The sequence below is a fragment of the Vulpes lagopus genome, chromosome 2 (assembly GCF_018345385.1).
Source record: "Vulpes lagopus strain Blue_001 chromosome 2, ASM1834538v1, whole genome shotgun sequence".
Lineage (NCBI taxonomy): Eukaryota > Metazoa > Chordata > Mammalia > Carnivora > Canidae > Vulpes > Vulpes lagopus.
In genome coordinates, this window is record NC_054825.1 from 162,565,552 (window position 1) to 162,618,364 (window position 52,813).

Consider the following 52,813-nt stretch of genomic DNA (forward strand, 5'->3'; position numbering starts at 1 on the left):
GTCACTGACTGTTGGACTACAACAACCTGGCTCCTGTGACCTAAATATTTTGAATCAGACTCTGTGGAGGGGACACTCTTGACCATAGAAGGCAGATAGTCTGGTACTCGTGGAACTTTGGAGGATATAACCTTGAGCATCCAGATCTGGGGAGCATGGAGTGGGGGCAGGGCGTAATGGGATTCCAACATTGCCTGGGGGCAAAAAGAACTCTGGATTTTGAAATGTGAGGGAACTTATTCAGGGAGACAACTGAAACTTCATCGTTCTGGATCTGGGGGCACTAGGATTGTGGTGGTAGGTACCCTAAGAAATCTTCTGAAGAGAAACAACAGAAAGGGACCTAGATCCTGAGTGAGGCACTGCAAGAACCAGGGTGTTCTGAGAGCTGAGCCTTACCTTTCAGAGGCAGCAGAAGCTGGGAATCTACACTCTGGCTCCAAGTGGTGCAGGGAGAAGGGATTCAGAGCCCCACTGCTGGTGTTTGAAGATACACCGGGTTTTCGGGTTTTGGGGTGTGTGACTTTACTTGGGGTTCCGGTATGCAGGGCTTTGTATTGGAGGTCAGAGATTCCTCCACTCTCTGTTTCTTGTCCCCCTCACACCCTCCACATCCTCTCACTGGCTCTGTCTCCAAGAGCAGGGGCCCAGGAGCTCCAGGCCCTGCCCTGTCTGGCCTCAGGCCCCAGGAATGCTTCCAGGATAATCAGACCCTGCAGAACAACAGGTGCGCACTCTCCCGCCCCTTGCATAGCACTGGGGTAGGAGTAGGTGTCCAGTCCCCAGGCAGCAGGGGCAGGGCCTTGGCCAGCATCTGGGTGCCAGCAGGGCAGGGGCGGAGCCCCAGGGTGGGGCGTGGCGGGGGGTGGGGGGCAGGGGAAGATGAGGGATTTAAAACACTCCTTGGGGAGGCTTCCAAGCTCCCAGCTCACCACCAGCCTGCCCGTGGTCACCATGTGGTTCCTGGTTCTGTGCCTTGCCCTGTCCCTGGCGGGGACTGGTGAGACAGTGGGGACGATGTGGGAGGGGGAATGGGCCTGACTCTCATGCTCCCTCACCTCCCCACGACCTCTTCTCCTCCCACAGTCCACCCCAGACCCAGGTCCCAGGCTCTTTCCCAGGCCCTTAAAGTCCTACCCCAGCCTGTCCTCTTTGTCACAGTCCTCACTCTTGCCCTAAGTCCCTGCTCCCTCCCAGGAACCCCCAGAACTATCTTCTCTTCCTCACTCAGACCCTGCTCTGAGCCACTTGACCAAAGGGGCAGAGCCTGGGCCACCTCTGTCTCCCTCTTTGGGGGGCTCCAACTCTTCCAAGGAGTGCACCCAGTCCCGATCACCCCCTCTCACCTTCTAGTTCTCTATGGCTCTGGCACCTGAGTCTGCAAATCCTTCGGCATCCTGGTGACTTTTCCCACCCAGCTGTCAGCTCTCAACTAGGTCTTCCACTGCCTGGCATCTGCTTCCCTTGAAATCTTCCCAGGACCCCCAAATCCCACCAGACACCTATGCTTCTCCCCACACAGACTTGCTGGCCCGTGACTCCAGGTGGGGCCCCCATCCTGGTATGAGGATTCTACAAATGTCTCTTCCTTTCCCAAGTCTTACCCCTGAACCCTGATCCAGCATCGCCCCCTCTTCTCCCTGAGGAACAACACCGGAAACTCCAACTACAGATTCCTTTCCTTGTAGAATTTCCTTCCTCCCCAGGCTCCAGGCTTCCCCAAGTGAATCCCTCCAGTTTGGCACTGGTTTTCTGGACTTCCCTCCAGGAACCCAAATACCTTCAGAGCCCAGCTGGCCTGCCCCACCCCCCACCCGGACTCCAGCACATGACTCTCAAGCCCCACATCAAGTGTGTCCTCCCTGCATTCCCACAGCTGCTTGGCCCCAATATGCCTCCATCTTCATTCCTGTCCAGACTACCCCCCCCCGCCCCCCGCAGAGAACCCCAGATCCTTCCACTACCCTCAGACCCTGAACCTCATCTGCATGACAATCACCCAATCCAGAAGAACAACCATCTGGCTCTGTCTCCTCCTGAGCCCCCTCCCAGTCCTGGCCCCAACCCCAGTTCCAGGGACCCACCCCTCTCACAAAGCCATTCCTGTTCAAGGCCCAAGCCCCCAAGGGATCTTCTCCCTGCCCCAATCAAAGGACCTCAAATCACAGCCAGACTCCTTAGCCCAGATGCTATTCTTGACCTCTCAGACCTCCTTCCCTGCATCTTCCAGAACCCCCAAAGCCCAAAATGACCCTAACTAATCCCTCAGCCTGGGATTCTTGGAACCCCCAAAACCTTTCTACCCAGCTCTTGAGCCACTGTCTCGGAGCACACATTCTCTGTTTCTAGCTTCCTTTTTCCCCTCTCAGAACTCACAATTTTCTGCTCCCCAGTCCAAGACCCCAAATCTCCCCCACATTGCCCAATCCCCACACCACATGCTGCTCCAGATGCTGCCTTCTTGTCTCCTGCCTGATCCTTGTGGTTGGCTCTGTTCTCAGCATCCTCTCCCCACCCAGGACCCACCACCAACCCACAACCCCAGGGATGGCTCTAGAATTCCAGAACCTTCCCAAAATCCCTGCCCTCTCCCCAGAACCCTGTCCTGCTCCCCTGCCCCAACATCCCTCCAACCGCAGGCACGCACGGCACAGCTGCCTCTCCTAGCCCTGGCCCTCCGGGCCCCACTGCCACCCCCCACCTGCCCTGACCCAGCACCCCCTGCAGGTGCCGCACCCCCTGTTCAGTCCCGGATCATAGGCGGCTGGGATTGTACGAAGAATTCTCAACCGTGGCAGGCAGCTCTGTACCATTACAGCAAGTTCCAGTGTGGGGGTGTCCTGGTGCACCCAGAGTGGGTGCTCACCGCTGCCCACTGCATAAACGAGTGAGTGGGGGCAGGGCATTGGGGACGACGGGGTATCTGTGCTCTCACTGTCTGGGCACTGCCCCTGGGTTAGCCTCAGGGGAGGCTGGGGAACTGAGGGAAACAAAGGTGGTCCTCCTCTAGGTCCCATGGAGAGTGGCAGGGATGACCCCAGGGAAGCCCTCCCAGACAGCCTGTGTCTCTCTGTCTCTCCTTACAACTATCTTCCTGTGTCTCCCCGCCCTGTCTCTCTGCGTGTCTCAGCCCCTGGTGCTGTCGGTGTCTGACTGTGATTTATCTCTATCTCCCACTCTCTCCTGTTCTGGTATCTGTGTGTGTCCCTGTGTCTGTCCTCCTCTGGGTCCCTCTGCTGCATCCCTGTCACTGTATGTCGCACTCTTCATCTCTCTGCCCCATCTCTCCTTGGGTCTCTGCCCCATTGCTGCTGAACACCCCCCAGGACGGGAGTGAGAGGGACCTCCAGAGAACAGGAAGGGACTATCCCGACATGTGTGTCTATGACAAGGATGCCCTGCAGGGGTACACACGGAGGGCTGTTTCTGCTGGTGCCCTGTTGGGGCTCCGAAGGAAGGAGGAGGAGAGGGGGAGGAGGAAGGTAGGCAGGGGGTGGAGCAAGGGGGAGAAGGTCCAGAGAGGGACTGGACCGACCTTGGGCTGGTGGCCAGGCTACCCGCTGCTGGGAACCAGCCCCACAGCCCCTGCTGCAGCTGAACCAGTCCCAGGCCCCCCCTCCTCCCGCGACCTCCCCCTCTGCTCTCTCTCAGGCTGCTCCTCACACTTCCTGTAGTCTTCACTCTCTCCCTTTGTGCTCTCTCTCTTTCACTCTCCTCGTCTTCCTCTCTGGCTTTGACCTGTCACGTCCTTCTGTCTCACTTATGGTTTTTCCTCGTAGCTCTTTTCCTTCTCAACTGTCTCTCTCCCCATTTCTCCATGTGTCTGTCTGTCTTCGGGACCCTCCCTGGTCTCTTCTCCCTATCCTGCCTCTCTATCCTCATTCCTTGGGGCCCCCTCTCTCCTCAGCAATTACCAGCTCTGGCTGGGTCGCTACAACCTGTTCCAGCATGAAGACACAAGAAGCTTCCCTCACCCTGAATCAACCTGAGTCTCCTGAAGAACCATACCCGTCTCCCAGAAGAGGACTACAGTCATGACCTCATGCTGCTGCGCCTCGCAGAGCCCGCTCAGATTACAGATGCTGTGAGGGTCCTGGACCTGCCCACCCAGGAACCCCAAGTGGGGAGCACCTGCTATGCCTCTGGCTGGGGCAGCATTGAACCCGATAAGTGTATGCCAGGGCCAGACCCTGCAGCCTTTAGTCCAGACACTTGGCTGTCGGGAGGAGGGGGCTGGGGTCTGGACTCTGGACCTGAGGGAGGACTGGCTGAGGAGTCACCTGGGGTCTGGCCACCACCCTTTTTCTCTCTGGTCTCTAGTCATATACCCAAATGATCTCCAGTGTGTGGACCTCGAACTCCTCCTGTCCAATGATGTATGTGGCAACACCTACACCGGGTCACACGCGTTGAGCCCGACCCTGCGCTGGGGCAGTGACGCAAGAAGGTTCAGACTTAGAGGTTGTGAGGTGCCCACGTTTTACTGTGGTGGAGAAGTCAGGGAGGGCGAGGGGGTAGGAAATCTTATCGCAGGCCACGCCTTTCTGGGGGAGAGGCCGGTTCTCTAGCGGGGCGTAGCTACATTAAATGCTGGAACGCAGTGTCCTGCGGGGGGCGTGACTGGATCTCCTGGGGCAGGACTCGCCCTCAGAAAGCGAGGGGTTCCCACGCTGGAGGGCACCTTCGGGGCGTGGCTAGGCTAGGCACCCAGGGAATGGCCCTAGCTAGGTCCGGACACCGGGCCACACCTACTGGTTTGCGGGCTGAGGAGTGCAGAAACCCCGCCGGAGGGGCGGTGTCACACTGCAGGGGTGGGGGCAGCTCAGGCTTCAGTGGGCGGGAACAGAGCTGCAAAGGGTAGGCCCCAGCTCGAGGGGTGGGGTTTCCTCGGAAGGCAAGGCAGGTTCTTTGGGAGTGGGGCGTCGAAGGGAGGTCTCATCTCGGGAACGTGGCCACGATGAGGGGGCGGGCCCGCTATCCTGACTGAGGTCACCGGCAGCATCCTGAGAAGCTCGGGTGCGCCTGCTTAGAGAGTGGCGGAGGTGACTGCGTGGGGCTGCTGCCCCGTGTGCTTGCGGTCCGCGGGGACGGCTGTTCGGACTCGCGTCTCTGGCTCTGCTGCTGCGAGGCCCACCGACGACAGCTCACCCGCCGCTCCTGGAAGGACGTCCCTTGGCTCCACATGCCCAAGTGGTTGAAGTAGTTCAGAGCTCCTGGGGGCCGGGGGCTAGTGGGCCGTGGAACTCCGAGCGCCGCCCTAGGCCCCGCCTCTTCCCACGAGGCCGCCTCCCCTCGGGTCCGCCCCTCTCCCGGTCCCTTGCCCTGCCTCGAGCTCTCCCCGGCTCCGCCCCCTGCCCCCCCCCCGAAGCACCCCCTCTTCCTCCCGAGTCCCCCACCCCCTCACCGACCCACAGCATCAAGGCACCAGCGCCCCAGCACAGATAGGTGGTCACCAGGTAGGACACATGTGGCCTCGGCCTCGGTTATTGGCCCCTTCTGAGAATTACGTCTCTTTTTCGCCCTTCCCTACATTGCCTACTTTTTGAGCAGTGCGAGCCTGCTTCAGCCAAATAAGCTAAGACTCCATCTGCTTTGTTTCTGGCAAACTGTGTATCTTTCACACATAACCAGAAACCTACCCAGAATGTAAAAGCTTAGTCATATATACAGAATAGCAAGATTCCTGTGGGGTTCAATCACAGAATCCTGGTAGAGGGCTGCTCATGACACATCCTTGCCTTCTGGGGCCACAAAGAGTCATATGACTCTGGCTGTGCCAATCTCAGTGCCCCACAACCCAGGCCATGGTGACTGGCCCAAAGATGGGTACATGAGCAAAGCCAACCAGTCAGGCTCTGCCCTGGGACTTTTTCTAACTGAAGCGGCTAAGGGCTTTTTTCCCCTAGTCTATAGGATTGTGAGCCTGTGCCTGAGCCCTGGACCCCGTTTGAAGGGGGCAGGAGATCTGATAGAGTAAAACTAAGAAAGGAACACAGACAAGAGTAGAGGAGAAAGAGCTGAGATGACATTCAAGTCATCCCAGAGACTAACCCATCTTGTGGTTTGGTCAGAAGTAGACATTTGTGGCATAAGCCTTAATGCCCATCCCCACTCACACCTCATCAGTGCATTGCATTGCTCTGGCCACTATATTGGGTTCGGGGTACTCGTGGGACCTGATCACACAAGACTTCTGCCAGAACTTTTTGTGTTTTTTTCCTGCCTGACCTGAGGCCCACATTGTTAGCATTTCTGCCAGTTGTTTGTCCGCCTGCTCTCAGATCCATTCCCCACCCTCCCCTGTTCTGTATTGCAAGGACTACATTTCTGAGCCTCCTTTGCTCACTAGCTTAGCAGTATGCTTGGCTAATGGGCAGCACCAGCAGAAGACTGGCTCTGGAAGAAGAGGACAAGCCAGGGCATTTATTTCCCTCTCACTAAAGCCACCACCACCACTTCAGCTGGTGTCTTTAGCAGTAGCCACATTTTTTTTTTCTGTGATTCTAGCCACCTCTAAGCAAATCCTACATGAGTCTATGCCTTCCAGATGGCTCCAGCTTCCGGGCTCTGCTAATACCACCACCTCCCTTTGTTCTGTCTCTACCTTTACTACCCTCTGAAGCATCTAGAATGATTTCTTTTTAAAAAAATTTTTTAAGATTTTATTTATTTATTCATTAGAGACACACAGAGAGAGGGGTGGGGCAGAGACACAGGCAGAGGGAGATGTAGGCTCCACGCAGGGAGCCCAATGCGGGACTCGATCCCGGGACCCCAGGATCATGTCCTGAGCTGAAGGCAGACGCCCAACCACTGAGCCACCCTGGCACCCCTAGAATGATGTATTTTCTTAACTAGATCCTGACTTACTACTATGTGGAATGAAGCCAAATAAATTAGCCGAGAAACAGACTATAATGACTGATGCTATTACTTGGCTCTTGAATTCAGCCCTGCCTGAAAGCATTCCTACTCTCACCCTTTTTCATTTAGGTGAGACCATAAATTTCTTCACTCAAGCCATTTCAGGTTAGATTTCCTATTATTTATGATCTAAAGACTCCTGACTAATTCAAACCCTTTCCATAAGTTGGCAAGGAGCACAGGATTCAATGCTGCCCGCATACCATACTCTAGAATCACAATCAAACCCTAACACACAGACACACACACACTCACACACACACAACCAGAATTGAATTTTCACCAAAAATCTAGAGGGACAAGAACTCCCCAATCCTGAAAAGTAATTGGTAAAGTCTCAGAGGCAAAGGTGGACAAATTAGAACATAAAAATTCCAAATTTCTACACCTTAAGAAAACCCCTCATAACCTATATGTTATGTTTCTATGCCAGCCATAAACATTGTACATTCTTAGCCTTGAATAAATGATGATTTACTTTTAAAAAGAGAATTGTAATACTGTCTTGTGTGTTTTTTAAGTGTCAAGCATATACAGTATCTATAGAGACATACCTATATGTATGGGTGTGTATGTATGTGTTTGTAGATGTTTATAAAGCCATTTTGTGTATAGACATAGCTATTTTCTCAGATGTGCAGAAAATAAGACTAGAAGAATACACACGAGCTAAAAGATGTCTTAGTAGCATCAGTTGTCCCCAGGAAGGGGAATGAGTAGGATGGTGGACAGAAATGCTAGAGGGAAACTTGCACTTGTTCACATGTTGAACCATATAAATATAGTGTCTGTTCAAATAAAAGTAACTTAAATTTTAAAATCACACAAAGTTACCATTTTAGAGCAAAGGGGAAATGAAATGAACATTCACTACTCACTCTCTCTGTCTTCCCAGCACCTCTGAACACTAGTCCACATTTGGAATATTTTCCCCAACACAGGCATCCACAGTTTCCAGGAAGGAAACCAGCCTCCCAAACAGTTAAGACCTCAGCACATGACCAGACTCTACCAATAAAGAGCCACACTACACTTGGAATCCGCCTCCAATAGTAGGCATGGACCCTATTCGGCTAGGTGTGGCCACAGCTACCTCCAGGGTCCCAGGGCACCAGAGAAAAGGGTTCCCCAGTGGAGTCCAGGCCCCAGAGATGGGGGTGCACAGGGCAAGCGGCAGTGTCACACCCAACCAGCCAGCCCTCCAGGGGTTTTTTGGGCATGATCCTGATCACTTGTCCCTGGGAGCCCAATTCTCTGGCCTTCCACAGATTCTGCAAACTCCCCCAACATCCTGTATAAATCTATTTTCTACTTAAACTAGCTTCAATTGGCTTTGTTGCTTATCATGAGAATCCTGACTCCTCTAGGGAGTGTATATCAACGCCATACAAAGTCTCCCCAAGCTCTTCTGAAGCACTGCTATTCTGCTCTTGGGAATACCCCCAGGGTAATTGTGCTCCAAAACAGTATCATAAATATGGGAGGAAGTTGCGAGCTGTTGTTTTTGCCCACTTCCCATATCCATTCCCACTCTTCTGGCAATAGCAACTTAACTTTGTTCAGAGGAACTCTCTGCCCACCTTTTGTCCTTCTGCTTCTGACAGAAATGACCCCTCCACTTACTCGTAAGAAAAGCATGTGATCTAGACCCAGCCAGTCATAGCATGACATCTTCCTGACCACAGCAACTTTTGTGGAACAGAGTGAGAAATCCCAGGGAAGTAAATCTGATCCCATCAGAGCTAATCCTGAGATCCTTGCTTGAAGGCTACAGAAGACAACTTACTGTCTTTTCTCCGGGTGTTCACAAAAAGAGGACAGAATCTGGGTGCTGCTGATGGGCCCCATTGCCACTGCATGGACATAGATGGCCTGAGGGCCCAATACAGAGGAAGTTCACAGAGACATGGCAAGAGATAAGTCCCCTAATGACACCCTCTAAGCACCATGATCCAGTAGTACCTGAACCAGAGCTAGATCTTTGTCTCTATTCTTTTCCATAATGTACATCCACCAACTTGAGTTTGGGAGGTATACAAGAAAGAGATATCCAAAATAAGTAAATAAGATTAATACCACACAGTGTTGCAGAAGTATCATGAACTTACTTGAGATCTGAAATAAAGGTAGGTGCAATTGGCTGGGAAAAAAAAATCCTTATAATAGCTAACTCTGCTGTAGTGCTTGATACGTGCCAGGCATGATTCTAATCCGTCTATGTGTTGTCTTGTTTTTTAACATTTTCTTTATTTATTTGAGAGAGAAAGTGACAGAGTGAGCAAGAACACAAATAAGGAGAGAAGCAGACTCCCTGATGAGCAGGGAGCCCAATGTGAGGCTGAATCCCAGGACTCTGGGATCACAGCACAAGCTCAAGGCAGATGCTTCACCAACTGAGCCACCCAGGCACCCTGTCTTTTACATATTTTAACTTGCTAATTCATCAAACAATGCATGATTAGGGATTACTACCACTACCATTTTAGAAACAAGGAAGCTGAAGCACAAAGAGATTAAAGATTATGCCCAAGATCACCCAGCTGACAAGTGGTTAGGCCAAGACTCACACCCAGGCACCCTAGATCCAGGTTCTGGTCAGCTTCCTGTTGCAGTGCTCAAAAGCACCAGAAACACACAGAGACCTACAAGGAAGCAAAAAGTTTCTGAAGGAGTTGGAAATCATTTTGGGTTGGTTTTTTTTTTTTTTTTAGGATTTGATTTATTTATTCATGAGAGACACACAGAGAGAGAGAGGCAGAGACACAGGCAGCAGGAGAAGCAGACAACATGCAGGGAGCCTGATATGGGACTCAATCCTGGGACTCCGGGATCACACTCTGAGCCAAAGGCAGATGCTTAATCACTGAGTCACCCAGACATCCTGACTTTTGAATTTTTTTTTAATCATCTTGTTTAAAAAATACTGTTTTAAAAAATGAGGGAGAGGGACACCTGGTGGCATAGTCAGAAGAATAACTGACTCCTGGTTTCAGCTCAGGTCAGAATCTCCAGGTCCTGAGATCAAGCCCCATCTCAGGCAACAGGCTCAGCACAAAGTCAGCTTGAGGCTCTCTCTCCCTCTTCCTCTGCCCTACCCCCCTTCACTTGTGTGCTCCCTCTCTCTCTCTCTCTCTCTCAAATAAATAAATAAATAAATATTTTTTAAAAGTTAGGAAAAGTGGGTGCCCAGGTGGCTTAGTCAGTGAAGATCTGCCTTCGGCTCAGGTCAAGATTCCAGGGTTCTGGGATCCGGTCCTGCATTGGGCTCCTTGCTCGGTGGGGAGTCTGCTTTGCCCTCTACCCCTCCACCCTGCTCCTTCTCTATCTCTTTCTCTTATGAATCAGTTAAAAAAAAAAAAACTTAAAAAAAAACAAATATAAAGTATAAAAATATAACAATTCAAGGCAAGAACATATAAACTGATGGGTGCATCCATGGTATCTAGTTATTTTTTGTTTTTTTAAAAAATATATTTATTTATTTATTCATGAGAGATACATAAAGAGAGGCAGAGACATAGGCAGAGGGAGAAACAGGCTCCCAGAGGGGAGTCCAATGCAGAACTCAATCTCAGGACCCCGGGATCATGAACTGACCAAAGGCAGATGCTCCACCACTGAGCCACCCAGGTGCCCTTGTTTTCATTTGACAGGGGAGCAGGTTGAGGCTGGAGAGAGGTGGCCACTATGTCAAGGTGACCCTGGGTACTAGGAAAACTCCAGACCATGTTCAGCTACCACCCATGGAGAATTTAAGTGTAACCTGATGCCTCTACTCTGGACAAGTTGAAGGTGGATTTTCATTATACCCCACATGACCCTCACTTCTTCAGGCTCCTTGAAGCTACCCCCTGCTGTCAGCCTCCCCTCAGGCTCCTTCTGTGCTCTCTTCTCACTGCCTCCCTCCTGCCTGCTGCACTCAGCCAGGGCCTCCACCCTCCTCCAGCTGGTACTGGCTGGGTGCAGCCTCGATGCCCAGCTGTTCAGCTCACACCCTCCGTCCGTCTTTGGAGGACAACAACCCCACCCTTGCTTTCTTAAGCCCCCTGTCCACCACATCCGCATTCCCCCGACCTTGCCAGGGACCTTGGCCCAGTTCCTGACCCTGGCAGGCATTTGGTCTGCCTGTGCAAATTCCTGCCCCAGGGTGGGTGTCTGTGTGTCTTGCTGTGACCTTCAGGGGTCATAACCCCCATTGCCCAGTAGTGGATCTCGGTCTTATGACCTTGAAATATCCCTGTTTAGGTAGCCTTATGCATGGTGCTCTGTGTGTGTGTGTGTGTTTGCGTGTGGTGGGCTTTCAAAGCCCTGTGTCCACATGTGGGAACCAGGTCCCCTGTGTGAAATTTAGGTGTGAGCTTTGAGGTCCAAATCAGTGTCTGTGTGTGGGTGTGCACGCACATACCCATGCCTGAACTGTCCAGATTCATACATACCTATGAAGGTCTGTGCTGTGATGATTTCTGAAGCTGCTAACCCATGCAGATGCAGGTGAATTTCAGCTTAAATTGCTCTCGACATCGGTTCCTAAGTTTGGAACACTGGCTGTGCCTCTAGGTTTGCCCATGACCTTGTGTGGCCACATGCGCATTTGGCTGAGATGTTCTGACTCTAGAGCCAAGACTGTGTGTCATACATACCGAGTGCCCACATCCACTTGATGGTCTATGACAGCTTGGTGACCTTGAATGGCTGGTTCCAAGTAGCCATCTTCCTGGTCCCGGTCTCCACTTCTCACCTCAGGGGACTTCTTGACTTCTGATCCTTTCCCACCTATGTGCTCTCCCAGAATCCTATAGTACACGGGAAAGGGCCAAGGGCAGGGGGACAGTCCTGGAGCAAAGCAGCAGCACTTGTAAAAGCCAACAGAAGGCAGGGCTAAAAAATTCAAGGACAGGGATGTCTTCAGAGGTTGGAGGAAAGCACAAATGAAAAACACGTCGTATGGGCAGAGTGCACGCAAAGGTGTGGGGCCCAGGGGAAAGCCTCTGTCCGCAGGGATCCTCCTCTGCCCCTTCTCCCAGCGGTCCAGGACGACACTGACAAGATACTGGGAGGCGAAGAGTGTGAGCCCCACTCCCAGCCATGGCAAGTGGCCCTCTTTGAGCGTGGACGGTTCAACTGCGGTGCTTCCCTCATCTCTGCGCACTGGGTGCTGTCTGCAGCCCACTGCCAAACCCGGTATGAAGGCAGGGCTCAAAGTCCTCAGGGGCACCAAGGGTCTAGAGATCAGAGAATCTCGGACTGTGAGGAGGAAAGAGCCCAGCCTAGGGGCTGAGTTCCAGGTGGCCGCACCTCCTTGGTCCCGAGAGGCCAGAGGCGGCCACTACTACTGGCTTCAGCGCCCCGGGCAGGGGCGGAAGGGCATCTCCAGATTCCCAAAGGGGGGGTCCCCAGCTTGCCCACTCTTTGATCTCTGTGCCTCCTGCTCGCTCCACCTGCGATAATCACCTGCCCGCACAGCTTCATGAGAGCGCGCCTGGGCGAGCACAATCTGCGCAAGCGCGATGGTCCCGAGCAGTTGAGGACCTTGGCTCGCGTCATCCCACACCCGCTCTATGAAGCACACAGCCATCGCCACGACGTCATGTTGCTACGTCTAACCCGGCCCGCGCGCCTCTCGCGGCAAGTGCGCCCCGTGGCGCTGCCCACGCGTTGCCCCCAACCGGCCGAGGCCTGCGTGGTGTCCGGCTGGGGGCTGGTGTCTGACCACAAGCCTGGGACCAAAGGGAGCACAGACTCACAAGGTGCGTGACAGGAGGGGCTGGGTGTCAGGCCTCCAGGGACCCTAGCCCTCCAGGGCTCTTGGGCGAGGCAGGCAAGGGCCTGAAAATACAGATTCACTCCAAGTCCACTGTCCTCCCCAGTGAGTCTCCCAGATGCCCTGCATTGTGCCAACATCAGTGTTATCCCGGCCGCCTCTTGTAACAAGGACTACCCAGGGCGCCTGATGGACTCTATGGTGTGTGCAGGAACAGAGGGTGGAGGCACCGAGTCCTGTGAGGTCAGAGCCACGGGGTAGGGGAAATGGTTTGGGAGTTGGGATGGGGTAAGGTTGTGCTTGCTTTGGGCCACAGAAGATGTAGGCATAGGTTTGGGGATGGAGAAGAAAGAGCAGTTAGAATGGGGCCGGGGGGGGGGGGAGACTGAAGATGAGGTTGAGTTGAGTTTGGGGTGGATGATGTGGTGTTCGGTTTGCAACATCCTGAGCTTGAGTTAGGGATAGGAATGGGCTTGGTTTGATTTTTTTTTTTTTTTTAAGATTTATTTGTTTTCAGGAGAGAGAGAGCAGAAGGTGAGGAGGGGGCAAAGAGAGAGAGGGAGAGAGAGAGAATGTCAAGCAGACGCTCTGCTGAGCGCATGGAGCCTGGAGCCTGGAGCATGATGGGGGGCTCCATCCCAGGGCCCCAACCCAAAGTCAAGATCTGACGCTAATCAACTGTGCCACCCCGCACTCTGCTTTCATTTCTTTTTATTTCATTTATTCATGAGAGACAGAGAGGGAGGCAGAGACACAGGCAGAGGGAGAAGCAGACTCCTTGCAGGGAGCCTGATGTGGGACTGGATCCTGGGTCTCCAGGATCACGCCCTGGGCTGAAGGAGGCACTAAACCGCTGAGCCACCTAGGCTCCCCAAAACCTCAACCCCCCTGGTTTTATTTTAAATGGAAAATATGTTGGGTGGAATTGGGGACAGGGTACATTTTGTCTAGGATGTGACAGACATGATGACTGGGATTGGTTGTGTTGCCAGTGAGGATAGGCGTAGGTCTGGTTTGACTCTGAATGGGGAAGATGTAGGGGCTGGCCTGGGTTGGGGTTACACAGGGAGGACTGAACACGGGTTGGCCGAGTTGTATTGATTGTGTTGGCACGGGTTTCGGTTGGATTGGTGTGGCTTACATTGGGTTATATTGAGTTGGGGTGGGGTGGGATGGCATGCGGTGGGGTGGGGTGGGATTGGAGTTTGACCGAGATGGTCAATGGTGATTAGGATAAGGATGGGGACACTGGATCCAGAAGTTTCCCATTCAAACTCTCCCTTCTCCACACAGGGTGACTCCGGGGGACCCCTGGTCTGTAGGGGAGTCCTGCAGGGCATTGTGTCCTGGGGTGACATCCCCTGTGACACTACCACCAAGCCTGGTGTCTATACCAAAGTCTGCAGCTACTTGGAGTGGATCAAGGAAACCATGAAGAGGAACTAACTATTTGGGCCTGACACCGGTGTCTCTGGCTGAGCACAAGCTCCCACAGCTGGCCAACAACCCCATCCTGACCTGGGACAGAAGGGACAGAATCAAGCCATCCCTCAAGACCTCATTTGTCCAAGGCCCACATGTTAGGACTTGTCCCGTCTTAGGCCAGAGCCGGTGCTCAAGGTCACCTGTTGAAACACTGAGATAACAAGAGTGCTGATGCAAGTTTCTCTGTAGGAGTTTCTGTGACTTTCTCCTGGCGATGAAGGGTATTGGGAACCAGACACTGGGAGCAGACCCAGAGCCTCTGTACGTTGTTCCTTTTCACCCACTGCCCCGATGCCTCCCTGAAGAGAAGTGGCTTGAAGGAGGGCTCCCTCCATTCCCATATGCATAGGATCAGCTGTGTAATCTTTAGGAAAAGGCCCAATGCCACTCAGCTCTGATTTCCCCATCATAAAACAGAGCTCATCAAATTGCTTACCTCACAGGGTTGTAAGGGATCAAATGAGGAAGTTCACATGAACTGATTCAAATAGTGCCTGGCCCTGGGCAAATATATCTCTGGACCCCAGTGAAAGGACCCAGCACACTCTAGATGATCAAGAATGACTTCATTTTCTTCGATATTTAGCTGTGGGCTTCCTGGTGGCCAGGCAAAAGGGCCAGTGCTCTCCTCCCCTTAGACACACAGCGGAGGCTGGTTACCCTGTGGCCGACTTTAATTTTACAGAAGAGCCAAGGGAATGTGCCTTTGAATTTAACATTGAGGCTGCAGATTTCTGGTTCCCGATTCTCAACAGAGATCACCCCAAAAGGTGATTTTCAAGGTCACTGAGTGTTGGACTACAACAACCTGGCTCCTGTGACCTAAATATTTTGAATCAGACTCTGTGGAGGGGACACTCTTGACCATAGAAGGCAGATAGTCTGGTACTCGTGGAACTTTGGAGGATATAACCTTGAGCATCCAGATCTGGGGAGCATGGAGTGGGGGCAGGGCGTAATGGGATTCCAACATTGCCTGGGGGCAAAAAGAACTCTGGATTTTGAAATGTGAGGGAACTTAATCAGGGAGACAACTGAAACTTCATCGTTCTGGATCTGGGGGCACTAGGATTGTGGTGGTAGGTACCCTAAGAAATCATCTGGAGAGAAACAACAGAAAGGGACCTAGATCCTGAGTCAGGAACTGCAAGAACCAGGGTGTTCTGAGAGCTGAGCCTTACCTTTCAGAGGCAGCAGAAGCTGGGAATCTACACTCTGGCTCCAAGTGGTGCAGGGAGAAGGGATTCAGAGCCCCACTGCTGGTGTTTGAAGATACACCGGGTTTTCGGGTTTTGGGGTGTGTGACTTTACTTGGGGTTCCGGTATGCAGGGCTTTGTATTGGAGGTCAGAGATTCCTCCACTCTCTGTTTCTTGTCCCCCTCACACCCTCCACATCCTCTCACTGGCTGTGTCTCCAAGAGCAGGGGCCCAGGAGCTCCAGGCCCTGCCCTGTCTGGCCTCAGGCCCCAGGAATGCTTCCAGGATAATCAGACCCTGCAGAACAACAGGTGCGCACTCTCCCGCCCCTTGCATAGCACTGGGGTAGGAGTAGGTGTCCAGTCCCCAGGCAGCAGGGGCAGGGCCTTGACCAGCATCTGGGTGCCAGCAGGGCAGGGGCGGAGCCCCAGGGTGGGGCGTGGCGGGGGGGGCGGGGAAGATGAGGGATTTAAAACACTCCTTGGGGAGGCTTCCAAGCTCCCAGCTCACCACCAGCCTGCCCGTGGTCACCATGTGGTTCCTGGTTCTGTGCCTTGCCCTGTCCCTGGCGGGGACTGGTGAGACAGTGGGGACGATGTGGGAGGGGGAATGGGCCTGACTCTCATGCTCCCTCACCTCCCCACGACCTCTTCTCCTCCCGCAGTCCACCCCAGACCCAGGTCCCAGGCTCTTTCCCAGGCCCTTAAAGTCCTACCCCAGCCTGTCCTCTTTGTCACAGTCCTCACTCTTGCCCTAAGTCCCTGCTCCCTCCCAGGAACCCCCAGAACTATCTTCTCTTCCTCACTCAGACCCTGCTCTGAGCCACTTGACCAAAGGGGCAGAGCCTGAGCCACCTCTGTCTCCCTCTTTGGGGGGCTCCAACTCTTCCAAGAAGTGCACCCGTCCCGATCACCCCCTCTCACCTTCTAGTTCTCTATGGCTCTGGCACCTGAGTCTGCAAATCCTTCGGCACCCTGGTGACTTTTCCCACCCAGCTGTCAGCTCTCAACTAGGTCTTCCACTTCCTGGCATCTGCTTCCCTTGAAATCTTCCCAGGACCCCCAAATCCCACCAGACACCTATGCTTCTCCCCACACAGACTTGCTGGCCCGTGACTCCAGGTGGGGCCCCCATCCTGGTATGAGGATTCTACAAATGTCTCTTCCTTTCCCAAGTCTTACCCCTGAACCCTGATCCAGCATCGCCCCCTCTTCTCCCTGAGGAACAACACCGGAAACTCCAACTACAGATTCCTTTCCTTGTAGAATTTCCTTCCTCCCCAGGCTCCAGGCTTCCCCAAGTGAATCCCTCCAGTTTGGCACTGGTTTTCTGGACTTCCCTCCAGGAACCCAAATACCTTCAGAGCCCAGCTGGCCTGCCCCACCCCCCACCCGGACTCCAGCACATGACTCTCAAACCCCACATCAAGTGTGTCCTCCCTGCATTCCCACAGCTGCTTGGCCCCAATATGCCTCCATCTTCATTCCTGTCCAGACTACCCCCCCCCGCCCCCCGCAGAGAACCCCAGATCCTTCCACTACCCTCAGACCCTGAACCTCATCTGCATGACAATCACCCAATCCAGAAGAACAACCATCTGGCTCTGTCTCCTCCTGAGCCCCCTCCCAGTCCTGGCCCCAACCCCAGTTCCAGGGACCCACCCCTCTCACAAAGCCATTCCTGTTCAAGGCCCAAGCCCCCAAGGGATCTTCTCCCTGCCCCAATCAAAGGACCTCAAATCACAGCCAGACTCCTTAGCCCAGATGCTATTTCTTGACCTCTCAGACCTCCTTCCCTGCATCTTCCAGAACCCCCAAAGCCCAAAATGACCCTAACTAATCCCTCAGCCTGGGATTCTTGGAACCCCCAAAACCTTTCTACCCAGCTCTTGAGCCACTGTCTCGGAGCACACATTCTCTGTTTCTAGCTTCCTTTTTCCCCTCTCAGAACTCACAATTTTCTGCTCCCCAGTCCAAGACCCCAAATCTCCCCCACATTGCCCAATCCCCACACCACATGCTGCTCCAGATGCTGCCTTCTTGTCTCCTGCCTGATCCTTGTGGTTGGCTCTGTTCTCAGCATCCTCTCCCCACCCAGGACCCACCACCAACCCACAACCCCAGGGATGGCTCTAGAATTCCAGAACCTTCCCAAAATCCCTGCCCTCTCCCCAGAACCCTGTCCTGCTCCCCTGCCCCAACATCCCTCCAACTGCACGCATGCACGGCACAGCTGCCTCTCCTAGCCCTGGCCCTCCGGGCCCCACTGCCACCCCCCACCTGCCCTGACCCAGCACCCCCTGCAGGTGCCGCACCCCCTGTTCAGTCCCGGATCATAGGCGGCTGGGATTGTACGAAGAATTCTCAACCGTGGCAGGCAGCTCTGTACCATTACAGCAAGTTCCAGTGTGGGGGTGTCCTGGTGCACCCAGAGTGGGTGCTCACCGCTGCCCACTGCATAAACGAGTGAGTGGGGGCAGGGCATTGGGGACGACGGGGTATCTGTGCTCTCACTGTCTGGGCACTGCCCCTGGGTTAGCCTCAGGGGAGGCTGGGGAACTGAGGGAAACAAAGGTGGTCCTCCTCTAGGTCCCATGGAGAGTGGCAGGGATGACCCCAGGGAAGCCCTCCCAGACAGCCTGTGTCTCTCTGTCTCTCCTTACAACTATCTTCCTGTGTCTCCCCGCCCTGTCTCTCTGCGTGTCTCAGCCCCTGGTGCTGTCGGTGTCTGACTGTGATTTATCTCTATCTCCCACTCTCTCCTGTTCTGGTATCTGTGTGTGTCCCTGTGTCTGTCCTCCTCTGGGTCCCTCTGCTGCATCCCTGTCACTGTATGTCGCACTCTTCATCTCTCTGCCCCATCTCTCCTTGGGTCTCTGCCCCATTGCTGCTGAACACCCCCCAGGACGGGAGTGAGAGGGACCTCCAGAGAACAGGAAGGGACTATCCCGACATGTGTGTCTATGACAAGGATGCCCTGCAGGGGTACACACGGAGGGCTGTTTCTGCTGGTGCCCTGTTGGGGCTCCGAAGGAAGGAGGAGGAGAGGGGGAGGAGGAAGGTAGGCAGGGGGTGGAGCAAGGGGGAGAAGGTCCAGAGAGGGACAGGACCGACCTTGGGCTGGTGGCCAGGCTACCCGCTGCTGGGAACCAGCCCCACAGCCCCTGCTGCAGCTAAACCAGTCCCAGGCCCCCCCTCCTCCCGCGACCTCCCCCTCTGCTCTCTCTCAGGCTGCTCCTCACACTTCCTGTAGTCTTCACTCTCTCCCTTTGTGCTCTCTCTCTTTCACTCTCCTCGTCTTCCTCTCTGGCTTTGACCTGTCACGTCCTTCTGTCTCACTTATGGTTTTTCCTCGTAGCTCTTTTCCTTCTCAACTGTCTCTCTCCCCATTTCTCCATGTGTCTGTCTGTCTTCGGGACCCTCCCTGGTCTCTTCTCCCTATCCTGCCTCTCTATCCTCATTCCTTGGGGCCCCCTCTCTCCTCAGCAATTACCAGCTCTGGCTGGGTCGCTACAACCTGTTCGAGCATGAAGACACGGCCCAGTTTGTCCAGGTCAGAGAGAGCTTCCCTCACCCTGAATTCAACCTGAGTCTCCTGAAGAACCATACCCGCCTCCCAGAAGAGGACTACAGTCATGACCTCATGTTGCTGCGCCTCGCAGAGCCCGCTCAGATTACAGATGCTGTGAGGGTCCTGGACCTGCCCACCCAGGAACCCCAAGTGGGGAGCACCTGCTATGCCTCTGGCTGGGGCAGCATCGAACCCGATAAGTGTATGCCAGGGCCAGACCCTGCAGCCTTTAGTCCAGACACTTGGCTGTCGGGAGGAGGGGGCTGGGGTCTGGACTCTGGACCTGAGGGAGGACCGGCTGAGGAGTCACCTGGGGTCTGGCCACCACCCTTTTTCTCTCTGGTCTGTAGTCATATACCCAGATGATCTCCAGTGTGTGGACCTCGAACTCCTGTCCAATGATATATGTGCCAATGCCCACTCCCAGAAGATTACAGAGTTCATGCTGTGTGCTGGACACCTGGAGGGCGGCAAGGATACCTGTGTGGTGAGCCAGACTGTCCCCCACCCCCACCCCCAGGCATCATGGAATTGGGGGAGGGGACTTAGGTTCCAGACTGCCTACTGCAGTCTCCATTGCTTCCCAACACCAGCTCCCCCAAGGGAGCCTCTGGGCCCTCCCCCTGCCCCTTTTCCTTCCCATACCCTCATCGTGATATCACACCAATCTCCGTCCACATCAGATTCCATCCCTTCCTCCTTCACCTATTTACTGTCTAGTCAGAGAAAGCTGTTTGGGAGAGGTGACATCAGAGATGAGTCCTGAAGGTCAGAGGGTCAGGTAGATGGATCCCTCTCCTCTTCCTAACTGACCTGTCTGATGGGACTATTCTCCTGGACCCCGTGCTGTGGGCAAAAACTGGACCCTGAACTCCCATCCCCATTGGCCAAGCCTTGAACCCGGAGGCTGTCCTCTCTGGTGGAATCCCACCTGCCCTCTGGAGAGAACTGTGTCCTTTCTGGGAGCTGGGGAGTCACAGTCTGCCTCTGTGAGCCAGCTGTTAGAGCTGGTGCTGTTAGAGCTGGTGCTGTTAGAGCTGGTGCTTAGGCTGACCTTTCCTTTCTTCTCCCCCTTGTTTTGCAGGGTGACTCAGGGGGCCCACTGATCTGCGATGGTGTGCTTCAAGGAATTACATCCTGGGGCCACGTCCCATGTGGCAGTCCCAATATGCCTGCGGTCTACACCAAAGTGATTTCACACCTGGAGTGGATCAAGGAGACCATGACAGCCAACCCCTGAATGCAACCATCATGTACCTACCCCCTGTAAAATCAAATACGCATCAAATTAAATACGCATCAACTTCACATCACATTTGGTATCATCTGGCCTTCCAGACTCTGGGTGCCTGGAAGCCAGGAACCCATCCCACCTGTGTACAGCCACTCCAGCCCTATCAGTCCCTAGGCAGGAGGCGAGCAGGAAGGAGCAGACGTAGGCATAGACAAGCCTGCAGAGAGGCTCCGACCCCAAAGGGCAAAAGGCAGGGACTTGAGACCAATTGGCACACCAGTTCACACACATTGGGCCCTACCCTGCGCTGGGGCAGTGATGCAAGGAAGGGTCAGACTTAGAGGTTGTGAGGTGCCCACGTTTTACTGTGGTGGAGAAGTCAGGGAGGGCGAGGGGGGAGGAAATCTTATCGCACGCCACGCCTTTCTGGGGGATAGGCCGGTTCTCAAGCGGGGCGTAGCTACATTAAATGCTGGAACCCACGCATAGTGTCCCACCGGGGGTGTGACTGGATCTCCTGAGGCAGGACTCGCCCTCAGAAAGCGAGGGGTTCCCACCCTGGAGGGTACCTTCGGGGCGTGGCCTGAAAGGGCTAGGCACCCAGAGGGGGCGGTGTCACACTGCAGGGGTGGGGGCAGCTCAGGCTTCAGTGGGCGAGAACAGAGCTGCAAAGGGTAGGCCCCAGCTCGAGGGGTGGGGTTTCCTCGGAAGGCAAGGCAGGTTCTTTGGGAGTGGGGCGTCGAAGAGAGGTCTCATCTCGGGAACGTGGCCACGATGAGGGGGCGGGCCCGCTATCCTGACTGAGGTCACCGGCAGCATCCTGAGAAGCTCGGGTGCGCCTGCTTAGAGAGTGGCGGAGGTGACTGCGTGGGGCTGCTGCCCCGTGTGCTTGCGGTCCGCGGGGACGGCTGTTCGGACTCGCGTCTCTGGCTCTGCTGCTGCGAGGCCCACCGACGACAGCTCACCCGCCGCTCCTGGAAGGACGTCCCTTGGCTCCACATGCCCAAGTGGTTGAAGTAGTTCAGAGCTCCTGGGGGCCGGGGGCTAGTGGGCCGTGGAACTCCGAGAGCCGCCCTAGGCCCCGCCTCTTCCCACGAGGCCGCCTCCCCTCGGGTCCGCCCCTCTCCCGGTCCCTTGCCCTGCCTCGAGCTCTCCCCGGCTCCGCCCCCTGCCCCCCCCCCAAGCACCCCCTCTTCCTCCCGAGTCACCGCCCTCACCGACCCACAGCATCAAGGCACCAGCGCCCCAGCACAGATAGGTGGTCACCAGGTAGGACACATGTGGCCTCGGCTTCAGTGTCTCACAGTTGACTACAAAGAGCGTCATACTGAGAATAATCAGGAACCCTGCACTGGGGTGGGGCCAGAGATGGACACAAGAATGGACAGGGATCCCAGGACCCCCCAAAAGAGAACAGAGACAGAGACAGTTTCTCCCCTCCCACCCCGCGTGACATGCGATGCGCACACACACTCAAATGACAGACATAAAGACGCCCGGACAGAAGTGGAAAGAACGGGATGGGAAACAGGAAGGAGAGATACCTACCCCTACACTCACCTCGACTGAGAAAGTAGAATTGAGATCCATGCAGAAAGAGTGGGGCAGAGACCCCAAGAGACATTCAAACACAGAGACCCAGCACATAGCAGGACAGAACCTTAAGAGAGCTCTCCCCAAAGCCAAAAAGAGAGTCCTGAGGAGAGACACCGGTGGGGGGGCGGGCAGGCACCCCTTCCCCCAGGCCCACACTTACCAATGCTGAAACTGAGAGAACTGAAGACAAGGTCAATCTTACTCAGGCGTCTGAAGCCTGGCCGGAAGGAGAGCCCCATGGCCAGGAGGAGGAAGAGACACAGGGTCAGGGCCAGCATCATGAATCCCATGCTCATATGGATAAGAACTAGGAGAGGAGGAAATGCTCCACAGTCATCCACACACAGTCTCCAAAGTCACCCTCCAATCTCATCCCACTGACATCCCCATGAGCGGTCAAACAGATACCCCAAAAGTTTGGCTACAGATATCCTCAACTTCACTCCCACTCCTGTTACCTAAGTCCCTTCCTAGAAACCCCCAAATCACTCTCGCTCTCACAAAGTCACCCCAGGTACCTGTAAAGTCAAAATGATCCCCAATTGTACCCTCAAAGTTGTCCCAGATCACCCCCACCAACCCCAAAGTCAATCCCAGAATCCCCATAATCAACTCCACCCATACTTCTAAGGTGACCCCACAGATGACCCAAGTCACCCCCACTCACATCCTCAAAGTCACCCCACAGAATCATCTCAATCATCTCTAGAGTCATCCCGACAGAAATTTTCAAAGCCATCCCACTCAAACTCCCAAAGATATCCCACAGAAACTCACAATAATATCCTCTATATCATACCAGACACCCCCAACAGCACCCTCAAAATTACCCGACACTTTAGTTACCCCCAGTCTCTAAAGTCACCCTACTTCTGCTAAAAAAAAAAAAGTCTCTCCATTTCACATCTCAAGGTCTCCTAGGCCTCCCATTTACACTCCCAGAACATCCCCCAATATCAGTCCCATTCACATCCCAGAGCTCCCTACAGACATTCTCCAAATTACCCACCTTGATCCCCAGAGCACACACATATGTACACCCAAGAAAAACTTCCAGATAACCTAAAACCACATAATCACTCTGTTTAAGTTACTATGTATCCAATACTCGATTAAGAACAAGAATTTTGTCCCCTTCTGAGAATTACGTCTCTTTTTCGCCCTTCCCTACATTGCCTACTTTTTGAACAGTGCGAGCCTGCTTCAGCCAAATAAGCTAAGACTCCATCTGCTTTGTTTCTGGCAAACTGTGTATCTTTCACACATAACCAGAAACCTACCCAGAATGTAAAAGCTTAGTCATATATACAGAATAGCAAGATTCCTGTGGGGTTCAATCACAGAATCCTGGTAGAGGGCTGCTCATGACACATCCTTGCCTTCTGGGGCCACAAAGAGTCATATGACTCTGGCTGTGCCCCACAACCCAGGCCATGGTGACTGGCCCAAAGATGGGTACATGAGCAAAGCCAACCAGTCAGGCTCTGCCCTGGGACTTTTTCTAACTGAAGCGGCTAAGGGCTTTTTTCCCCTAGTCTATAGGATTGTGAGCCTGTGCCTGAGCCCTGGACCCCGTTTGAAGGGGGCAGGAGATCTGATAGAGTAAAACTAAGAAAGGAACACAGACAAGAGTAGAGGAGAAAGAGCTGAGATGACATTCAAGTCATCCCAGAGACTAACCTATCTTGTGGTTTGGTCAGAAGTAGACATTTGTGGCATAAGCCTTAATGCCCATCCCCACTCACACCTCATCAGTGCATTGCATTGCTCTGGCCACTATATTGGGTTCGGGGTACTCGTGGGACCTGATCACACAAGACTTCTGCCAGAACTTTTTGTGTTTTTTTCCTGCCTGACCTGAGGCCCACATTGTTAGCATTTCTGCCAGTTGTTTGTCCGCCTGCTCTCAGATCCATTCCCCACCCTCCCCTGTTCTGTATTGCAAGGACTACATTTCTGAGCCTCCTTTGCTCACTAGCTTAGCAGTATGCTTGGCAAATGGGCAGCACCAGCAGAAGACTGGCTCTGGAAGAAGAGGACAAGCCAGGGCATTTATTTCCCTCTCACTAAAGCCACCACCACCACCACCACCACCACCACCACCACCACCACCTCAGCTGGTGTCTTTAGCAGTAGCCACATTTTTTTTTCTATGATTCTAGCCACCTCACCTCTAAGCAAATCCTACATGAGTCTATGCCTTCCAGATGGCTCCAGCTTCCGGGCTCTGCTAATACCACCACCTCCCTTTGTTCTGTCTCTATCTTTACTACCCTCTGAAGCGTCTAGAATGATTTATTTTCTTAACTAGATCCTGACTTACCTCTATATGGAATGAAGCCAATTCCAGTAGCCAAGAAATATAGAGATAATAATGACCCTGGGATCATGACCCAAGCTCAAGGCAGTTGGTTAACCAACTGAGCACCCAGGCGCCCCATCCTCTACGTGTTTTAACTTGCTTACTCTTCAAACAATGCATGATCTGGGATCACTACCACTGCCATTTTAGAAACAAGGAAACTGAGGTACAAAGAGGTCAAAGATTATGCCCAAGATCACCCAGCCAACAAGTGGTTGAGCCAGGACCCACACCCAGGCATTCTGGTTCCATGTTCTGTTCTGCCCCCTGTTGCAGTGCTCAGAAGCACCAGTAACACACAGAGATCTACAGGGAAGCAAAATGTTTCTGAAGGAGCTGGAAATCCTCTTTTGGGTTTTTTTTTTTTTTTAATCATCTTGTTTAAAAAACACTGTTTTAAAAAATGAGGGAGAGGGACACCTGGTGGCATAATCAGAAGAATAACTGACTCCTGGTTTCAGCTCAGGTCAGAATCTCCAGGTCCTGAGATCAAGCCCCATCTCAGGCAACAGGCTCAGCACAAAGTCAGCTTGGGACTCTCTCTCCCTCTTCCTCTGCCCTACCCCCCTTCACTTGTGTGCTCCCTCTCTCTCTCAAATAAATACATAAATATTTTTTAAAAGTTAGGAAAAGTGGGTACCCAGGTGGCTTAGTCAGTGAAGATCTGCCTTCGGCTCAGGTCATGATTCCAAGGTTCTAGGATCCAGTCTTGCATTGGACTCCTTGCTTGGTGGGGAGTATGCTTTGCCCTCTACCCCTCCACCCTGCTCCTGCACTCTTTCTCTCTCAAATAAATAAAATCTTTAAAAAAAAAAAAAAAAGGAAAGGAAAGAATGATGGCATCTTTAGCCATCTAACCATGAGGCAGATTGGTTTTTGGCCAATTGTAATGTTCTTCCCATGCCCCATGACAGTCCTACTTCCCTGTTTCCTCAAAAGCCACATATAAGGCCAGGAAACTCCTTCACGAGGAACTTCAGAGAATCTCCAGAGACCTTCCTCAGAATTCCAAACATTTCCTCCAAGAGCATCCAAAGAGCATCCCCTAGAGATTTTCCCCCTCTAATCTCCTGAGACACCCCCACCTTTGAGTACTACCCCGTAGCCTGTCCAGGCTCCTACTGACCGGTCACTTGGCCCAGGTTGGCGCACTTATGCCTCCCGCAGTCTATCCAGATGCCTAGGTAGCCAGTGTAAGATCCCTGCAAGTAGGCCAGACGTCCATCCGCCACACTGAGCCCCAACAAGGTTGCAAGGATGCTGAAGACCAGAGACCAGCCCCGCAGGATGAACTTGGGGTCCTCCTCCCAGGAATAGGCCACACTGGCTGGGAAAGAAGAGAGTTCTGGGGACCAGGTTCCACCTATGACCTGCTGCTGTATGCTAGTCTCCATTTCTAACCACAGCCACATCTCTGGCCCACCCACACCTCACCTTTTACTCCATTCTCAATCCTTCCTCCCACAGCCATCTCCTCACCCCCACTCACACCCCAGTTCCAACCTCAGCCCCATCTCTGATTCCAAACCCACCCTCACTCTCATCTCTAACACCCAACTCAGCCCCCTGCACAATCCCATTTGAAGTCCAAACCTAGTTGTTTTGTCTTCAGCTCCCCATCTTCCACTACCTGTCCCCAAAACCCCAGCTTCATCTCTACTCTCCATCTCACCCCCTTATCTAGAGCCCTGTCACAAACCCCAGTCCAGGACACACACTGCTACAATATCCAAAGTGTTTTTGTGAGTCTGAGACTCATGGTGTCGACAGAATGAATGCAGGTAGTGCACTCTGCATTCACCAAGCCCCTGTGATCCTGCCAATCTTCCCAACTGACAGGGACCCCTGCTCCCCATCCCTTGCTCACTTATTCCCAGTCACACTAGACTTCACAGGGTCCCTCTCACACCCAGAGCTTTCCCACCTCAGCACCTCCACACGTGGTTCAGGCTGCTCCTTCTGCCTGGAGCACTCTTCTCCCACCCATACCCAGTCCACCCTAACCACTCTACATCTCAGCTCCCACAGCACTCCTTCCATGTCTCCTTCCCGGAGCTCCCCCAGCCCAGTCCAACCTCAATTCATGGGCAAGCTCACCCACCAAATGCTCCCACTGTGCCAGATGCAACTCTCTCCTACATTGGCATCCCACAGACTTGTGCTTCCCTCCTTATTTCACTAGTTTCTTCACTACCAGTCTTCCCCATGGACTTCTGTGATGGCTGGGAACAAATTTCTTCTGTCTCCCACTGCACGCTCATCAGCTGGTATGGAGCTATGCTATTTGTTCAGTTAAAAAGGTCAGGATCAGGAGCGCCCTGGTGGCTCAGTTGGTTGGGCATCTGCTCAGCTCGGGTCATGATCTCTGGGTCCTGGGATCGAGCCCCATGTCAGGGCTCCCTGATCAATGGGGCATCTGCCTCTCCCTCTCCCTCTGCTGCTCCCCCTGGTCATGTTCTGTTTCTCTCTCGTATGAATCAATAAAAAATCTTTAAAAAAATAAAAAGATAAAAAGGTAATGAGTGAACACAAGAATAATGTACTGGTGGGTGCATTCATAGTATCTAACTTTCTTTTTTGTTTTTTCTTAAAAAAAACAAAAGATTTTTTTATTTATTCATGAGAGATACATAGAGAGAGGCAGAGACATAAGGCAGAGGGAGAAGAAGAAGTCTAATGCAGGACTTGATCCAGGACCCCAGGTTCAAATCCTGAGTCTATGCAGATGCTCAACTACTGAGCCACCCAGGTGCCTCTCCATGGTATTTAGTTATAGTAACTCCTTCCCATATTTCTGTGGCATCTCTCACTGTGGATTTCAGAGATGTTGGGTATGTGGGTGTAGGACTTGAGAAGGAATTTGGGGAATGGAGAAAGTGGAGAGTCAAAATCAGTGTCTATGAAGTGTAAAAAATTCAGTAGGTTTTTAATACAATGGGTTCTATGTGCTTTTACTGTTATTGATGGACTCTATCTTTATGACACCCCTCTGAAGTATCATTACCTCCTTGGACAAATGAGGAAACTAAGGCACAGAACCGTTGGTTACTCATGTAATCAAAGACATCAAAGTTGGTGAATTTTTCTTTTTTCTTTTCTTTTCCTTTCTTTTCTTCCCCCATCTCCTCCCACCCTGTCCCCACCCCCTACCCCCAAAAGGCTACCACAAATGCCCAAAGGAAGGATGGGGGGAAACAGAAATTTGAATAATCTGCACCCCTGGCTGGGAAGTCTGAGTGCCTGCATTCCCACCAACCTCTTCAGACCCCTTCTCAGGCTGTGGCCGGTCTGCCTACCCCTCCCAAGCCCAGACTGCAGGTCACTGAGGGTAGGGAACAGGTCCAACATCCCTGGGTCCCCAAGGCTTCAGGAAAAAGGTAAAGAAAGACAGAAATCGAGGAGAAAGAGAGGCATTGAACTAAAAAAGGGAATAAAAGGCGGAAATTGATTCAGGGAAGGCCCTGGGGTGTGGGAGGAGGGGCAAGTCGGAGGAGGGCCTTACAAATTCATATCTCAAGCCTTCCAAAAACTCTAAGAACTGACGGTCAGAGATGCCATCAGAGATGCCGTTGTCCCAGCGCACCCTCAGCCCTGCCCCGCCCTGCCCCTACTCTGGCCTCTGCCTGGTCACTCCTCCCTCCCACCCCCAGCCCAATCCTGACATCTCTCAGACCCAGCCGTGACCGCTTCTTGGCCCAATCCTGACCCTGCCCATACCCCACATGGAAGCCACCCTAACCCAGTCCAGCCCCCATGTCACTCACACAGGGTAGAGTATGAATCCATGGCCAATGTCCTAACTTCCTGGAATCTCTCCAACTGTCATGGAACCTCCCCCTGCCCCCAGCTGTAGGTCAGACTGAAGCCCTGAGGCCTAACCCTGGACCGCAGGAGAGACCAGAAAGCACAGAAGAAGGGTCAGAGAGATCCAAACCACAAAGAGCAGAGCTTGAAGCTGGGAAAGAGACCAAGAGACTTCCACATGGCCATGAAGGTGCCTGGAAGGAGGAGCTAAAGCAGTTGGCAGTTTGTTTAGTGTGTCTGAGAACTGGCCTTTCCCTATATCTCCACATGTCCCAGAGACCCCAACCTGACCACAAGAGCACCCAGCCAAATGTCCTTCCAGCAGCTCCCACAAATACCCAAGAGGAGACCCAAGGCTTTCAGTCCATTCTCCACAGTCGCCGGGTCAGCATCCAGGAACCCCTGCCCATTATCCATAATCGCCGGGTCAGCATCCAAGAACCTCTGCCCACTATCCACAATCGCCAGGTCAGCATCCAGGAACCCCTGCCCATTATCCACAATCGTCGGGTCAGCATCCAAGAGCCTCTGATAGTCACCAGTCACTGGGCCAGTACCCATGACACACCATCTGTTATCAACAGCCGCCAATTCAGTATTGAGAATGCACCAGCCACTATTAGTGGTCACCAGGCCAGTATCCAAGGCGCACCGTCAGTTACCTACAGTCGCCGTTTCAATACCCGAGATGTTCCACCAATTTTCCAAACTCCCTACATTAACACCCAAAACTCTCCGTCAATTACTCACACCCCATTGTCCAATATGGAGTCAGTTATCTACAATAGCAGTCAAGCCAGTAGCAACGACAGCTGGCCAACAAGCTGGAGTCCCCAACTAAGCATTCAAGGCCTCACATTGCCAAACCAGGCCAGAGTCAATGTACCCCCTTCAATTACTCACAGCCCCACGGTCAGTGTCAAAAGCGTCGATTCAGTCATCTGGACCTCCCAGGAGATTTTCAAAGACTCTGTGAACAGCTCCCAATTCTACCAAAATCCTCTAGACAATATCCAGAGCACACAGACAAGCATATCCACTGAGATGGATTCTGGCGGGTGAGAGGCAGAAGTCTAGGCAGTGGGCCAGGTTCTGGGCTAGAATTTGGGGAGGGCAGCACTCAAAGGTCAAGGATCAGACCCAAGGCCAGTATGCTGGAGGCTGAAGGTTGGACCCAGTTGTGGCCTGAAGCTGAATCTAAAAGTTGGCCCTGGGAAGGGCTTGGCAAAAAGGCTGGATCTGTGATTGACTCAACCTGGAAACAGAATGTGGGGGTGGCAGGGTCTGGAAACTAGATCTGGAGGCAAGGGAGCTTCAAGGCTGAATGTGGGTGAGCAGGTTCTAGAGGCAGGACTTGGGGGATACAGGGCATGGAGGACGGACTTAGAGAAAAGAAAGTCTGAAGGCTAGACTGGATGGGACAGGGTCTGGCAGCTGGACCTGGGGTGGCTAGGGTGGGTGGCTGGGCTTGCTGCTGACACTGGTGGTGGGTGATCTGCTACAGGTTTCAGAACAAGGGTAGACGCAGGCATTCACAGCTGCCCCTGGCCTGGAAGCTGCTGCATGGAGCCAAGAAGATCAGCCGTCAGGTGAGCCTGGCACTGACCCTGGCTGGCATGGTGATCATCAGTCTCATCTCTCTGGGCCAGCCCTGGATGCATTTCCAGGTGCCACTTGCACCTCCTGGGCACCCTGATGGCTCCCTGACCATCCACATCAACACCATCTTCTTTATGCACTGCCCTGACATCTACTGTGTACAGGAGTACGACCAGAATGCTTGTAAGGCCTGTTCTATACTCACTATTCCCGGGATTCATCTTTCCTTTTCATCCCAGGGACCCTTCTCTGCCTTCCCTGGGATGGTTCTCACTGCCCTCGGTTAGTCTTCCCTTCGCTTGATAGTTCTCACTACCCCTGGAAAGTTATCCCTTCCCCCAGATGGTCCTCACTGCCCCAGGACCATCTTCATTGCCCTGTGCTCATCTTCAACTCCATAACACCTAACCTCATAGTCCTCAGAACCCTAGGATCTTACACATTATCCTGAGGCTCTTTCACCTTGGAAATCTGCCCTCATCACACAGAGCTGGTTCCTCAATGCTCACCCCACCTCTCACTGCCCAAGAACCCATTCTTATTGACCCAGAGGTGAGCCCTCAATGCTAAAGTCATCTGCCTCAATATCCCTTCTCTAGAGCCCAATTCCAATTTTCTTAAAATGGGGATGAAGAGTTTGCAAGGGAGAGGGTTCATGAATATTCCCAACCTCTTTGGGGACCCTCTCCCCCATGCTCAGAGCCCAAGGGCCTCTCTTAGTGTTCCTGGTCTTCTTCCTTCCCCAGACTTGTTGGACTTTGCCTGGGCCTTTCTCATCCTTGCCAGCATCGCTAGCTTCTTCCTCTGCATCATACTTATAAACATCATCTTCTTCACCAGCTCCAACTTGCGCATGCTGGACTTCTCCAACGTCATCATCAGCATCCTGGCAGGCATGGCTCTGAGATTTTTCCCTAGTGCCCATCATGATACCCAATCCCCTCCACACCACATTCTATATTCCAATCCCTTCCCCATCCTCACTATCCCAATCCATGTCCCTCCCTATCCCAATCCATGTCCCTCCAAATCTCCAATCCATCCCAATAAAAAATGTGAACTTCCAATACAACCCCATCTCCAGCCCCAATACCAGCTTCCACTTCGCCTCCCATCTCTATCACCAACAAATCTCAAACTCATCCATTTCTCCTTTTGGAATGTCCATCCCCATCCCAAACTGCTCTCCAACTCTATGTATTTTTCAATCTTCAAACCATCCCTATTGCCATCCCTAACCCCTCCAAATCCCAATCTCCAACTCAACCCCATACCTAACCCCCCTTGACACTTGTTCCAAACTCAACCCAACCCAATCACCTGTGAACCTCACCTTCAAACTCAACCACAACCCATCCCCAACTCCATCCTCCATCCTTCTACTTCTACCCACCTTTATTCAAAACCCATTTCCAGTTCCAACTGCATCCCAAATCCTGTCTCACCACCACCACCAGCTCTGTGATTTGGTTCAAGCTACTTAATCTTTCTGAGCCAGTTTTCTCATCTGTAGGATGGGGATAAAATTTCCTACTACATGGAGGTGTAGAGAGGATTGAATTAGAAAATGGTGGCACTTGATAGTAGCTATCTAATTTTGCCCGAGTCCTTACCATGACCATCCTCCCACCTGACCCAAATTACTCAAATTTGAGACTCTGATTAGAACAGGCTAGTTGAAGAAGAGAAGGAAGAGGAGGAGGAGGAGGAGGAAGAGGAGGAGGAGGAGGAGGAGGAGAATGACAAGAACAAGAAGAACAAGAGGAAGAAGAGGAGGAGGAGTCTAGTTTCCCATTTGCCTGACAAATCTCACTTTTTAGAAAAGGAGGTGGAGCAGCACTTTAATTTAGAAATGAAGGATATTATGTTCCTGCCATTTGTAGTATTGACCACAACTTTTATTTGTATCAAGAAAACATTCTTGGAGAGTGATAGCAAAGCCAAGAATAGGAAACACTCAACTTCCTGCTTCCTTGTGTGCAAATAGTATTTATCCAATTTGTCTGGTAGCTCTTTCCAATTGTTGAAATATAAGGTACAAAGGGTAGAAAACACCTGGGTTTTATATCATCTAATATGACATTTTTTTTACAAAAAAACAACCATCTCTGATCATTCCTTTTAATTAAATGAAGAACATCTCCTGTGTTATTTTTCAATAACGTAACGAAAAAAATCACCCAGAGTTTCACTACCCAAAATTTTAAAAGTTGAAATATCCAAAATGAGTGGGTTTCTTGTCCACTTCTTCAGAAGCCCAAAATTAAGGACCTGATACAATGGCAATAATCAGTCTCAATTCTTGTGGGCTTACAGTGTGTGCCAGGAAATGTGCCAATCTCAACAACTTCTCATGATAGCCCAAGGAGATGAGCCCTATGGTCATGCCCACTTTACCAGTGAGGGAAATGAGGCTCAGAGAGATGGAGTGGTTGCCCTAAGGCAAGAAGGAAAGTCAGGACAAGAGCTTTGGTCTGTTGGCCCCAAAGCCTATGGTTTTAGACACCACCATGGCCGGGTGAAAGGCAGACTTGTGCTTCCAATGTGCTCTACCATGACATTGTCAGGAGCCTGTTTTCCTGCATGTGCGCAGAGGTACAGGGAGGCAAAAGACAGTGGGAGAATACTAAGCAAGAGCCAGGCAGCCACACAACTATGGGCATCGATCTGCACACACCTGATGCCCCACTTCCTAACACCTGTACTCATGCAGGGACCAGCATGGTATTGGGGATCCTGTTCTACCTGATGCAGGCCCATGAATTTCTACAGGAAGGCATGACCTACAGGCTGGGGCGCAGCTTCTACCTGGCATGGATCAGCGTCTTTCTCTTCCTGATGACTGGTCTGGGTTGGGATGGGGTTGGGTTTGGGCATGGGTTTTCAGGGATACAGACAGGGATTGAGTGGGATAGAATTTGGGATGGGTGGGTGGGTTGCGGACATGGCTAGATCAAATAGGATGGAGGTGGGAGACAGGATTAGGGAGATGAGGGTGGGGATGGGTGGTCATGGGACCAGAAGTGGGAATGCGGTTGGGTTTGGGTTTGGAAATGGATTGGGGACAGGGGTAAGGGTATGATTGGGCTTGGGAGAGAATGGGGATCAGAGGCAGGCTGTGATTCTACTTCTCACCCCCTCTGCTCTCCTCCTTTTCCAGGTTTCTTTTCCTATCTGAACTACATGAATTTCTGGTCCATCCTGGCGCTCCAGGCCATCTGGACTTAGGACACCTCTTCAGGCCTGATCCCATAGCTTCCTGCCAAGCACATGACAACCCTACTCTCTAGTCCTCCGTCCCAACTGAGAATCTCGCCTTTTTCAGTGTCTTCCAGATCCTCCCACTCAGATTAATAATCAGTATGTTTAAATAATCTATATTTTTTGCCCAGAATGTTCTCTTAGCTCAGTACCTTGTAAGTGTTCTGGGGCAATACCATCGCTCCCTGGGCCCATTCCTTGGGCCCTCTGGCGTTGAGGGACAGGTGAGAGAGGGAGCTCAGGAGAAAGACATTGCAGGATACATGGCCAACAAACAGACCGATCTGATGGTTCCTGGCATAAAACACAGGTGGTGCCAAACAACATTTGTTGAATAGCTGATTCTCTCCAGGCCTTTAGGGCTTCATCTTTTAATTTCATGACCCGCAATAATGTGCCCCCTCTTTTTTTCTAAAGATTTTATTTATTTATTCATGAAAGACACACAGAGAGAGGCAGAGACATAGGCAGAGGAAGAAGCGGGACCCAATCCCAGGACCCCAGGATCGTGACCTGAGCCGAAGGCAGACGCTCAACCACTAAGCCACCCAGGTGCCCCTAATGTGACAAGGCAAATTGTCTGAGGCAAATTCTCCCGGCGCCCACACTTTACCTCCTGTCTTGACCAGCAGCCCCTGTCACCACCTCCTTTTGTCCCCTAACACACCCACACCAGCACAGGGCTATTCTTTTTAAAAATTATCTATTTATCCATCTACCTATTTTTTTAAGATTTTATTTATTCATGAGAGACACACAGAGAGAGGCAGAGACATAGGCAGAGGGAGAAGCAGGCTCCCTGTGGGGAGCCCATTGCAGGACTCGATCCCAGGACCCCGGAATCACGACCTGAGCTGAAGGCAGACACTTAACCACTGAGCCACCCAAGTGTCCCCCATCTACCTATGCAGCATATTTTTGCTATCAGAGTCATTTGTTGAGCAGCCCCAGTGGCGCAGCGGTTTAGTGCCGCCTGCAGCCTGGGGTGTGATCCTGGAGACCCGGGATCGAGTCCCACATCGTGCTTCCTGCATGGGGCCTGCTTCTCCCTCTGCCTGTGTCTCTGCCTCTCTCTCGCTCTCTCTGAATGAATAAATAAATAAATCTTTTTTTTAAAAAAAAAGAGTCATTTGTTGAGAACAAGGTTGAAACTCAAGTACAAGTTTATCTCACTCCCTGGGTCCCTCTCAGGGTCTCGATTTGGGGGGGTCCCCTCTACCTCCATCTCACACAGTGGTTAGGCTGTAAGGGTTGAGTCTAGGCTCTGCCACTTATTAGCGCTGTGACCTGTGTCCAGGTGTTGAACCATCCGGTCTGTTTCCTCAACTGTAAAAATGGGGACGATGACAGTACCTCAACCTAGATGGAGTTTAACATAACACCTAGTCCATCATATGTGCTCTTTGCTAAAGAGCAAAGCGTTGCTAAAATAATCCTTCTGCTTCTCTCCCACAAAAGGCTCTCAAATTTGTTCATCTTTAAATGAAAATTGAGCTGCAAGTATGTGGCAGACACTGGATCTACAGCAAGGATCAACCTAGACACAAATCCTTGTTTTTACAGCTTGACATTTTGCCAGAGAGGCAAAAATATATGCCCACAAACAAATAGACATGTTAAGGATAAGTGCTATGAGGAAAAATAAAGGAGGGGAAGAGAGGCGGGTCTGGGACGGGGTGGGAGCTGCCTGCCAAGGTGACATCTGAGCAGACACATGACTGAAGAGAGGAGAGCCACGGGGATAGACTGGAGGAAAGGATTCTTGGCCGAGGGAACAGCAAGTGCAAAGGTCCTGAGGTACAAATGTCCTTCCTTGGCACGTTCCAAGAAGACTAGGGAAGCCAATGTGCTAGTGCAGCCAAAGCAAGGGAGAGGGGGACAGGGGTATAGGAGGAACAGGGGCCAGGTCACTCTGGGCCTTGTGGGGCACAGTGAGGGCTTTGCTTTACTCTGAGTGAGGCAAAAGCCAGTGAGGGGAAAGGTATCCTTTTCTTACCAGAAGAGTATAGGTTACTTCTTTAACTTCATACCATGAGCTTCATGGGAGGCATCTCCTCACTGGAAGTAAGAAAACAATCCAAATGACAAGGGAGACCAGGTAAACAACGTGTGTCCCACTCACAGAAGGGAATGCTTTGGCACTGTTTAAGCAATGAAGTCACTCTGCATGCACTGATGGGGGGAGGGATTATTTATGGGACAAAATGGAGTGGGAGGAGTGCATCTACCCATAACACGTGTATGTGGGTGTATAGCCATAAAGTAAAAAGTCTACACATCGACAGTGGCGATCTGATGGATGGGTTTGAAGCATTTTATTCATTCATGAGACACACACAGAGAGAGGCCGAGACATAGGCAGAGGGAGAAGCAGGCTCCCTACAAGGAGCCCGATGTGGGACTCAAACCAGATCCCAGGATCAGGCTCTCAGCCAGAGGCTGAAGCTCAACCGCTGAGCCACTCAGGCGTCCCAAACCAAAGTATCTTTAAACTGACATGATCGTAAGCATTTTTTTTCAAAGATAAAAAATGAAACACCCCAGATGCTTGGGTGGCTCAGTGGTTGGGCGTCTGCCTGTGACTCAGGGCTTGAGTCCTGGGATCAAGTCCCGCATCAGGCTCCTCGCAGGCAGCCGGCCTCCCCCTTTGCCTATGAGCTGGGATTTGAATAAATAAAATCTTAAAAATATTCTCATGAATAAATAAAATCTCTTAAAAAATAAAATAAAAAATAAAGAGAGCTCCAACTCTACCAAGAATCCAAGCCCCAGGTTCTAGATCATTTAAACTACTGGGAGGGGAGGGGGGTAGCGGGAGCAGGGGGTCCGGCCCTCGCTCAGCCCGGGAACCCTGGCCCCCAGCCCCCTACCCTCCTCCCTCCCCTAGATCCAGGAGCGCAGCCCTCCGGCTCCCGCGTCCAGGCACCGATCCCTCCTCGCCCAGCGCAGGACCAGCCTCTCATTCTCCACCACGCGTGCGCGGCCCCGGAACGCCCCCTGTCAATCTCCGCGCTGGCCGCGCCCCCACCCCGCGCCGGGTCTCCGTGGGGGTCGGCCCCGCCCCTCGCACCCGCCTTCGCGCCGCTGCCGCGCTGGCAATTCCAGTTGCCTCTGGGTCTGGCCCGGTCCTCATGCGGGGTCCTGCCCCTTTCCAGCCCGCCATGGCTGCTGTCCTCCGCATTGCCTGATGCCTGTGACAGGACAACGGGGCCCGATATCCCACTACTCCTTTTGTCCGCCTCCAGGGACAACATCGGACGGTCCGCTCGGGAAGATTTTAGCGAAAACAACCGTGATTCGCTTCCCCAAGTGCCAAAGGGGGGGTTCCGGCCCCGGCGCGCGTGCGGGACGCCTCGGGGCGGAGCCCGGGCGAGCGCGTGTGGCGGGCCTTGCGAGCGGCGCGCACTATAAAGCGGGACTCGAGGCCACCCGCGCACGCTTTGGAGCGAGTGAGGGGCTGGTGAGCTTTGTTTGGCCTTTTGGCTCCTTTCCGTCTGTGCGGGTGGGCGTTGGGGTCTGGGCCGCCCTCATCAGGAGGCGCCCCGGGGCTGCGGCGGGGCGGCAACGCCAGGGCGGGACGGAGTTAGGGCCCCTGGGAGACCCCGGCGCGCCCTCAGAGGCAACCTGGGGTCCTGTGCGGAGCGGGCGGTGGCGGCCCTTTGGGAGCCTTCACGGAGGGGAGGCCTCCTGCCGCCGGAGCGCGCCAGGGCCTCCGGGGCCACAGCGCCTTTGCACCGCAGCCGGGCTGCGCCATCTCTGCTTCCCACGTCGCTGGGCTCCGCCATCTTGGCCTTTTTCTTGGTGGGCGGAATGGGGGAGGGGCGGAGGGCGCCTGTGACCCTTGAGTTCTGCTTTCTGAGGTTTTCCACGCCTTTGCAGGCTACATGTGTTTTCCTCGGGCAGTCGCTGTTTTTGCCGATTCCACGTGGCTGACATTCTGTGCAACCTAGAACAAAGGTGTACAAAGGCGTTGGAGGGGGGAGAGGCGGGATCTCGGGGTTTCGAAGGAGTAAGGGGGAGCGGAGCCTCGAAATGAATTACCGGGTTGTTTCTGAGAACCACATGGGTGTGGTCTTAGGAGAAAGCAAGTGGGGCATTTCCCCTCTGGAGTCAGGATGACACGGTCCCTCCAAATACCAGAGTTTGTGTTCGCTTCCTGCATCAGTTCTGTGAAACGTTACTTCTGGGTTAGTTGGCCCTGGGGTCTCGGACGCCCGTCTCCTGAGTGCCGAGAAGGCCCAGCCCCCGGGCAGCTAGCTCGTGTTCTGTCTCCCAACCACCACCCAGCAAAAATCCTGTCTAGCGGAGCCTGCTGTCCCTTCAGGCAGCCACCTGGAATACCGCGGGCTTCACCCTAACTATTGGCATGTCGCGAGGGAAGGATTTTTCTCCTCCGTCCCTGGCGCGCCTTCTCGCTGTTGTCCGATGTATCCCTCTTTCATGTTTTATCATTAAAATCCTCAAGGGTGGCCAGGAACTAGCCAGAAGTTTCACACTTGTAACATTTTGCCATGTTTGCTTTTTTTTTTTTTCTTAAGATTATATTTATGTATTCATGAGAGACACGGGCAGAGGGGGAACCAGGCTCCCACTGGGGATCCCAGGACGCCGGGGTCACGCCCTGTGCCTAAGGCAGACGCACAACCGCTCAGCTACCCAGGTGTCCCGTGTTTGCTTTCTTTGTGCTTTGTGTGTGTGTTTTAAAAGCACGTTTTGAATCTCACCCAATATCATTAATACTTTATCTCCAAAATGATGCTGTCTCCTGTGTGCTTTGTGTTTGTAGAGCCGGAGTCCTCTCCAAAATGTCTTCCTCTGCTGATTTGTTCCACAGTGGTTGCAGTAAAGGGTCCCTGGTTGTTGTATGTGCTGCTTATATCCTAGGAGTTTTTTTCCCCTAGAATAATAGCTCCTTCCTTTTTATCTCCCAATAGGTTCTTCCAAGGGATGTGCATTTTAGCCACTTTCACTGTTTCGAGTGACTAGCAAGGGTAGCTGAATGGTGAAAATCTGTAAAGCTGGGCAGGGGGTGATACACACTGGGTTTTCTCCATGTAGTGGGTTTGGACAGTCCCCTGTAGACTTGTGACCCTGGGGAGGTGCTGTATCCTGTGTGTCTCCATGGGGAGAGTTGGGGGTTTTCATACCTTCCTAATAGATTTTGTGTTTCCCAGTCTTTGAGTGCAGTTAGTTTGGCCTCCATTCCTGAAGATGATCGGCCTTGAGACTGGTTGTAGTGGGGACCGGGCCTCCCATGATGTTCAGCACTGGGCTCCTATCACCCCTGAGGATGCAGTGCCTCCCAGGACCTTTGACACCTGGGGATCTGAGAGGCCCTGGTTTTGAGGTCTCTGGACCCCTCCCCGCCACAGACTGTTTCTTCCTCCATCCTCACCAAGTACTTCCTGTGTTACAGGTGTATCTTCAAGCTGAGGGACCACCCATTACCACTCCCATCTTGGTGAGAACCCTTGCTTCCACTCCTTAGCCCCACCCCACCCCCATCCCCCAGTCTAAAAACTTTGATTTGGGATGATTTCACATCAGATTTCTCTGGGACCTAATTTATGTGCCAACGTTTGTGCTGGGGATTTACATGCAAATCCCGGTTCATTTATAGCAGTGGAAATCTAGCCAGAATGGGCCTGGGTCCAAATCCCAGCTCTGCTCTTCACGGGCTTAGAGAGCTAGTCAAGTGATGGCTCCTGAGCCTCAGTTTCTATATCTGTAGAGCAGTTTCTATATCTATATATGTTAGGAGCGTATGGGCCTGAATCCTCCGCAGGGTTGGGGGAGGGGCAGTGATGTTTCTTGCTTTCAAAGGTAAGGGTCGAATTGGAGAATACATGGATTGTGGAAAGAAAAGAAACGTGTGTTTATGTTTCAAGAAAAAGGACTAATCCGAAATCTAGTTTTCAGAGTCAGCAGAAGAAAAGAAACAAGCTGGCAGCATTTATCACTGTTGATAACAGGGTTTTGTAGATTGTATCTTGAAGCAGAGATTGTCTTAAGAATCCTGTGTGCATAAACTGATACAGTTGTTAAAGTAATCCTTCATTTACACAAAACCATTGTGTAAACCATTCTCCATTTATCTGGAGAATGTTTCACAAGTGTTTCAAAGAACTAAATCATAAAATGGGTGTAAAGACCTATTATCTAAAAAGAAACAGGCTGTTCCTAGGGTGTCAGGAACAGAAAGATCATTGGCTGTGGTGATAATAGGACTGGGAGTGTATTCTCTGGGGTCCTTGGAGGTTTCAACTCTTGCTGACAGGCACTTTAGGGAGGAAAAGCTCCTTTCTGTGATGGGTGAGCTCAGACTGCAGATCAGGAGTACCATTCTGAGAGCCTGAGGTGTCCCCTGTAGAGCTCTGAACGGTCGCTGCTGCTGAGAAGGAAGATCCGGGACAGTGGGGTAGGAAGCTGCCATTTGTATGGCGGGGATGATGAGGGGAGGAAACAAGAACAGAACTGGAGGCTTTGGAAGATGCACAAGGAGAACAGGCTTGAGGTGAGAGCAGAACAGATGTGGGAGTGTGTTCAGTAGGGTGCTTCTCGGAGCTGAGCAGAGGAGGGAGGACCCCCTTCACCTCACTGGTGTGCCAGGCAAATTTCTTCCCCTTTTCCAGGAGGAGAAACAGCCCCGGGGTTGGGGGCTGTGGGGTCAGGTGCTGAAGGCGGTAGCTGCAGATCATACAAGTGGCACCCAGGAATGAGCCACAGTGAGGGGTGGTCAAGAAGAGAGGAGGTGGTGAGGGGTATGGCATCAAAAGGCATGTGAAAAAAAAAAAAAAGGCATGTGACACCCCAATGGCCAGGTATTGGTCATTTATCCTACATGGATGAGCTCTTGCTGTTGTTCCCCTTAGGACTGGAGACAGGTGGCTTTGGGACCTGAGTGAGGAGGAGGACAAGAGCATCGGGGCCCCTGTGATGTCCAGCACTGGGCTCTGACCTCCCCTGAGGACACAGTGCCCCCCAGGGACCTTTGACACCCAGGGGTTCTGAGGGGCCCCCTCTGGGGAGGGAGGAGTGGAGGTCCATGGTTGCCACTCCCCAATGACCTGCTCTTCCCCCTCTCTGACCCCTTCCTGACTGCAGGTGGTTCTCCCAGGAGTCACAGGCCCCCACCGTTCCTGTCCTTGGTAAGAACAGGAGAGGCTTTGCTCTCAATACCATAATAATAATAAATTTATCATAAAATCTATAGTTTATGGTACTATAAAAGCAAATGCTGAGCATTTACTCAGAGCTGGGCCTAGTGCCAAGCACTAAATTGACTTCTCACAATGTCCCTAGGAAGCGGGGGTGGCAAGAAGAGTTGGTTACTGCAGAGGTCGCAGTAACGCTCACTGTCACTTCTGAAGGGGCTGTGCTTGGGACCCCCATGATGTCCAGCACTGGGCTCTGACCTCCCCTGAGGACACAGTGCCCCCCAGGACCTTTGACACCTGGGGATCTGAGGGGCCCCACTCTGGGGGGGATCTCTAGGGGGGGTGGCTGTTTTCCCACCTGATGACTTCTGTCTTTCCCTGAAGCTCCTGTGGCCACACCCCTCCGGGCTTCCTACAGTTCCCTGCAGGGGACAGCTGTGATCATGGCCGAGAGAGCCCTGGCGCTTACCCAGATAGGGCGGGGGGACCGTTACTACACATACACCGAGCTCCTGGCCATCTCGCGGCGCTTCAAGCAGAACCCCAATGAGCTCATGATTACCTGGATCCTGCGGGTGTATGACCAGGGAGGCCCAGCCCTGTCCCTGAATTCTGGAGAGCTGGCCCTGCTGGGTGACCTGACCAGCGATGCCATCTTCAACTACCACTGTAAGACCCTGCGGGGTGGCTGCAAGACACTGCTCACCTGGCTGCTGCTGGCCTGGCGCCAGCGCTGGGAATCCTTCCTGCACTTCGAGGCCACTGAGCTGCCCTTCCGCCCCTGGACCACCATGGAGGAGGGCATCCAGCTGGTGAGGGAGCTGGGCATGCTTGACTGGATCTACCGTGAGCCACCGTCACCTCCTGCAGCAGATCAGGGGCCCAGGCCTGCGCCCGAGGATGTGCCCTTCACACAGGGCCTCCAGCGGCGCCTGCTGACAGCCGCACCCTCTGAGCTGCGGCTCTCACTGGTCAGCCTGCTGGTCAAGGGCATGACGGTGCTGGAGGCGGTGATGGAGATCCAGACCATCGCCGATGTGGGCCTGCTCTGGCGCCAGAGCCAGCCAGGCCGAGCCAAGCTCATGTTGGGGCCCAACCCAACACGCAAAGATCTCATGGGCTGGCTGCTGAGCCATGGCGTGCCCAAGGAGAGGGTGGACAAGCAGCCCACCAAGGTCCTCCTGGAGCTGTACATTAAAGAGGCCAAGCGCAGCCGCAGCCACCCTGCCTACATGCTGGGGGAGGAGCAGCCCCCACCACCCCCCTACTCAGACCAGGCCTGTGGGGAGGAACCACCTGTGCCCGTGCGTCATGACTAGGCCTCCCAGGCCTGGTCTTCCAGATGGTTCAATTCCAGGGGAGACACAGTCTGAGCCAGTGCCTCCCAAGCACCCGCAGCATGGACTGAGGACTGGCCCATCTGCCTGTTCTCCAGCTTCCCTGGGGCAAACCGCCCCATTACTGTATCAGAAGAAAGGAAATGTTCTTGCCTCCTGGCCACCTTACAGGTGTCTCCAGCCAGAGCATTGGAGGCCAGCAAGCTAGCTGGTGGCCCTGGGTGCCTTTCCCCAGGGCACAACCTGCTCACCTGCTCTGTTGAGGTCTGGTACATTTCAATTTCAGCCTGATTAATTGGCACATAGGGTGGGCACCCAGCCCTCTGCCACACAGGCCCCCAAAGCACTACAGGCCAAGTGGGGAGACCCCACAGCCCATGACATGAAAGCACCTTGAAATTTGCACCCTTAAGGTATTTTTAAATGCAGTGTTTTTATCTAATAATTTAAGCATATGCAACACTTTGGTTTTAACGGATGCTTTGTTCTCTTGGAATGGCGTTTCTCTTAAGACTTTTTTTCCGATTCCTTTCCCTTTTAAAGTGGGCTTTTGCTGTTTGCCCACCTGGAGAGGGGGCAGCCAGCCCCATCTGATTTCTCTAAGCGGATGTGTGACCTCTGACCAGCCAGTGTCTGTCACAACTGGGTTAAAAGTGTCAGCACCAAGAATCAGGTTCATGACAGATGGCCACCATGGCAGGCCATGCTAGGCACATTGCACTAATTAAAAAGCGTGAGCATTGCTGTGTGTGGACTGTGGTGTCTGACTGGGGTTTGTCGTCCTGGTGTGAAGCTGAATCCAGAGCCCTCCAGGGTGAAGGTAAGGATCATGCACAGCAGCCTCAGGGAAGCCACCATCTCTGCCTGGGCCATTCCAGCATGCTGAGAAGGCTGGGCTCCTACTTGGGCCGCTCACAATTAGAACTTTTGGGTCTGAATGATGCCCCTACAGCCAGAAGTGCATGGAGGCGTTCTGAGGCCCTGTGATCACTCCATACCTGCAGGGGCAATGATGGGTAGGGCTGTATGAATTTCTGAGACCCTGCCCCCTACCCAGAGATGCTATCAGGGAGGGAAGTTGCAAGCCTTTCTAAGCTGTTAAGATGGCTGCTGGCCCCAGTCCAACCCCACCCCAGCCATTTCCACCACCCATTCCAAGGAGCCTTGCACCTTACTCCCTCCAGAAGGATATTTGGGGTCCTGGTGGTTAGGAGTAGCTATTGGCTATAAGCCCCCACCTCACCTCTGACCACCTCTCAACTGTTCCATCTAATGGGCACCTGCTGCACTCCAGGCTCCTCACTGCTAGAACAGTGTGTCCACACAGACCCAACTCTGCCTGCTGGCCTTTATTAGTAGGTGTGCAATAGCTTTTCTTAATCTTGAGTACTGTCCTACTCTGTGCATGGGATAATAGGAACCCTGTCTGTACTGTCTGACCAGTAGGGCAGCTACCAGCCACGTGTAGCCAGTCTTTGAATTGTGGCCAGTGCAGCTGAGACCTGAATTTTCCATGTTATTCAAATAGCCACATGGCAGCCAGTGGGTATTGCAGCAGATAGCACCCAAGTGAGTCCAAACCCATAATGGCCTGTGCAGCACTGAGCCCCACCTGCTCCACTGGCTTCCAGGAGATTAACAGCCAGGGTTGCTGGGTCTGATGAATTAGTCCTGGCTCTGCCAAATGAGGGATGCATAGAGGTGGGTCGCTTGAGTCATGGCCTCCACCTTGCCTGTGGCTCCGGGCCCTGCTCTTGTGAGCTCTCTACAAGGCTGGCCTGACCTACCCCCTGCCCTCAGAGGATGGACAGTAAGGTGCCACCAGTCCCTACAGCATTGAGGGCTAGCAAGGGTCACCACAGTCCTGCTGTCCTGACTCTCAGGCCGGGTCACCATAGAGTTTGTGCCCCACGGGGGCTAACTGAGGAGGTGCACGCATCACATGTGCTGATGTACTGTGCGCTCCTCTGCGTGGATAAAAGTCGTGCGTGAGTACAGACCCCCAAACACATCAGACACCTTCACTTACCAATAGGGACTGCACTCCTACCCCATGCACGTGTGTGCATGGAAATGTGTCACATGGATGTGTGCTGACGTATAGGTGCAGCCACCCTGCATGTACCCATATATAAATGCAGAAACGTTCGCACGTGTCTGTACAACGTAAACACATGGGCCACATGTGCAAAGTGCCCTTAATGCAGGCCTACACAACTGCTTGCCACTTCCAGGCCAGGGAGCCCTCCCCACATTTCCCACAGAAATGGGCGCACACAGTAAGTCTCGGAAGCCAAAGCAGCAGGTGAGCAGACGTGTTGGAATGCAAGGCCAGCTGTGGGAGAGGGGGTGCCTGGTTTCCCAGCTCACACGGGGCCCCCCAAGGCCCGCAGGCAGCTGGGTCTCCAGGCTAGCAGGCCCAGCACCATGCTGAGTGCTGCCAGCACTGCCACTGCCCCAGCCAGCAGGGGCACCACAGTGGCTGTGGGGAGAACATGGGAGTGTGAGTCTTGGGACTGGGGTCCCCCCACGCTCCCATCCCAACGCCAATGGCCGTCACCTGCAGGGATGGCAGGCTCATGGGAGCCATGGCAGGGGACCCCATGAGCCGGAGGCCGGGCCGGGGCGGTGAGCTGGCGGAAGCGGCCTAGTGGGCAGGCGCCTGGGCACCCGGGAAGGCTGAGGGGCAGGGGCAGGCCGGTGGAGTCGTTTCGGTAGAAAAGAGAGATGGTGATATTCCTGGAGGGAGACAGGAGGTGGTAACACCCAGGCCCCTCCTTACCTTCCCCACCACTGATCTAAACCTGAAAGAGTAGCCAAACGGAGACACTGGGCTCCTGCCTCCTCACCTGTCAACTTCCTGCCATCCTGCACAAATCCCCCTCCACCTGGGACGGGATCTCTCTTCTTGAGACAGTTCTGTCCTGCCCATTCCCAGGCGCCACCCCCCCCCTTACCCTGCATCTTCGTCCGGGTCCCCAAGGCGCCTCCGGAATTCAAAGCCGAGGCAGGCAGCATACGGTGGGGTGTGCCCATCATAGAGACCCAGGGCTCCCTGGAGGGCCAGCAGAGTGCTGTCGTGCTGCAAGTGGATCCCAGGGCTGAGACAGGGCTCCTCTCTGATGTCTCCTCTCTCCTGATCTCTAGACTTGTGCATCCAGCTGCCTCCCAGATGTCCCCCCGATCTCTTAGGACCAACCCACCTCCCAAATCGACTCACCCTGGAGGCAGTCCCACCAATTACAGGGAATCATTTAATGAACATTGGTCAGATAGATGCAAAAATGTGATGGGGCAGCTTGATTAAACAGCTTGTCCTTCCAGAAGAGCTAATTTATCTTACAACCCCATCACTTCCCTCCTTTCAGACTGTGTACCTCTAGTGTATGGTCTGAGAGTATGGTTTGGAGATATCAGTTACCCAAGGCAGTGGGCTGAAGTTCCATTGAGACCACCCCACCAGCTCTTCCTCACCCACATTGCTATCTGCCATCCCCCTCATCCCTGTGCCCAGAGGCACTGCCTCCCTTCCCAAAGACTCACAGCTGAGTACATAACCATCTTGAGGGGCAGTGCCAGGTGCTGGACCCGAGAGAAGTTGGCAAGAATGGCATCCAGCAGGATCCCTGAGAGGGCAAGAACAGAGTGCTGAAAATCCCCCAGAGGAAGGCGCTTTGGCCTCCCAACCTCCCAGCCCCACATCTCACCCCCTGTCAGCTGGGCCTTCTCAGCTGCTCGGGGTGGACCCACGTGGGCCCCAATATCCAAAGCTGAGATCTGGGCTAGGGTCCGGAGGACATTCGGGGAGGCCCAGGATGGGAGGGGAAGACCATGGGCTTGCTGGAGAGAGACAGAGAAGACAAAGTGACCAGGACATCCCGAGCTCCCCTCACACACCCCGGGCCTGCGCTGTCCGCCTTAGCTGCAGTCCTCTCTCCTACCCTTCCCCCGAACTCCTCGTGCTCGGTCTGGAAGCACTGAGCTTAGGAATTTATGGCCAATAGCAATCATTAATTAACAATAATGACCATCACCCCACAGCCCAGGAGCCTTCATGCACGGAGCCAGAGGTGTTTCAAGCTTCAGATGCTTTGGAATCTAGAAGGGCCCCATGGTGGCAACACCATCTCCCTCAGAACACATCCAAGCGGGGGCTGAGCAGCCCCCTTAATTGCACACCTTGCTATTCCCACTGTGCAAGTAGGATAATTTTCACAGAATGGGGTAAGCAAAGACTATCTGAAGAGCATCATGCCCATTCACGTCAGCTCCTGCTGCTCAAATTTTGGTTCTGGGAGCTTCCCCCCAAGAGACCAGGAGAAACTGCAAACATGGAGCCTCAAGCCTCCCTGCAGGCCTCACTGTGTGCCGGGCACTATCCTAAGCATAGCCTGTGGGTTGACCTGTTGTGATCCTCACAGAAGCCCCAAGGGGTGCTGATAAGGGTGTTGTCATCTCCACTGTGCAGATGGGCAAACAGGCACCAAGGTTTAAGTACTCGCTTGAGGGAACGCAGGTAGTGAGCAGCAAAGCTGGGATTTGAATCTCAGTGCCCTTAATCATTGGGCTGGGGGGTGGGGCGGTGGGCTCACCTGGCACATCAGTGTGTCCAGAACCTTCCACGCCCTGCGGAGTGGCTCTCCGACCAATGACAGCCCCGTGTAGTTCTCAAGGTGAGTCAGGAAGTCCTGCGTGCACCGGGCTGGATGAGTCTGCCGGGACTCCTCGCCCATCCCTGTCGCACCCCCCATGCCCACGTACCCACTCACCCCACACCCTTCCCTACCCCAGCCTGCCCCACGGCCCCGCTCACTGTCCAGCCCTCCAGGGCAGTCTGGTACTCCGTAGCTTCCGTGGCCTCTCTCAGCAGCTCATGGTATCGAGGACAGCTGCGTGTGGGGAACCTCAGCAGCTGGGGAAAACTGAGGCTCAGAGGGGACAGCATGACTGGGACCCCACAGTCACAGCACATGGGGAGATGGGGCTCTGAAGCCCTCCTTGTCCAGATCTCTCTCTTCAAAGTACATGGTACCCCCCCAACCTGGCTGTACAGCATGGGGATGGTGGCTCACCCTGCCCAGATAGCTCTGCGTGGGGAGGGTCTCACTTGCTCTCAGTCACTGGCTTCCCCCGCCTCAGGGGCTCTGTCCCCTTCAAGCCTCCCACCCCCGGCACCTGTCCAGCCCCCTGACCTTGTCCTCGGTCACCGGCACCGTGTGCACAGGGATGGGTCTCCAAGCAGCCTCTGGGCGCCCTGGGGCAGCCTCGGGAAATAGCCCCGCCAGGTTGGCCTGAGCGCTCTCCAGCGTGCGGTCAAAGTCGGTGCTGCGAACATACACCTGAGGTGGCGGGGAGAAGGCAGGCAAGGGGACTCGTGTTGGGTCGGAGGTTGGTCAGCTGCAGCAGCAAACCAAAAGCTTCGGGTTCAGTTCAGGGTCAAAGGTTGGGTGCTGGGAGTCAAAGCTCAGGGTGAGCTTTGACAACCTGACTTGCCGGAGTCAAGTGTCTGGTCTTGAGTGTCTGGTCTTCTATAGCAGAAGGTGGGATCAGGGGTCAGAGGTCAATTTCAGGAGCCATCGGGTTGGAAGTCAGAAGTTGGGCAGACGTGGGGTTCAAAGGGATCAGTTGCATCGATGAAATAAAGGAAGATCAGAGTTGCTAGTGACCAGAATTTGGGGTTCAAGTTTAGAAGGACAAAGTGGGCCCAGGGGTCAGTGCCTGTCTCTCAGGGGTCAGGCGTCAGGAGGAACAATCCTAATCAAGGGATATCCAAAGACAGAGGAGGACACAGGAAAGAGAACTCAGATTTGATGGAACATAAAGATAAAAGATTAGAGCTAAGGAGGGCAAATTAAACCGACAAGGGTCAATGTCCCAGCCAGGCAAGTTTTGGAGTTAGAAACCAGAGGTGAGAGGGACTGGTTGGAGTTGGTGGGAGTCAGAAGACAGAGATGGAGGCCAGAAAGTAAAGTCAGAGTTGATAGAGGCCTGAGGTCAGAGGTGAAGCTTGATGACTCCTATTTAGATGGGGTCAGAGGTCAGCATAAGTTAGTTGATGGTTTGGAGGTCAGAGATCAGATACGGGGTGCAAGTCAGGTTGTTGGAGCTCGAAGGCCAGAGGTAGAAGCCCACAGCGAGTGTTGGGGGCAGTGGAAGTCAGAGGTGAGAGGTCAGGAGGCCAGGCGGGTCCTCGTTGGCAGTACCTCCTCCCGCCGATACTCCGGGCTCAGAAAGGCCTCGTAGCGGCTCCTCAGGAAGCGTCCCAGCTCCAGCTGCTGGCGGACCCCCTCCTGAGGATGGAGCGAGCCTCAGCGGACCCCCTCCCCACCCTCCTACTCCTCACCCACACCCCTAGCTTCTCACCGTAGTCAGCTGGCCCAGGCCTCTCGGCCACAGAGCAGTGATGGCCTCCTTGTGTGGGTCGGTGGGGTAGGAAGCCAGCGGGGCCCGGTCGCCGTGGCGGAACACCTGAGGACAGGGCCAGGTCAGGGCCGGCCTGGGGGAGCTGAGGGGCCAGGCCGGGGCAGGGGACACCTCACCACAGCCACAAACACCAGGGGTCCTTCTGTCAGGGCTTGGGGCGGCGGTGGCAGCAGCAGGAGCAGGAGCAGGAGAGGTCCAGCGGGGAGGCCCCAAAACCCTGGCCTGGCCATCTCCAAACAGCCCAGACGCTGAGCTCAGCCCACTGTCTGTGCCGCAGCCCCACCTGCTCATTACCCCTGCCTCAGCACCCCCCGGAAAAGCAGGTCCTGGCATGCCTCCCCCAGGAGCCAGGGTGGCCTCCTGGGATCCAGCTCCCCCCAGGGCCTTTGACGGCCTTGGATTAGCCAGTGGATTAACGTGTTTCATCCTCACTCTACCTCTGTCAGAGGTTGATATGGTTATCACCATCCCCATCATGCAGATGGGGAAGCCGAGGCACAGGGGGGTTAAGTAATTTGCCAGAGGGAGCATAATAAGCAGAGGGTGGCAAAGCTGGATTTGAACCAGGGGCCCTTAACCTGGGTGCAAAAGGAGACCGAGACCAACACACATACCCAGACCCACATTCCAGACACATTCTCTGCTTTCTCCTCCCTCCCCTCAGCCCAAGTTCTGTTTTTTCCTATTCTCACCCCTTCAATGTCGGAGTTCTTTGAAGCTCCCTTGGGCCTCTGAGAGATGTCACCTTTCCCCAGTGTCACCCACAACTGGCCCAAGCCAGCATGGCCCAGTGGTGGAATGCCCAGATCCTGGATTTGGATAGGCTGGATTCCAATCCTTTTTTTTTTTTTAATTTTTATTTATTTATGATAGTCATCACAGAGAGAGAGAGAGAGAGAGAGGCAGAGACACAGGCAGAGGGAGAAGCAGGCTCCATGCACCAGGAGCCCGACGTGGGATTCGATCCCGGGTCTCCAGGATCGCACCCTGGGCCAAAGGCAGGCACCAAACCGCTGCGCCACCCAGGGATCCCTGGATTCCAATCCTAGCTTCACTGCTTATAAGCTGTGCAACTTTGGGCAAGTCACTGCACCTCTCTGTGCCTCCTCATTCATAAAATTCATAAAACAGGAACAAGTGCAATCTGTACGTCAGAGTTGCTTTGAGGATTAGTGAGTTCCAAGGGCAGTGTCACCCCGTCCGATCTTAGCTGGGAACACGTGTGCATCCAGCAACTCAGCATTTTAGCCATCCTGCGCATGTCCATGAGTGACAGAGAGGGCAATCAGTATGCATTTGGGGATACCAGAGTATTTAGCGAGTAGGCAAATTTGCAAAAATGGAATGAGGGCATTGGTGATGACATGGGGTTTGAGACAAGAGCCACTCATTATTTCCCTCCCAGTTTTGGTGGGTGGCGACTTTGGGAGTGGCTTAGCTAGTGGCCTTGGCTTAGGGTCCTCACCAGATCATAGTCTGTGGGCTGGGGCTACAGTCATTTGAAAATTTCTTTAACTTTTTTTTTTAAGATTTTATTTATTTATTCATGAGGCACACACAGAGAGAGGCAGAGACAAAGGCAGAGAGAGAAGCAGGCTCCCTTCGAGAAGCCCGATGCGGGAGTTGATCTCAGGACCCCGGGTTCACGACCTGAGCCAAAGGCAGACACTCAACCACTGAGCCACCCAGATGGCCCTCATTTGAGAACTTGAGTGAGGCTGGAAGAGCTGCTTCTAAGCTCACCAGCGTGGCTGCTGGCCAGGGGCCTCAGCTCCCCACCTCCTGGCCCGCGCTGGCTTCTTCCACAGGAACAGTAGTGTCTTTTGTAGTCACGCCCCCAGCAGTCCCCAACACTATTTCCAGCCTAAACTGCTTCGTTTTCACAGAGCAGTTCTGTCCAGTGAGGGAGCGGCCTACAGGGGCATCGATCACCAAAAAGTGAGAATCACAGCATGGCTGTCTCAGTGTCTCATCCGTGGCAGTGGCAGTGTGCTTTAAACAAATAAAGATGCCTCTTCAGGGGCACCACAGCATGGCTCACTGGCATGCTCATTCTCTTCAGCCTGCTTCCTGAGTCTCCCCAAACTCATAACCCCCAAGGTTATGGTATTGGGAGGTGGGGCCTTGGGAGGTGATTAGGTAGTGAGGGAGGAGCCCCCAGGAATGGGATCAGGCCTGTCTTCAGCTGGGTCTTTGCTCCCTGCCCTCTGGATAAGGACTGGGCCCAGCAGGAACTCTGAGGATGATTTGCCTAAGGTTACTCCAGTCACAGGTGCCCTAGTTGGGATGCAAAACCGTCCAGCAGGACGTCCTTGCGCTGCACCAGGCTGCGCCCGGGCTCCCATCTCTGGGCGTCTCTCTGAGAGCAGAAACCTGAAGGCAGAGTGTCACCTCATCCGACCTCATCAGGGAATCCGTGTGCAACCAGCAACTCAACATTTTAGCCGTTCTGTGCATATCCAGGAGTGGCCGCGAGAGGGCACCGAGTATGCACTTTGGGGATGACATAATTTAGCAGTAAGCGAATTCGCAAACGTGGAATTTGTGGGTCATGACATTTGATGGTACTTGGTTTTTCTCCCCTTATATTTCCAGGAAGTTGGTTCTAAAGACCTAATGGACAGAGAGTTAGATGTCTGTGACACTAGTGGGAGGACTGTTGAAGTCTCTGGCACTGTCCCTAGGTCTGTGCCCCACAGGTGGGGAAGTTGGCACCACCACCGCTGCCACTGCCCCCACCCCCAGAACTGGTGACGAGACTCTGTAACGCCCAGTCCAACTGCTGCTTCTCTCAACTTTGTGTCTGGCAGACGCTGAGGTAGGAAATTTGACCTGGGCCACCTGCAGGCTTCCAGCCTCCCCCCTGCTCCAGTACACTGATACTCAGAGCTGACTCAGTGCCTCCCCTGTTCACACCCTCCCATGCCTCCCCAGCACCCTGGGGTGGGTAGGTGGGGGACAAACTCCTCAGTGTAGCGATGGAGGTCTGGATTCTCCAATCTCAAATGTTCCAATCTCAAGTTCAGATACTGCATGTAAGATTCTGCACCCCCAGTGTCCCCTCTACCCAGAATGCCCTTCTCTGGTCACCACGGCCACCATTCTGGTCTCCCAAGCAACCCCTCTTAGGTTCTGGTGGCTGATCTGTCCTCACTGGCTCAGAATCCAGGAAGGGAAGAGGAAGGTCAAGCAAACACAGAGCTCAAGACCATGACCATGAACTTTCAGGAAGTGAGGAGGGGGCAGTCTGGCAGGGGGAAGGAGGCTGGGAAGGAGGGGAGGGAGGGAGTGGGTCTGACCTCTGACTGCTCCCCGCAGAATGTAACCCTGGCCATAGCTGTATTCACCATCCTTGCCTCCATCTACTTCTTCAACAAGGTGAGTAGGAAGAGGGTGGGGGATGGGCTGAATCTGTCTCTTTGGCCCTCACTGTATCCAGTTAGCCTCTCCTCCTTCCCCAAGCCTCTGTGTATCTCTGTGTCTTCCTCCCTTAGGCTCAGCAATGAGAAGACAAACACAGGACACCTAACCCAAGAGCATTCTGCCCTGGATCATGACTCTGGCCTCTGAGACCAAATAAATGGACTGAATCAGCACATCTCGTTCCATCCCTGGCTGGTGCACAGGATCCCCAGCTCTGTTTGAGGGACAGATCTCTGAGTCAGAGGAAGGAAAGGCCAGGAGTCCAGTCTCCTGGGTGTGAGGAAGGAGGGGGCTAGAGCCCTGGACTCTGGTTTGAGACCAGGAGCCCAGAATCTGAGCTGGGTTTTGAGGGATGAGTAAGAGTCTTTCAGGAGCAGTTGGAGAAGAGGAAGGACATTTGAATTTTGGGTGCAAAAGCACAGAGCCGGGGCGGGGGGAGAGCTGGGCTGATTCATTTGGTATCAACACAGATTGCTGTGTACTTCAGATATATTCCATCTCTCTGAACCCTGGCTTTCTTCTCAGTCAGGCAAAGGTGAAAATCTTTGTCCAGGGGGCGCAGGGGGTCACAACCAGAAAAACTCAAGATCAAAGACATGAATGGGATTTGTCACCTGCAAAAAGTTTGTAGTTATCATCTCCATTGTTCTATTGTACTAACACATCTTCCTCTTTTGTTAGAAAACTCCTATTCAATACCCACTTGTCAACCGCCCTTCCTATGGAAGGGTCTAGACCTCCAAACAGTCTGTTACCAGCTCCCTCACTCCCCACTCCCTGCCTTCATCCCCAGTAGACGGGAGTGCCCTGGGTGACAGCCTGGCCTTTGGTTGAGCTTCCTCCGCCTTCTCATCTGATAAACCATTTCATTTCCAGTCAACAGCTGAAAAGGCAGCTCCTGAATAGGGTGACTGAACATCTTGGGCTTCTCTGGAACGACCTACCACGTTCGGAACGGGTTTATAGCCTCACTACAATTCTGCAAACACTTTGGGCCGGTTGTCGCAGCGTATTTGGTAGTAGCACCCTCTTTCCTTCTCAGAAGCGGCCTGATTTAGAGGCTGGTCCAACGTGCGGGAGGCCCTGGTTGCAGAACTTCGAGCAACCACACAGGGGCGGTGTGGGACCACTTTCCCAGCCAGAAGTTATTCGGCCGAGCTGTTGGGGGGAACTTGGCTTCCGTAAACCAGAATTCCGCACCTTCCTTCCCTGACCCAGGGTTTCCTCTCTCCCCGGACCTTCGCCTTGCTGCCTGTCTCTCTCCTTCAGCTCTCACAGAGGTCCTTGTACATCCAGAGCTGACTCTGTCCCTCCCTGCTCGCAGCCTTCCCGTGGCCCCTCCGGGTCCCCGCACAACCCCAAGAGTCCCAGCCCTTCAGCCTGACCTTGGAGACTGTATGCCCTGACTCCCTCTCATCTTTTTTCTTTTCTTTTCCTTTTTTTTTTTTTTTTTTTTTTACATCTCACATCCTACCACCTCCACCCGACTACCAGTATTTGCTTAACCGCATATAACTCAGAGATAGTAAAAAAAAATGCCATTCCCCAGTGCCTTTGCACATATGTGCTGTGCTATACTCCCTGCCTGGAGTGCCCTTTCCAGCCTCTACTCTGTGCCAACTCCCTAAAACCCCTCCTGCTCCAAGTGTGGCTGCCCACTCTCCTGGTTCTTCGCGGCT

General features: G+C 53.4%; 4 protein-coding genes, 1 long non-coding RNA gene, 3 other non-coding genes and 1 pseudogene across 12 annotated transcripts; 7 read left to right on the plus strand and 2 right to left on the minus strand.

The window, feature by feature from the left end:
* The first annotated feature begins 939 nt into the window (after positions 1-939).
* On the plus strand, positions 940-7,416 carry LOC121484808 (annotated as a pseudogene).
* Positions 7,417-7,982: 566 nt separating this feature from the next.
* On the plus strand, positions 7,983-14,131 carry LOC121478893 (kallikrein-15-like). The gene is made up of 5 exons (XM_041734330.1): positions 7,983-8,001; positions 11,949-12,105; positions 12,388-12,671; positions 12,792-12,928; positions 13,979-14,131. The coding sequence occupies exons 1-5, from the start codon at positions 7,983-7,985 to the stop codon at positions 14,129-14,131; spliced, it is 750 nt and encodes a 249-aa protein (XP_041590264.1).
* Positions 14,132-15,844: 1,713 nt separating this feature from the next.
* On the plus strand, positions 15,845-20,246 carry LOC121484807 (kallikrein-1-like). Its single transcript, XM_041744514.1, has 5 exons — positions 15,845-15,946; positions 17,674-17,833; positions 18,854-19,140; positions 19,289-19,425; positions 20,023-20,246. The coding sequence occupies exons 1-5, from the start codon at positions 15,901-15,903 to the stop codon at positions 20,176-20,178; spliced, it is 786 nt and encodes a 261-aa protein (XP_041600448.1). The 5' UTR covers positions 15,845-15,900; the 3' UTR covers positions 20,179-20,246.
* A 1,700-nt stretch (positions 20,247-21,946) lies between these two features.
* LOC121484809 lies at positions 21,947-35,939 on the minus strand. The gene is made up of 3 exons (XR_005986116.1): positions 35,865-35,939; positions 34,791-34,852; positions 21,947-22,075 (listed from the first exon to the last, which is right to left on the minus strand). It is a non-coding gene; the product is annotated as an uncharacterized LOC121484809 (long non-coding RNA).
* LOC121484806 (Friend virus susceptibility protein 1-like) lies at positions 35,883-42,030 on the plus strand. 5 transcript variants are annotated; one of them, XM_041744511.1, is made up of 6 exons: positions 35,931-36,254; positions 36,674-36,751; positions 37,333-37,454; positions 38,211-38,255; positions 39,899-39,942; positions 40,336-42,030. In XM_041744511.1, exon 6 carries the CDS (start codon positions 40,395-40,397, stop codon positions 41,268-41,270), a length of 876 nt encoding a protein of 291 aa, XP_041600445.1. In that variant the 5' UTR covers positions 35,931-36,254; positions 36,674-36,751; positions 37,333-37,454; positions 38,211-38,255; positions 39,899-39,942; positions 40,336-40,394; the 3' UTR covers positions 41,271-42,030. The 5 variants fall into 5 exon arrangements, 4 of the variants coding, with proteins under 4 accessions (XP_041600445.1, XP_041600447.1, XP_041600446.1 ...); XM_041744513.1 differs by lacking the exon at positions 37,333-37,454; XM_041744512.1 differs by lacking the exons at positions 36,674-36,751; positions 37,333-37,454.
* On the plus strand, positions 38,040-38,131 carry LOC121486023. The gene has a single exon (XR_005986505.1). It is a non-coding gene; the product is annotated as a small nucleolar RNA SNORD88 (small nucleolar RNA).
* Positions 39,720-39,812, plus strand: LOC121486022. The gene has a single exon (XR_005986504.1). It is a non-coding gene; the product is annotated as a small nucleolar RNA SNORD88 (small nucleolar RNA).
* Positions 40,177-40,267, plus strand: LOC121486020. Its single transcript, XR_005986503.1, has one exon. It is a non-coding gene; the product is annotated as a small nucleolar RNA SNORD88 (small nucleolar RNA).
* A 1,624-nt stretch (positions 42,031-43,654) lies between the features above and the next one.
* Positions 43,655-48,020, minus strand: ACP4 (acid phosphatase 4). Its single transcript, XM_041746487.1, has 11 exons — positions 47,828-48,020; positions 47,652-47,756; positions 47,492-47,578; positions 46,481-46,627; positions 46,102-46,200; positions 45,881-45,976; positions 44,996-45,128; positions 44,832-44,914; positions 44,246-44,370; positions 43,849-44,027; positions 43,655-43,770 (listed from the first exon to the last, which is right to left on the minus strand). Exons 1-11 carry the CDS (start codon positions 47,939-47,941, stop codon positions 43,655-43,657), a joined length of 1,284 nt encoding a protein of 427 aa, XP_041602421.1. The 5' UTR covers positions 47,942-48,020.
* Positions 48,021-52,813: the final 4,793 nt, after the last annotated feature.

What these genes read in the sequence shown, in the direction of transcription:
- LOC121484807 (XM_041744514.1), top strand. Translation starts at nt 15,901, where the DNA reads ATGTGGTTCCTGGTTCTGTGCCTTGCCCTGTCCCTGGCGGGGACTG. An exon ending in CCTGTCCCTGGCGGGGACTG is followed by an intron (nt 15,947 to 17,673) that starts GTGAGACAGTGG and finishes CACCCCCTGCAG; the next exon opens with GTGCCGCACCCCCTGTTCAG. An exon ending in CAGCATCGAACCCGATAAGT is followed by an intron (nt 19,141 to 19,288) that starts GTATGCCAGGGC and finishes TCTGGTCTGTAG; the next exon opens with TCATATACCCAGATGATCTC.
- LOC121484806 (XM_041744510.1), top strand. Translation starts at nt 39,232, where the DNA reads ATGGCGGGGATGATGAGGGGAGGAAACAAGAACAGAACTGGAGGCTTT. An exon ending in ACAAGGAGAACAGGCTTGAG is followed by an intron (nt 39,309 to 39,898) that starts GTGAGAGCAGAA and finishes TCCTGACTGCAG; the next exon opens with GTGGTTCTCCCAGGAGTCAC. An exon ending in CCCCACCGTTCCTGTCCTTG is followed by an intron (nt 39,943 to 40,335) that starts GTAAGAACAGGA and finishes CTTTCCCTGAAG; the next exon opens with CTCCTGTGGCCACACCCCTC.
- LOC121478893 (XM_041734330.1), top strand. An exon ending in AGGGAGCACAGACTCACAAG is followed by an intron (nt 12,672 to 12,791) that starts GTGCGTGACAGG and finishes TGTCCTCCCCAG; the next exon opens with TGAGTCTCCCAGATGCCCTG. An exon ending in GAGGCACCGAGTCCTGTGAG is followed by an intron (nt 12,929 to 13,978) that starts GTCAGAGCCACG and finishes TTCTCCACACAG; the next exon opens with GGTGACTCCGGGGGACCCCT.
- ACP4 (XM_041746487.1), bottom strand. Translation starts at nt 47,941, where the DNA reads ATGGCCAGGCCAGGGTTTTGGGGCCTCCCCGCTGGACCTCTCCTGCTC. An exon ending in CTGCCCTGGAGGGCTGGACA is followed by an intron (nt 45,977 to 46,101) that starts GTGAGCGGGGCC and finishes CGGTGCACGCAG; the next exon opens with GACTTCCTGACTCACCTTGA. An exon ending in GAAGGCCCAGCTGACAGGGG is followed by an intron (nt 44,915 to 44,995) that starts GTGAGATGTGGG and finishes TTGCCCTCTCAG; the next exon opens with GGATCCTGCTGGATGCCATT.